The 67,751-nt window shown below is 48.5% G+C and overlaps 1 protein-coding gene and 1 long non-coding RNA gene across 2 annotated transcripts; both read right to left on the reverse strand.

The window, feature by feature from the left end:
- Positions 1 to 18,006: 18,006 nt before the first annotated feature.
- On the reverse strand, positions 18,007 to 20,209 carry LOC141206998 (uncharacterized). The gene is made up of 4 exons (XR_012277446.1): positions 20,162 to 20,209; positions 19,980 to 20,086; positions 19,713 to 19,859; positions 18,007 to 18,791 (listed from the first exon to the last, which is right to left on the reverse strand). It is a non-coding gene; the product is annotated as an uncharacterized lncRNA (long non-coding RNA).
- A 2,742-nt stretch (positions 20,210 to 22,951) lies between these two features.
- Positions 22,952 to 40,713, reverse strand: LOC141206988 (uncharacterized). The gene is made up of 8 exons (XM_073664346.1): positions 40,591 to 40,713; positions 35,584 to 35,702; positions 29,015 to 29,164; positions 28,706 to 28,885; positions 28,499 to 28,622; positions 28,318 to 28,415; positions 28,030 to 28,120; positions 22,952 to 24,820 (listed from the first exon to the last, which is right to left on the reverse strand). Exons 3-8 carry the CDS (start codon positions 29,105 to 29,107, stop codon positions 23,580 to 23,582), a joined length of 1,827 nt encoding a protein of 608 aa, XP_073520447.1. The 5' UTR covers positions 29,108 to 29,164; positions 35,584 to 35,702; positions 40,591 to 40,713; the 3' UTR covers positions 22,952 to 23,579.
- Positions 40,714 to 67,751: the final 27,038 nt, after the last annotated feature.

A 67,751-nucleotide genomic window follows, 5' to 3' on the forward strand; every position in this document is an offset into this window, starting at 1 on the left:
GGCATTACACATCCTGTATAAGGGGCATAATGGGGCATTACACTGCGTGGGGGCATCATACATACTGCATAAGGGGCATAATGGGGGCATTACACTGTGTGGGGGGCATCATACATCCTGCATAAGGGGCATAATGGGGGCATTACACATCCTGTATAAGGGGCATAATGGGGGCATTACACTGTGTGGGGGCATCATACATACTGCATAAGGGGCATAATGGGGGCATTACACTACGTGGGGCCAGTAAAGGGGTCCTGTACTATGAGAACAATACGTTTCCTCCCTTCCTGTCTCCATAGTTGGGTCGTATGTATCTATTCCAGGAAACAGAACAAAAACCTTATGATTATTATAAAGGGGGAACAGAAGACCCCAAAGGAGTCTCCGTGCTGAAGGGTTTAATGTCCCCTGCCGCAGTAATGGGGTCTCCACATACCTCCACCTGCAGAGCTGCCACCACATATATGGCTGCTCTGTGCGCACAGGACCTGTGATGAGGTCACAGGAGGGGAGGAGTCAGGGGTCACATGATCAGGGGCCTCAGTGGATGCAGGACTCTGCTGTGCTGGTTGTCATGGTGCTGGGTGAGGTGAAGTTTATGTGTGGGGTCAGGAGACGATGCTGAAGTTGGTTTCTTATTCGGCCAGTTTCTTATTCGGGGCTGAAGTTGGTTTCTTATTCGGCAATTTCATTTTTGCTGTTTTTTACAGGTTTAATTGCAAAAAATAGATAAATAAATGAAAAAATATATTGCAGCGAGGTGCCCTGATGTGAAAACGCTTAAAAGCAGCTACAAATGTCATAAAACTGGCACAAAAATGGGCATCAAAGTGGGCACTGAAGGGCGTTACTGAAAGGGTTAAATGACTTTGGGCCACTGATCTCACATCTACATTACATACATAGTGATGGCCCACATCAAATTCAGGTCACTCCAGCCTGGCCCAAATGGGTTCTGGGCATCAAAATGGCCATCAAAACGGGCATATAGCCTCTTTTCACAGATTTCAATAAGTAACTGGTGTTTTTAGGGGTTAAATGACTTTGGGCCACTAATCTCACACCATCACTACATACATAGTGATGGCCCACATCAAATTCAGTTCCTTCCAGCCTGGCCCAAATGGGTTCTGGGCATCGAAATGGGCATCAGAGCTGGCAATTTGCCACTTTTCGCAGATTTGAATAAGTAACTGGTGTTTTTCATTAGTTAAATGACTTTGGGCCACTGATCTCATACTAGTATTTCATACATAGTGATGGCCCACATCAAAATCAGGCCACTCCAGCCTGGCCCAAATGGACTCTGGGCATTAAAATGGGCGTCAAAGCGGGCAAATAGCCACTGTTTGTAGCATCGGCGTCTCTGCCCCGTACTAGGCAGAGACGTCGTCCCTCTCACCTCCCCGCTCCTGGCGCGGCGTCCTCCAGCGCTTCTCTCCCCGCTGCTTCCGGCACGCGCTCCTTCCCGGCCATGGTGCTTAGGGCGCGCGCGCGCTCCCCCCTCTTAAAGGGGCCACGCGCGCCATCCTAAGGAGTCCCCGGCCAATGGCCGGAGGACTTCACCATATATAAGGCACCTCCTCCAAAATGGAGGTGCCCGAGCAATGTTGTTGCACTGTTCACTACTCTGCTTCAGCCCTCAGGTCCCGTTGCCAGTTACCTGCCAGTTTGCTGTCTGATTCCAGCCTGTTATCCGCTTACCTGCTTGCTAGCCTGAGGTCCGACGGTCTGCCTTCCAACACCTGTCAGTCTGTCTATGGACCAGCTTGCCCGCTCACCTGGGAGCGTCCTCCTGCTACCTGCTTGCTAGCCTACCTGGAGGCTCTGCCGTCACGTGCTGTGACCACCTGCCTGTCCAGTGACTCTCGCCTGCTCACCTGGGAGCGCTCATCTGTTACCCGCCTGTTAGCCTACCTGGAGGCTCTGCCGTCACGTGCTGTGACCACCTGCCAGTCCAGAGACTCTCGCCTGCTCACCTGGGGGCACTCATCTGCCATCTGCCTGCTAGCCTACCTGGAGGCTCAGCCGTCACAGGTCGTACCTGCCCGCTTGCCCAGAGACTGCCGGTCACTTGCCGTGACCTCCTGCCCGTTTACCCAGAGACTGCCCCGGTCACTTGCCGTGACCTCCTGCCCGTTCACCCAGAGACTGTCCCGGTCACCTGCTGTGACTACCTGCCCGTCTTCCCTGGGAGCCACCCGCTTCCTTACAAGGACTGCCCCCTTGTATAGTTGCTCAGAGGTTCCACCTCCCAGACCCGTTACAGTTTGCTCGGGCCATGGAACCCGGTGGTCCCCAGATCTCCGATCTGCACCAGGAAGTCTTACGTCTGAAAACTCAGCAGGAGCTGGTACTGTCCTATCTACGGTCCGTTAACTCTCGTCTAGGCGCATTGTGTGACTCGTCTTTGTCTACCTCTGGTCCAGCCGTGCCCATTCCTGCGGTACCGCAATCCAGTCCCCTCATGGTACCCGACTATGGACCTCGGCTTCTGGCACCTCCACGCTTTGCCGGCGAACTCACCTTAGTTCGGGGTTTCATAAACCAGTGCACCCTGCACTTTGAGCTATTGGCATACCAGTTCATCTCCGACCGGGCCAAGGTGGCCTTCATCATGTCCCATCTCACTGGGGAGGCACTGGCATGGCTAAATCCCCTGTGGGAGAGAGGGGATCCCCTGGTGTCCGACCTGCCGTCTTTCCTCGCTGCTTTCCGGAAAGTCTTCGATGAACCTGGATGGAAAACCTCTTCTGCCTCCTCCCTGCTACGTCTCCGCCAAGGGAGTCTCACCGTGGCCCAATATGCCATATGGTTCCGCACCCTCGCTTCTGAGCTTTCCTGGGAAAATGAGGCTCTGGTGTCCGTCTTCTGGGAGGATCTTTCCGGTCAAATGAAGGACGAGTTAGCTGGTCGGGACATTCCTTCCACTCTGAATGACCTCGTGTCACTAGCTACCCGGATTGGCATCCGGTTCCAAGAGCGTGCCAAAGAGACTACCTGGGAGAAAGACTTTTCTTGCTCTGCTCCTACTTCCCTGAGACCTGCCTCTCAACCAGTCACTCCGCGGGCGCTCTCGCCTGAACCTATGCAGATCGACCAGACCAAGATGGTCAGATCTCGCCAAGAATCTCGCCGAGCTGAGGGAAGCTGTTTCTATTGTGGCAGTATGGAGCACTTCATCTGTTCCTGCCCGGAAAAGCCGGGAAACGCCAGTGTCTAGGACCGCTCGGAGAGGTCGTCCTAGACAAAAGTAAGCCCTCTCCGTCTCTGACTTTACCGGTCTCTATTGCTTGGGGAGAGAACCGTCACTTTGAACTCGCCCACCTGGATTCCGGAGCTGCTGGAAACCTCATCTCCCAGTCTCTGGTAGAGAGATACCATATTCCCACCAAGTCCCTGGCTGAACCATTGTCAATCGCCTCCGTGGATGGAAGACTTCTCTCGGAGACCATCCTGCTCGTCACTGAACCCATAACCCTGCAGGTGGGAATGCTGCACTCTGAGGAGATCTCATTCCATGTGCTGTCCGGACTTTCTCACTCCCTGTTGCTAGGTCTACCTTGGCTCCAGACACACGAACCCGTATTGAACTGGCGATCCGGTGAAGTACTCCGATGGGGCCCAGACTGCCATAGGACCTGCCTGGTCCCGGTCCGCCCACTTCATCCTCCGCCTACTCCTGCCAATTTACCTGGTCTCCCGGCTCCTTACTGGCCCTATGCGGACGTCTTCGGTAAGAAGGAAGCAGAGACGTTGCCACCCCATAGGCCATACGACTGCCCGATCGACCTGGTACCTGGCACCACTCCTCCCTGTGGGCGTATCTACCCGTTGTCTGCAGCCGAGACCCGGGCCATGTCTGAGTACATTGAAGATAATCTGGCTAGGGGATTTATCCGAAAATCTATCTCCCCGGCTGGAGCCGGATTCTTCTTTGTCAAAAAGAAAGACGGCTCGCTACGTCCCTGTATTGACTACAGAGGACTCAATCTCATCACAGTAAAAACAAAAAACCCCTGCCGCTCATCTCCGAATTGTTTGACCGTCTCAAGGGCGCCAGGATCTTCTCCAAGCTGGATCTACGAGGAGCATATAACCTGGTCCGTATCCGTCATGGAGACGAGTGGAAGACGGCATTCACTACCCGGGACGGTCACTATGAGTACCTTGTGATGCCCTTCGGTCTTTGTAATGCTCCCGCTGTCTTTCAGGAACTAGTCAACGACATCTTCCGTGACCTCCTGTACTCCTGCGTAGTGGTATACCTGGACGATATCTTGGTCTTCTCTCCGGATCTCCCCACACACCGAAGGGATGTTCGTCAGGTCCTGCTTAGGCTTCGGCAGAACCACCTTTACGCCAAATACAAGAAGTGCCTCTTCGATCAGACCTCCCTACCGTTCTTGGGCTATGTCATCTCCCAGACAGGCCTGCAAATGGATCCCGAGAAGCTCTCTTCCGTTCTAAAATGGCCTCGTCCTGAAGGTTTGAAGGCGATACAGCGATTCCTGGGCTTCGCTAATTACTATCGTCTTTTCATCCCACACTTCTCGTCTCGGACTGCTCCCATATCTGCACTTACCCGTAAGGGGGCTAACCCCAGGACATGGTCGCCTGAAGCCGAGGAGGCCTTCCTTTCCTTAAAGAAAGCCTTCGCCTCTGCTCCCGTCCTGCACCGTCCGGACTGTAATAAACAATTCTACCTGGAGGTTGATGCCTCCTCCTCCTTCTCCGGAGCGGTGCTCACCCAAAAATCTTCTACCGGGAGAATGGTAACCTGCGGTTTCTTCTCCAAGATCTTCTCCTCGTCTGAGCGCAACTACTCCATTGGAGACCGTGAATTGCTAGCCATCAAATTGGCACTGGGGGAGTGGCGCTATCTGCTTGAAGGGGCTCTCTACCTAGTAATTATCTACACGGATCACAAAAACCTGGCATATCTCCAAAATGCCCAGAGACTCAATCCTCGCCAGGCCCGGTGGTCGTTGTTTTTTGCCCGCTTCGACTTCATTCTTCATTTCCGTCCGGCGGACAAGAACGTCAAAGCTGATGCCTTGTCCCGGTCCTTCCTGTCCTCCGATCAGGAGGAGGAGCCTACGCACATCATCGACTCCTCCAAAGTGATGAATGTGGCTCCCTTGGATCTGACTCGTCTCCCACCCGGTAAGACGTTTGTAGCTGTACCAGATCGGGAGAGGGTTCTTCGCTGGGGACATTCTTCTAAACTAGCTGGCCATGCTGGCCAAAAGAAGACCTTCCAACTCATTACCCGGCATTACTGGTGGCCTACCCTGCGTAAGGACGTGGTAGACTTCGTCGCGGCCTGCTCATCCTGTGCTCGTAACAAAGTTCCCAGACATCTACCAGCCGGCCATCTCCTGCCCCTTCCCGTACCTGCTGCTCCTTGGCAACACATCGCTATGGACTTTATCACCGACCTTCCTATTTCTGCCGGTTGTACTGTCATTTGGGTTGTCGCTGACCGCTTTTCTAAGATGGCCCACTTCATTCCCCTGCCTGGTCTCCCATCTGCACCCGAGCTGGCTAAAGACTTTATCCGCCACATCTTCCGTCTCCATGGCCTGCCCCTCCACATCGTGTCGGATCGTGGGGTTCAGTTCACCTCACGCTTCTGGAGAGCCACATGTAAGCTGCTAGACATTACCCTGGACTTCTCCTCCGCTTATCACCCACAGTCCAATGGTCAAGTGGAGCGGATCAATCAGATCCTGACCAGTTACCTCCGGCACTTCGTTGATGCTCACCACTCGGATTGGGTGGATCTCCTACCATGGGCCGAGTTCTCTTGCAACAACCATGAGAGCGAATCCTCTTCCAAATCCCCGTTCTTTATAGTCAGTGGCCAACATCCCCGGATTCCACTTCCTGTCTCCGTTTCTGTGGACAACCCTGCTGCGGAGTCTCTTGTCAGCGAATTTTCTACTATTTGGGAGAGTACCAGGTCCGCTCTTCTTCTGTCCTCTGAGCGGATGAAGAGATATGCTGATAAGAGACGTCTGAATCCGCCTCAATTCTGTCCGGGAGACAAGGTTTGGCTCTCGTCTAAACATGTGCGGCTCAAAGTACCCTCCTTCAAGTTGGGCCCTCGATTCATCGGTCCCTTCGAAGTCCTCAGGCAAATTAACCCTGTGGCCTACAAATTAAAACTCCCGGCCACCCTACGGATCCCCAACTCCTTCCACGTATCTCTCCTCAAAACCGTTGTCTTTAACTCTTTTTCCAAAAATCCAGGTGCCCCTCCTGCTCCGGTTTCCGCTGATGATGTCTTTGAGGTAGAGAGTATTCTGGCCTCCAAGAGGGTAAGAGGAAAAACCTTTTTTCTGGTAGATTGGAAGGGGTTTGGTCCTGAGGAGAGAACTTGGGAATCCAGGGAGAACATCAACGCCCCGCTTTTCCTTGAAAAATTTCTTTCTGGCCAAAAAAAGAGGGGGCCTAAAGGGGGGGGGTACTGTAGCATCGGCATCTCTGCCCCGTACTAGGCAGAGACGCCGTCCCTCTCACCTCCCCGCTCCTGGCGCGGCGTCCTCCAGCGCTTCTCTCCCCGCTGCTTCCGGCACGCGCTCCTTCCCGGCCACGGTGCTTAGGGCGCGCGCTCCCCCCCTCTTAAAGGGGCCGAGCGCGCCGTCCTAAGGAGTCCCCGGCCAATGGCCGGAGGACTTCACCATATATAAGGCACCTCCTCCAAAATGGAGGTGCCCGAGCAATGTTGTTGCACTGTTCACTACTCTGCTTCAGCCCTCAAGTCCCGTTGCCAGTTACCTGCCAGTTTGCTGTCTGATTCCAGCCTGTTATCCGCTTACCTGCTTGCTAGCCTGAGGTCCGACGGTCTGCCTTCCAACACCTGTCAGTCTGTCTATGGACCAGCTTGCCCGCTCACCTGGGAGCGTCCTCCTGCTACCTGCTTGCTAGCCTACCTGGAGGCTTTGCCGTCACGTGCTGTGACCACCTGCCTGTCCAGTGACTCTTGCCCGCTCACCTGGGAGCGCTCATCTGCTACCTGCCTGTTTGCCTACCTGGAGGCTCTGCCGTCACATGCTGTGACCACCTGCTTATCCAGAGACTCTCCCCTGCTCACCTGGGAGCACTCATCTGCCATCTGCCTGCTAGCCTACCTGGAGGCTCAGCCATCACAGGTCGTACCTGCCCGCTTGCCCAGAGACTGCCCCGGTCACTTGCCGTGACCTCCTGCCCGTTTACCTAGAGACTGCCACGGTCACTTGCCGTGACCTCCTGCCCGTTCACCCAGAGACTGTCCCGGTCACCTGCTGTGACTGCCTGCCCGTCTTCCCTGGGAGCCACCCGCTTCCTTACAAGGACTGCCCCCTTGTATAGTTGCTCCTCCCAGACCTGTTACACTTTTCACACATTTGAATAAGTAACTGGTGTTTTTCATTAGTTAAATGACTTTGGGCCACTGATCTCATACTAGTATTTCATACATAGTGATGGCCCACATCAAAATCAGGCCACTCCAGCCTGGTCCAAATTGGTTCTGGGCATCAAAATGGGCATGAAAGCTGGCAAATAGCCACTTTTCACAGATTTGAATAAGTAACTGGTGTTTTTCAAGGGTTAAATGACTTTGGGCCACTGATCTCATACCAGTATTTCATACATAGTGATGGCCCACATCAAAATCAGGTCACTCCAGACAAGCCCAAATGGGATCTGGGCATCAAAATGGCCAACAAAGCGGGCAAATAGCCACTTTTCACAGATTCAAATAAGTAACTGGTGTTTTTCAGGGGTTAAATTACTTTGGGCCACTGATCTCACACCAACATTACATACATAGTGATGGCCCACATCAAATTCAGGTCACTCCAGCCTGGCCCAAATGGGTTCTGGGCATCAAAATGGGCATCACAGGACAATAAAACTTTCACACTTCTTATCTATGAACTGCTCCAATATTTACGGCCATGGCTGTTTATCTCTTCTCCTATACTGATAGTTCTGCTTTTCATCACTTGTCTCATCTATTGCATTATTTCTGTGTCCTATTGTGTATAAATATGTGAGTCTTCAGATTTTGTGGTATACTATGCCTGATGAAGAGACCTGAGTAGTCTAGAAAGCTGCAATTTGTTTCCATCTTTTCAGGTAGCTATTAAAGGTATCAACCACTGAAGACTCTCAAATCTAAACACAAAGTTATGATAATTTTGTGAATAAAACAACAACCACATGTGCAGAGAACTTTTATTTTAACAAACTAATATTTCTTCTTAGTTATCGAGTTTATCGCCATTTTGCCTCACAAAAATAATATGTCCGGGTGTAACGCCAGGTTTTAAAACAGTTTTCAAGAATTCTGGAGTCACAAGTTTTACGCCGTCACCTGGGTGGAAGTGCTCAGCTTATCATCCATGCAGTGGAAACACACAAAATGATTTCCTGTGTTGTAGGTGACTGCTACTGCGTTGTACCTTTTAAAAAAAAATAAAAATTAAATACATAATATTTGTGAACTCACATAAGGGTTTATTCACATGGCTACTTTAAGTCTATTTCATGCTGAGGCACAGCAATAAGTACACCAACTGCATTTACCTTGTAAATCTATACAGAGACATAAATATTATTTTGGTAGCTTCCTTTAAGAAGCACTCCCATTATTTTTTTTATTTCATATCTCACCAAATGACATCTTCCCCGGGTTTTCAGCATGGCTCTGGTTGTCTTTCGAGTCATGTGACTTCCTGGCTCATACTGGGCTTTATGTGTGAGCTGGAAATCGCTATTCCAATTTAATAATTTGAATGAAGCTCCATTTTATCCCGTAACACAACATCACATACATGTACATGATTGCAGGGATGACGGCATGTGGAATGGGGTCAGGAGCTGGGCTCTCTCTACACGGAGATATGGAATATATTAAATATCTGTTTCTAACAGCCAGTAATGAGCTCCAGCAGCTGCTGTTAACCATTTAACTTCTGCTGTCAATCTCTGACAATCGCCATTTAAATGGAATGCCAGCTTCCATCTGCGATCTCTGACACGATCACTGACGGTTTACTATGACAGCCTGCTTAATGCTTCCGTTTCTGCCACCCTGGTGCTCCTCCGAAACTCAGCCTAAGGCTATGTGCCCACGTTGCAGAAATGAAGCAAACATTTTCTGCTTCATTTCTGCATCTCCCTCGTGGGAAAAATGCATGTTTAATTTGCATGCGTTTTTCCCGCCTAAATCAAGCATTTTGGCATGTTTACTTTTCATGCGTATTGGCAAGCGCTTTTCTAAGTGATGCTAGCATCACTTGGAAAAGTGATTGACAAGTGCTGATAGGTTGGTCACACTTGTCAAGCATAGTGCTTGACAAGTGTGACCAACTTTTACTATTGATGCTGCATATGCTGCATCAATAGTAAATGATAGAATGTAAAAACTACTAAAAATTTTTTTAAACAAATCATTATTCTCACCCTCTGCCAGCGCGATCTCCCGTCCGCGATCCTCGTGCAGTCTTCTGTAGTGGTGAAGGACCTGTGAGGACGTCAGCTGTTCATGTGACAGGTCACGCGTCATCACAGGTCCTTCACCACAACAGAAAAGACTGTACGAGGTTCGGGGACAGGCGATCGCGCTGGCGGTAGGTGAGAATATTCATTTTTTTTTATTTTCATTATTTTTTTTACTACAGGTAAATGGTACCTGGGCCTGGAGGAGAGTCTCTTCTCCTCCAGACCCGGATACCATCCGCACATTGAACGCTCAATATGCTCATCATGGGCATGTAGCCATGCATATATTGAGTGTTTCAATACAAGTCTATGGCGGCGATTACGCTGTGCAAATGCCGAAATAATGAACATGCTGCGTATTTTTACACAAAGCATTTCTGCTGCATAAAAATACGCAGCATGTGCACAGCACTTGCGTTATCCCATAGGGCAGTGTTTCTCAACTCCAGTCATCAGGACCCCCCAACAGATCAGGTTTTCAGGATCTCCTTAGTATTGAACAGGTGAGAGAACCTGTGGCATATTTTGGTGCCTTGATAATAATTCCATCACCTGTGCAATACTAAGGAGATCCTGAAAACCTGATCTGTTGGGGGGTCCTGAGGACTGGAGTTGAGAAACACTGCCATAGGGGATAATGAGGTGCGTATTTACTAGCTTTTTTTAAGATTTTACGCTGCGTATTTTACGCACCGTAAATGCTTGAAAAACACTAAGTGGGCACACAGGCTTAGGGCTTGCTCCCACTTGCAATGTAATGGGACTAGTGCCATCTCATAAAAAATCGCATAGCACTCGGTTGAATGTTACCCTAAGGTGCAGCTCACATCTGCGATTATTTTCTCATGCCGATTATTTTCTCATGCTGTGAATTCAGGGCATGTAAGCTTTCCATAACCTCCCGGTGGCAGCCATCCCTCGGTACTTGGTCTTCAGCTACAACTACTTCTCCGGGTGTGCCATCCCCGCCTTACACAAGCATGTGTCACATAAAATTACTGTGTCCAAAGAATTGTAGTCTTTGGAACTACCCAGCCATTTTAAGATTGCTATGGTATTGGCACGGCTGTGATGGCTCTGGAAGTGCCCACAGCCAAAAAGCTTGTTGATTCAACAAACTTCATTCGGCATCCGAACCTGAACTGTACAACAGACTTCCATAAGAAGTCTCTGTTTCGAGTTCATCAGGTACTAACCTCAAACTTTACAGTTCGGGTTTGCTCATCACTAGCCAGCGGCTGTTCCTTCTTGGCCTGTTACCTATCTCACTTGGGGCGGTACAGTTGGGCGTCCTGTTACATGACCAGTCTTTATTCTCAACACTCAGTCCTTCTACTGCTTTCCCTTGTCTGAACTCCGGATCACGCTATCCACTGCCTTAGTCTCCACTCACGACATCAGGGATAGGATGGGGAAGAGGCTGGACTCTGTGTCTCAAGAGGTGAGGGTCAGTTGGACCTGTGTCACCTACCAGATGAGGGTGTGGGGTAGGCACATGAACTAGTGGTGGATACTGCGTTCCAGCTCCACACCCTCATATGGCAGGTCCAACTGTCCCTCACCTCTTGAGACACGGAGTCCAGCCTCTTCCCCCTCCCATCCTTGATCTTCACAGCGGTCGGATTGCACTGATGAAGGCCATGTCGGCCCAAACGTTTGTTTTCCTGGACTGCATTTAAAATTAAAATATTGGTTCCATAATAACTATACTGAGTGCAGAGGTTTTTGTCATAGCACCTCATTACAGCATCATATTAACTGTTTCATTGGTTCAGCTCTGTACAAATCTTTGTTACTCTATTATTTACTGAAAATCAGGCCAAACAAATATATAGCATTATGCATGTTGAACAATGAATGGGATGCTGTAGTTTTACTCCAACTAATCAAATCAATTAATTAATTATACTATGAATAGGCTTGATAGTAACTGTGATCTTTCACAAATCACATCTGTCATCAACCCCAACTACGATTACCCTATTGTCACCGCACCAGGGCATCAGGAAGAAGTGAGACAGGGTGCCAGAATTGGCGCATCTAATGTGATATGCTGGTTCTGGGGTGTCTGCGGGCTGGTATTTTTAGTCTGTGAAAGGCCAAATGGCCATGAACTTTCCCAGCGTAATAATATCAGCGCTCTGCTTTCCTTAGCTGGTTATCAAAAATAGGGAGGAACCCCAAATCTTTTTTTAAATGTATTTGTTTAATCTAATAAATAAATGAAAAAACTATTTTGGGTTCCCCCCATTTTTGATAGCCAGTTAAGGCAAAGGAGACAGCTGATAGCTAATAAATCAGCCCGCTGCTGTCTGCTTTGCCTTAGCTGGTAATCAAAAATGGTGGGGACCCCTTGTCTTTTTTTCTTTAATTTATTTAATAAATAGCTATATCCCTGCTCTAATCTAAGCTTTCCCTCCAACATAACTCTCCCTGAACTGCTTGTACCGAGCATCACATGTGAGATACGGCCACTCAATCACAGTAATTCCAGTAGTCAACATGGCTACAGCATTACTGTATTGGCAGGCAATCCCTCCATGTTTATTGGCGGTCCCTGCATGTTTATTAGCTGTCTGTACTCATTGAGTACCGAACACATTCGAGCACTGAAATGCTCGAGGTTTATCCAAGCACTCTCGCTCATCACTAATAAATATGCTTCTCATTAAGAATACCACTGTACATATGACAAACATAGGTTTTGAAAACATGTAATTTTTAAAATATTAAATATTGTAATACCTGTATGGAGGACACAGTATGGCATCTTACAATATGTGATTTTGCTGTTATCTGATGCATCCAGAATTAATGATTTAAGAGAACTTTATCTCTAAAAAAAAAGCATGGCTTTTTATTGTATCTGACTGAATGCATGTAAACATGTCTGAACCTCAATATATAGCTTGACCCATAGTGGGCACCATACAGCATTTTATTTCAACAGATTGATCGTTTATGTGTACTAAACCTTCAAATTTTTGAAAATGGCAATAAAGGTATAACCTTTTAAAATTGGAAAAAAAAGTTTAGATCCAATTATGTGGTATGAAAGTAATCTTTCCTGATGTAACCAAACAGGATCCAATCTTTATCTTGCTACTGAAACTATAATTTTACTTTTCACATTAGCAGTCATTGTTGTTGCCATGAATGTAGAACCTCGATATTATTTACCTTATTTGTATAAATGTAATGGTTGAAGGAAGGGTTTCTGGACTCGGAGGAGGTTTCAGCTTGCAAGTTGGGTCACCAACAATGTTTACAAAAAGAAGACCGGGAGATCCAATCTTAAATTCTTTTCCTAAGCATATTCGTTTTCCTTTACAGGAATCTTTATTGCTTCTGTTAGAAAATCAAAAAGCTATTTATTGTATACATGAAAAAAGTAATTTTTTAATGGCTGCAAAGGAATGATTATGTGGAATATTAAAAGGGGATTTCAAATAAAAATGTAATTTAAACAAGTGTAAATTAGAAAGTTATTCAGGTATTGCAATCTTCACCTACATACTGTACATGCTCTAGAAAGGTCCTATTTTACTTTTATCCAATACAGGACAGCTTTATATTTACATAAAGGTAATATTTAGTGTAGATATAGCAATAAAAGCAGTACATGGTAATTATATATGTGTAGATTTTATTTTATGTGGAACAGTGATGAGGTCACATGGGCAGTCGTACCTTCAGGCTTGGTCCTCATTCCTTTTAAACCCTTAGGCTGCGTGCCCACGATGCATTTTTCATGCGTTTATGCTGCGGAATTTCTGCAGCGGAAACGCATCAAAAACGCTTGGTAATCCGCACCCCATGGTCCCCAATGGCATTCCGCAATGTCAATGCACATGCTGCGGATTTTTCCGCAGCGCTTCTGCGGCGCTCAAAAATCTGCAGCATGTTCATTAATTTTGGGGAAACGCAGCGGAATGGCCGCCATTGACTTGCTTTGGGACGCTTCAAATCCGCAAATATGTAAAAATACTTGCGGAATTGAAGCGTATTTGATGCGGTCTTGTACCACAAAACCGCAGCAAATAGGAAGTGACCTCACAATTGGGCTTTCCAGCCATTCTATGAGCATCCCATAATCCAGGAAGACGAGAATCCCATAATATTCCCGTCTGTCAGGATCATGGCTGCTCATCTCGGATGGTACAAGCGCATGAATCTGAACGTGGGATTCATGATTAGTGTGGTGTCTGTATGTGTCTGTGTGGGGTCTGTGTGGGGTCTGTGTGAGGTCTGTGTGAGATCTGTGTGAGGTCTGTGTGAGGTCTGTGTGCCCGGGTGTCAGCAGGGAGACATAGGCCGATGTGAGACTACTACTCCCATCGGCCTATGTCTGTCCCCCGTCCACTAGTGCCAGCAGGAGCAGCTCGATGGGAGCAGTAGTTCCCATCAGCCTGCTCCTGCTGTAAAATGTGCCCCAAAATGAAATTATAGCCCCCATATATTATTGGCCCTATTCCTATTTTTTTTTTTTTTGGAGGGTGCCATCATATTCCCATTATATCTCTCTCTCTCTCATATATATATATATATATATATATATATATATATATATATATATATATATATATATACATATATATATATATATACACATATATATATACACATATATATACATATATATATACATACATACATACATACAAAAGGGTTTTTTTTATTTTTTTTTTTATTATGTTTTTATTGTCCCCAAGATTATTTACTGTCCCTTTTCTTTTCATTGGTGGCCAGTGCTTACCTATGAAAATTTAAATCATTACCTGTCCCCGCCGATCGCCACCTAAGATAAATAAAAAAATACACCTATACTCACCTAGACACCTAATTCCCCGAAGCCATCGATCTCCTGTAATAAAATATAAAATAATAAACCACAACCTTATCCTTACCCCTCCGTAGTAGTCCACGAGTGTCCCACGATGATCTCCAGTTTAGAGCAGCCACATAAAATGTGACCGCTCTGAACCGCTGCTGCCGCTAGAATGACAGGGCCGTAACGCAGCCCCGCGGGTTCGCTGGAGTTCAGTCAGCGCTGCTCCGGTTAGCTTCTTTACGGCCCTGCTGTACCGTGAGAAATTCCCACGGTACAGCAGTGCCGTAAAGGAGGTCACCGGAGCTGCGCTGACTGAATGCACTCCGGTGACCTCAGTCAGGGGCTCACGCTGCCGGGAGCGGACGTGTTCCCGGGAGCGGGAGCTTACAGCAGCCATGCACAGCTGTCACCATCTCCAGATGTGACAGCTGTGCATGGGAGATCAGCGCAGGAACGTGGACAGGTAACTATTTTTTTTTTAGTATACTAAGAATTAAATAAAATGGTGTGTTTTATTTCAAATAAATTATTTTTTTCTGGGTGTATTGTTTTTTTTCTTTTTAACACTTTGTAGGTTAGTAATGGGGGTGTCTTATAGACGCCCATCATTACTAACCTGGGCTTCATGGCAGCTGGCGCTGACATGAACCTCACCACTATTACCCCCTGCCACCGCACCAGGGCAGCGTGGAAGAGCGAGGCTAAGCGCCAGATTTGGCGCACAAATAAGATGCGCCAAATCTGGGGCAGCTGAAGGCTGATATTATAGCGTGGGAGGGGGCCTACAACCATGGCCTCTTTCTTGGCTATTAATATCAGGTCGCAGCTGTCTGCCTAGCCTTTGCTGGCTACAACTTATAGGGGGACCCCACATAATTTTTTTTGTGGGGGTCCCCCTGTACAATGGCCAGTAAAGGCTAAGCTAACTGCTGCGGGCTGGTATTAATAGCAAGGGAAGGGGCCATGGTTATTGCCTACTTCCCAGACTATAACATCAGCCCTCAACCGTCTGCTTTCCCTCTGCTAGTTATTAAAACTATGCGGGAGCCCACGTTTTTTTTTTTTAATTAATTACTTGAACTGAAAGATTATTGGACAGCGTATGTAGGTTCATTGACTCAAAGCTCCTGCATACGCTGTAAGGTTAATTTCTCACGTCCACATATCCACATTACTACAGATGTGTGACCGAGCATGCTTTGGAATGGGTCTGTGTGTGGGTCTCCGGTATGTGTGGAAAATGGCATCAACACTCGTCCCGGAGATTGACGTGTGAAAGAACCGTACAATATAGGTGAGGGGTTAGTGTTGGTGTGTGCGTAGATATCGCCATATGTTTAGCATATGTGTGTGAATGTTTTTTTTTTTTTCTTTATTACTCTTTTATTCCACCCTTTTTTTTAAAGAAAAAATATTCACAGACGTTATGTTATTCACTATAGATTGAAAAATATCCCGAAATCTGGGACAGCGCAAGCGACTGTTATAAAGACAAACAGAAAAAAAAGGACGCCTGGGCCTCTGTCTTGCGGGAAATCTATCACCAGTGGGTGAATGCGGATCGTGATGCCCATGAGGAAATTAGTGAGTATTGATTTTTACCTTTATTGTTAGATCTATTTTTAATTGCATTTTTGTTGTTAAAGCAGTTACTAAATTGTTTTTTGTTTTGTTATTGTAGTGTGTGATGTGAAAAGCCAATGGCGATCGGTCACCGACCGGCTGGTGAAGTATCACCAGTCGGTGAAAAGTGGCGCATCGCCACGTAAACGAAAAGTACCGTATGCAGATGAACTTGCGTTTATGCTAACCAGCAGGAGTTTGCGGAGGTAATTTCGCAAAAAATAGTAATTGCAATGTTTAAAAAAATGTGGTATTAACAGTATTTTTTACCTTTTCTTTTAGAACTGAAGGCAACATCAGTGCTCCATCAACAGAAACCGACGCAAGAAAGGATGAAGTAGAGGAGGAATTCCATCCAATTGTACAGCTTTCGTTGCCGGAGACATCTGCTTCTGCCACTGTTGTTCCGTAACTGAAGCGGACGTCGATACCGGTTTGGGGACTGCTGCTCCTGGTCCAAGCGCTGCCGGTAGCTCTACTGGTGATGTGTCGAGGCCCACTGGGAGGGGGTCTGCTTCTGCTCGTCCCGTGGCATTGAGAAGGGCGACCAAAAAAAAGGCCAAAAGCCACGAGGGTGTGACTAGTCTGTTTGAAGCCCTGACTAAACGTACCCTCAGTCTTGTGGAAAGGACATGCCAGGAAGATCCCCTGGATTTAGTTGGCTTATCCATAGCTGCCCACCTCCGATCCATGCCACGAGAGAAGCAGAACATTTACATTACAGCAGCAAATGCTCTGTTAACGGCAATTGATGGGGCATCAGTTATGCCCTCACCCCCAGCCATAGTTAATGTCATACATAATTTGTTCAATCCCAGTGTGCCTCCACCACCACCACCAGCAGCAACGCAGCGTTTTGGGCAGGTTGAAGCATACCGGCCCGAAGAATAAGAACGAACTTATGGTCGCCAAATGGCCCCTGGTGGCTCATCTTTTATCAGAGGACCATCCCCAAATGCGAGTTTTACACAAGAAATGTTTTCTGGGTACGGCTTCGAGCAACAATTTCATAACTTGCAGTTAAACCATTTAACCCTCCCTGTCATCATTTTTGGACCATAGCAAATACAGACAGCACCTGTAGGTTGTTAGATACACAATTTTTTTGAAAATAATTTAACAAACACCTTTTCTTATGGTCACCTATACCAGGCTTCAGGCGTAGGGGAATGTAATAAAAGGTGTTTCGTTTTATAAAATTAAACAACCTACAGGTGCTGCCCATATTTTATGGCCCTAAACTGATGACAGGACAGCTCTGCCGTACCCAATGTGCTAGTTATTAACAAGTTATGGGCAATGTTTGTCCAAATAAATGTTCTCAAAAGTTTCTTGTTTTCTGTTTAAAAAATATTTAAAGTTATTCTATTTTATTTATTAAAACAAAATTGGTTAATCTATGTGTTCATTTTACTTATCAAGTGTATATGTGGTTGGATTTGGTTTAACTGAAAAAGTGGTCCCCCGATCTGTGCTCACAATAGCGCAGGTCAGAGGAACTCTAAATGTTTATTTTTTTTCAACTACTCTACGTGTGTGGTCGGCTGTATACAGTCGTTTTTAAATTAGAAATATACTTTGATATTTTTGACCACAACTAAGTTTTGGATGGATACTACTCTCAACACTGTTTTTTGCTAGTTCTGCTCTTTGCGCAAGCAAATAACAATGATGAGGGATGACTTTAGCAGACAGTACTTGGGAAGAGCGCTCTAGGTAGTAAAGCTAATTTCCAGGCACTGATACTTGTGGGTTGTTCACTTTTGCGTTGACGTATGGTCCTAAAACAATACGTAGAAGGTGGCAATTCAAGAAATATTGGAGACAAATTAAAATTTAAACAAAATTTATTTATTATTTTAAAAATTTTTTTTAAACATTTTACAGAAAAAAAAATGAAGACAGGAAGTTCTTCTTTACTGTTGATCAGATCTTCTCTGCTGGTCAGGCTGCTCAACACCAGCACAGGAGTATTGCCAGTGCACGGCACCTTCAGGACTCATGAAGTAGTCAGCGAAGGTTTCTCGCACCCTGGCACCAGAGTTGGATGGCCTTCCCTGACCAGAGTTGACAACTGTAATTAATTCAGACAGCTGTGACTCCTCATCTTGCTCAGTGCTGTATTCACGAGCATAGTTGTGGAGTACACAGAATGCCTTAATTACAGTGTCAACGGTCTCCGTATCCAACTGTATGGCAGTGTGAAAGATCCTCCACTGACTACACATGATTCCGAAGGTGCATTCCACATATCTGCGTGCACGACTCAGCCGATAATTAAAAATCCTCCGCCGGTCATCCAGTGCCCTTCGTGGGTAATGGGCGCAGCAGGTCGGTCTGTAAGGGAAATGCCTCATCCGATACCATCACAAAAGGAACTGGATGTGTGGAACCTGGCAAAGGTCTTGGGGCTGGGAGTGTTCCGCCATCTTGAAGAATTTGCAGCCCAATCTGTGATGATCTAAACACCCAAGAGTCCCCTGTACTGCCATAAGCACCAACGTCGATGGCAACAAATTTGTAATGTGCCTCAGCCACCGCCATCAGGACCACGGAAAAATACTTCTTATAATTAAAGAAGTGTGATCCTGATCGTGGTGGCTGCTGAACTCTCACATGTTTGCCATCAACAACACCAATGCAGTTGGGGAAATTGGCCACAGTTTCAAAACCTGCTGCGACCTGCAGCCAAGTCTCCTCGGTTGGGGAAGGCATCACAATGGGCTGCAACTTCTGCCAGATGACGGTACATGTGCACCTCACAATTCTGGAAATGGTGGAATTACCAACCCGAAATTGGAGGTGCAGTGATGTATAGCTCTCTCCTGTGGCCAAAAACCTGAAAAGGAAAAATATATAATTAGAAAAGCCATAGAAAGAAATACAAGCCAACAGTAATTCTGATTACTCTGTTAAAAATGACTGACTATTACAAAGTACTATTCCATCGATCAGCTTTTTTTTGGGGGGGGGTCAGGGGTTTGGACACACATTTTAGTATTTGTTTTTTCAGATTTTGTTTGCTCTTGAGTTCACACATCAATTCTATTCTGTTTTCATTTTGTGTCTGTGTTTGCCTACGATGTTTGCTCTAGAGTTCACACATCAGTTACCTTTTCAATCTGATCTGTGTGCATGCTGATCTCATGGTAAAGCCCAAATTAGGTACACAGACACAGGGGAGCCATCACCACAGGGTGACTAACTAACTAATCAGTTTCTACGGTAAGAGTGATGACAGTTTCCAGACATACCAGAGACAAGAGACATAATGATTGCTATTACTTTATTCTTAATTTTTACAGTTGGGGACACAATACTAACCCCCCCATCATGGTCCCTGCTGGTGCTGAGCACAGTGCCAGTAGAGAACCATGATGAGGGCAGCGTTCAGCACAGACTCTTGGGATTATCGATTGTAGTGCTGACTCCCAGAAGTCCATCCATGTGATCCAGGTGAAGCACACGTAATGCACACAACTACAACACGGAAAACACACACGACACACGGGGAACGGATCTCTAGAACATTTTTTGGGAAGGTGCTTTAGATGTGTACATGTGAAACAGGCTATGGTTGATAAATGCAGAATTGGTGAGGTGTTTCTATTATAATAATGTACTATTGTCCTAAATCGGAGAAAAAAATAAAAGCTGAACAACATAATGTGGAAATCCTGAATCAATAATTTTTCTGCCCATGGCAGCATATGTTGCTTAGATCTAAAAAATAATAAAAAACATATAACATTCAACTTACCGCAAGGTGATGAGCAGCTTTTCCTCAGCAGAGATGGCCCTTCACATTACGGTGTCTTGGTAGTCCAGGTCAGGAGAAATAATGCTTAGCAGACGATCAAACGCGGTAATGTTCAGACGGCAAAATTGTTGAAATTTTTCCGGAAAACTTTGTATAAAAAAAAAAAAATAGGATTAAAATATAATTTTAGAGTATACAAGCAAAAACGTTAAAAAAAAAAAAAAGGTATACAAGTGTGACCTTAGACTTTATGAACATATATCTTACGTCCTTAAATCCTGGTAAAGAAGATTGAAGTGGCCCTTGTCCGCACGCTCAAGCAAGATAGGGTGCACCCACATCTTTTTGGGTCGTCTTCTCCTCCTTAACCGCTCCTATATAACAATATAGGTTAGTACACACACTACATACAAATAATGTAACACAAAAAAAGATCTACTTTATATTACCTGCTCAACGTAGTAGTGCATGAGATTTAAGCAAGTCAGCAGCAAAAGGCATTGCCTGCTGCGCCGTAGGGGCTGCAATTCCTCTGGCATCTTTTCTCTTACAAAAAGCAAAATGGTGAAGAGGGGTTGAACTAGGAAATTACATCAGAATTTCTCCCTTTTTTTTTTTATTTTTTTAATTTTTTTAAATAAACTTTATTTGGTCTCAAAAACGCTTTAGATATGCAACAAAAACGCAAGTAAAATCCGCATGAAAAAACGCGTCAAAAACGCGTAAAAAAAACGCATGCGTTTTTCTGGCAAGGGAGATGCAGAAACGCTGCAGAAATTTTCTGCTTCATTTCTGCATCGTGGGCACATAGCCTCAAGCCATTTATTTCTGGTGACTCTTTTTGAGGTTAGCCAATACAATATTATGTGGCGGCTTGTTATTTTGTTCAAGCGTTGTGCTTTTTAACTGTTTTTAGCTGTGATATGTTTGTCTAGGTAATTGTTTAATAAAATAATTTTAATTTATATATTGAGGTGATCCCTGTCAATACATACTGTTTTTTCTCTGTATCATTGGACCATACAGTGGGTACGGAAAGTATTGAGATCCCTTTACATTTTTCACTCTTTGTTTCATTGCAGCCATTTGGTAAATTCTAAAAACTTCATTTTTTTTCTCATTAAAGTACACTCTGCACCCCATCTTGACTGAAAAAACACAGAAATGTAGAAATTTTTGCAAATGTATTAAAAAAGAAAAACTGAAATATCACATGGTCATAAATATTCAGACCATTTGCTCAGAAACTCATATTTGAGTCACATGGTTTCCATTTCCTTGTGATCCTCCTTAAGATGGTTCTACTCCTTCATTGGAGTCCAGCTGTATTTAATTAAACTGATAGGACTTGATTTGGAAAGGCACACACCTGTCAATATAAGACCTCACAGCTCACAGTGCATGTCAGACCAAATGAGAATCATGAGCTCAAAGGAACTGCCCAAGGAGCTCAGAGACAGAATTGTGGCAAGGCACAGATCTGGCCAAGGTTACAAAAGAATTTCTGCATTACTCAAGGTTCCTAAGAGCACAGTGGTCTCCATAATCCTTAAATGGAAGAAGTTTGGGACCACCAGAAGTCTTCCTAGACCTGGCCGTCCAACCAAACTGAGCAATCATGGGAGAAGAGCCTTGGTGAGAGAGGTAAAGAAGAACCCCAAGATCACTGTGGCTGAGCTCCAGAGATGCAGTAGGGAGATGGGAGAAAGTTCCACAAAGTCAACTATCACTGCAGCCCTCCACCAGTCAGACCTTTATGGCAGAGTGGCCCGACGGAATCCTCTTCAGTGCAAGACATATGAAAGCCCGCATAGTTTGCTCAAAAACATATTAAGGACTCCCAGACTATGAGAAATAAGATTCTCTGGTCTGATGAGACAAAGATAGAACTTTTTGGTGATAATTCTAAGCAATATGTGTGGAGAAAACCAGGCACTGCTCATCACCTGCCCAATCCAATCCCAGCAGTGAAACTTGGTGGTGGCAGCATCATGCTATGGAGGTGTTTTTCAGCTGCAGGGACAGGACAACTGGTTGCAATTGAAGGAAACATGAATGGGCCAAGTACAGAGATATCCTAGATGATGACCTCTTCCAGAGTGCTCTGGACCTCAGACTTGGACGAAGGTTCACCTTCCAACAAAACATTGACACTAAGCACACAGCTAAAATAACAAAGGAGTGGCTTCAGAACAACTCTGTGACCATTCTTGACTGGCCCAGCCACAACCCTGACCTAAACCTAATTGAGCATCTCTGGAGAGACCTGAAAATGGCTGTCCACCAACATTCACCATCCAACCTGATGGAACTGGAGAGGTTCTGCAAGGAAGAATGGCAGAGGATCCCCAAATCCAGGTGTGAAAAACTTGTTGCATCATTCCCAAGAAGACTCATGGCTGTACTAGCTCAAAAGAGTGCTTCTACTCAATACTGAGCAAATGGTCTGAATACTTATGACCATGTGATATTTCAGTTTTTCTTTAATAAATTTGCAAAAATTTCTACATTTCTGTTTTTTTTCAGTCAAGATGGGGTGCAGAGTGGACTTTAATGAGAAAAAAAATATATTTTTTTAGAATTTACCAAATGGCTGCAATGAAACAAAAAGTGAAAAACTTAAAGGGGTCTGAATACTTTCCGTACCCACTGTATGTTTTTTTGGTATGTGACGGGTTGAACAACATTGGATACTATATAGGTGGTGCCCTCCACTTTTCTAAAAATACTTAAGTCCTTTGATGAATTAAAGGGGGGGATTTGTGTTGACAAATAAAACAATTGTATAAATATCTACAGTTTCGGCATTCATTTAATGCACAATCAAGATGGACGCCCTTTTGGGTAGAAAATAATACTTTTGTTAAGTTGGTATTAGAGAAGGGAAATACTAAGGGTCGTATTTCAAAAAATGGATGGAGATATAGGTCCAATTTCTGAGGATCAATGGAGAGAGGTATTAGAACTGGTTCCCCAATTATCTTTATATGAGACGCAGAGATTTTCCCAGATCATATTAATACACAGGAAATATAAGACGCCTAGATTCCTATGTAACATAGGATACCGGACTGCTGCTGAATGTCCAGGATGTAACATGGATGCTGCGGCCTATTACATACGCTATGGGAATGCCGGGAGATAGGTAAATACTGGAAAGGCGTTCTGTCTATTATACAGAGGGTGTATAAAATAGATATTCAACCAGACCCAAAAAATGTCTATTAGGTATATTAGAAGATGATATGGAATTTGACCCAATTTCAATAGGGATTTCACATATTTTATTTCAAGCTAGGAAACATATTGCATCCAAATGGATTAACCCCTCACCTCCAGAAATTAGTGAACTCAAAAATAGGATAAATAATATTATCAGATTAGAAAAGGTGTTATGTAAAAAATAAAATTCAATGAATACATTTGAGAAAATATGGGGCTTATGGTTGGATACACCTGGAATGCCATCAAGGGGGTTATTGTTGGAGAGACATTGACTTATGGGGGAAGGGGGTATTGGCGAGGTCTAATGTTTCATTATGATGTGCATTGGAATTCCTTAACATGTGGTATGGGTAATATAGCACACCTATATGTGTATAGGATTATAATGTTTATTACAATATTATGGTTATATAAGAGATTTCAAGAATGTGGAATGTTAATTGTAAGATATAGTAACTGCAAGTTATCAGACGGTAATGGGCAAGCTGAAAGGATATATAGGAGAGATGCATCTATGTCATCCCTATGGTATGTTAATATATTATTGTATGTACTGGTTTCTTGATTTGTCAAAAAAAAAAAACTAATGAAAAAAATACTCAAATTTATTGGATTGAAAAAAAAAGAATATGAAAAAGGCTTCTACTCTGTGTGGGTTCTCTGGTGCTTAACCAAAGCGGATTTATGGCTAAAACATTTAACACATTCTGAACATGAAAAAGGCTTCTCCCCTGTGTGAGTTCTGTGATGGTTGATAAGATTTGATTGCTGTATAAAACCTTTCCCACATTCTGAACATGAAAAAGGCTTCTCCCCTGTGTGAGTTCTCTGGTGTTTAACAAGATGTGATTTATGGTTAAAACATTTCCCACATTCTGAGCATGAAAAAGGCTTATCCCCTGTGTGAGTTCTCTGGTGTAGGATAAGATGCGATTTCTGTTTAAAACATTTCCCACATTCTGAACATGAAAAAGGCTTCACCCCTGTGTGAATTCTCTGGTGATTAATCAAATCTGATCTCTGGTTAAAACATTTCCCACATTCTGAGCATGAAAAAGGCTTATCCCCTGTGTGAGTTCTCTGGTGTAGGATAAGATGCGATTTCTGTTTAAAACATTTCCCACATTCTGAACATGAAAAAGGCTTCTCCCCTGTGTGGATTCTCTGGTGTTTAACAAGATGTGATTTCTGGTTAAAACATTTCCCACATTCTGAACATGAGAAAGGCTTCACCCCTGTGTGAATTCTCTGGTGATTAATCAAATCTGATCTCTGGTTAAACCATTTCCCACATTCTGAACAGGAAAAAGGCTTCTCCCCTGTGTGGGTTCTCTGGTGGTTATTAAGATGTGCTTTCTCGTTGAAACATAACCCACATTCTGAACATGAAAAAGGCTTCTCTCCTGTGTGGGTTCTCTGGTGGATATGAAGACGTGCTTTCCGGTTGAAACATTTCCCACATTCTGAACATGAAAAAGGCTTCTCCCCTGTGTGAGTTCTCTGGTGTATATTAAAATCTGATTTCTGGTTAAAACATCTCCCACATATGGAACAAGAAAATCTATTGTCCGCTGTGTGTATTTTTTGATGTTTAAGAATAGACTTTGAGAGGGTAAAAATATTTCCATATTCTGAACCTGAAAATGTCTTCTTTGCTTTAGGAGCAGTTCGTTTTGTAATGCTCATTTTTTTTTTTTTTTCCTTAGCAGTCGGTAATGAATCAGAAGATAGGACCTGTTTCATAGGATCAGATGATTGATGTTTGCTGTGAAGGGATGATGGTATATCTGGAGTAATGGCATTCACTTCAATTGTATCCTGTGGGATCTTAAGATCGTCTGATTTAAAAATCTCCAGTCCCTCTGATCTTCTGGTACAGTCATCTGCCAAGAAAAAAAAACAATTATTAATTTTGAATAAAATATCCTTGAAATTTATATTTTTGAACATTTCTACTTAAAATGTCTAAACAAACACATCCCTGGGCTACATGCTAATCCAGGAAAATGAAGAGATATATGCTCAAGCTTAAAAATCAATTTTAATAGACACAAATCTAAAATATAGAGGAATATTTAAACTTGAGCATATATCTCTTCATTTTCCTGGATTAGCATGTAGCCCAGGGATGTGTCTGTTTAGATTGATTTAGAAGTGGTATGCAATCTTTATTTATTTTTCTATGAGATTCTTGTGTTAATTGTACTTAAAATGTCTGTAGAAATGGGAAGTTATTGACCGAATGACAGTTCACAGTCTAATAGAAAACCTCATAGGATGAACCAGTAGATCGTTGTGTCAAACTGTTCATTCTGCTTCCCAAATATGGAATAAGAAGCCATCAAACAATGTTATGTAGGCAAAAATAATACCAATAAAAACTTCTACTCATCTCACAAAAAAACAAGTCCCCAGTCAGGGTCATTATCTGTCAATGGAAAACCAGAGGTTTCCACATTATTAGTGGCTCAAAGGCTCTTGAAAAGCAACATGGCTTCCATAACCCAATCCAGCAATATCCGCTCTCCCAAAGTCAAATCTCCCCCTCACTTCTGAGCCTTGCAGTGCGCCCAAACAACACTCAGCATCCATGTATTTGGTATTACTATAGTGAGAAGAACCCACTTAATTTACGGTGTGTGTCTCCTGGAGCACAATCTGGGCACTATGTGTTGGGTAATGAAATTATATATTTGTAATTTTCACTCACCATCATCCACTGCGTGCTAATTTCCAGAAAGTGCCTGTGGAGTCACAATAGTCACTACTCCTATAGATTACTTCACTGAGGGTTATAATTTCCAAAATGGAGTCACTTTATGGGGATTTCTACTGTTCTGGTTCTCTGCAATTTGGTCACATTAGGGCTTCTGCAAATGGTGGGTCCCATCTCCTCTGGGATCTGCTCCTGCAACATCTGCTTCTCTCACCAGGAGCCGCCTTATTCATCCTGCAGGCGGCGCTGGTGATGGAGGAGACGTCGGAACCAGAAGCTCTGGGCGGCGCAGGCTCTGTCCAGCCACTAAGATTAGGGTGCCTGGGACCAGTAGTACCATCCAGTCTGGTAGTATGGGTGTGTGTGCTGTCCAGCTGGAGTAATCTGCTCCCTGCTTCAGCTAACTGGAGAGCACCGCACCCTACTAAAGCTGGAAGCATATTGCCAGAAACTAAAACAAAGCAAAATAGGGCAGAAGTGTGTACCTGCCCAGATCGTCATAACTAAACCAGGGTGCAGCAAACCCACATAAAGATGGCGGCTACACAAGTACAAAATACTGATGAGACAATCACTCACAACCTACCATTTCATGGAGGGGGTGACTGCTTAGTATTTGAATTGCACACAAAATGGCTTGTATAGGGTGCTGTTCACACTAGGGTAGTGCACAGTATCCGGCTTACAGCCTATTAGTTACACCCATACTATTAGATTAGGTGGGCTGCCCAGTACTATCCAAGTGCACCCCATGGGAACAGACACAGTTTACAATGCCCGCACTGATGGGCCTGGCTGCACCCTGGAATAAAAAAAGTGCAAAAATGCATATATAATATATGGATAGTACCGGGCAGCCTGCCTAATCTAATAGTATAGGCGTAACTAATAGGCTGTAAGCCGGATACTGTGCACCTTAGTGTGAACAGAACCCTATACAAGCCTTTTTGTGAGTAATTCAAATACTAAGCAGTCACCCCTCCATGAAATGGTAGGTTGTGAGTGATTGTAGGTTGGTTGTGAGTGATTGTAGGTTAGTTGTGAGTGATTGTCTCATCAGTATTTTTCACCTGTGTAGCCGCCATCTTTATGTGGGTATACTGCACCCTGGTAGTGCATTTAGTTCTGAACATCTGGGCAGGTAAACACTGCTGCCCTTTTTTGCTGTGTTTTTTCTTGAATATTGGGGGAATTTTAATTCTTCTTAGTGTGGCTTTGCTTTTTGTGCATATTACCAGAAGCGGCCAGATCCAGCCTTGTTCTCCTCTGGTTCAGTCTTCTGCGCTCAGCCCCCGGCTTGTGTATTTGTGTCCTGTTGTGACCTTGGCACGACTACTGACTACTCTTGTGTCTTCTGATTTTGTATTTTCTCTGCCCTCCTGGTTCTGATCCGGCTACCTGACTATTCTTCTTGTCATCTCACTCCACAGAACAGCAGGTAAACCGTGGCGCAAGCTCAGGGAGTCTCTGTCTAAGTCCAAATCCACGTAGAGGGGTTAAAGGGTGATGAGCAAGGCAAACGCTGGGATCAGGAAAATGGAGTAGATAGAGCCAAGCCTGTTCATGGTGGCCATCTTTTGAGCTGCCAGGTGACAACGAACAGTGTCCCCAATACATCGTGTCTGCACACTATCCCAGCAAAATCTGCATTCAAATAGCTAAATCGCGCTCCTTCCCTTCTTAACCTGCCATGTGGCCAGACAGTAGTGTACAATTGCATACAAGGTATTGTCGGATTCAAGAGAAGATGAAATATTATTTGTAAGGTCCATTTGTTTCCTATTATCCTTTGTGAAGAATTCCAAAGTTATCACCACATAAAGTGACACATGTCAGATTTGAAAAATGGGCCCAGATAGGAACACAAAACTGGCTGCAGGAAGGGGTTAAATAAGAGTGTTTTGGGCACTAACTACTATAGTCAAAACTGTGAGTATAGAGTAAAGACTGGACCTGGTCTTGTAGGGACCATATGAGCACATTCAGCAGCACAGAAGGGAGAGAAGGTAGATTCATCCAAAAAGATATCAGGGTTCTAGGAAGCCAACATCATCATTACCCTTCGCTTTCTCTTACGGCCCATCATAATATTTTTCTTCAAGTGATTTTCTGGCTTTGTGGTTTACAGATCTGGGCAGGTAACGTCTCCTAATCACAGTGAGTAGGTGGATCCTCCAGGTTGTAAGTTCTATGGAAAAGGGTTTTCAATGCCCAAAATCATTTGAACTGTTTTGGATGGAAGAGAATGTTGTGGTCTAGAGGCAAAATGGTGATCACATGATTGTGATACGGCCGGACTACACCACCGATAAAGCAGCCACAGCCGGTGACTGAGAAGAATCTGTGACTTCTCAGCATTTAGTGGTTACCACTCACCTGGGTAGTCAGATGTAGGAATCTCCTCTTTACACCGCTCATCACCCCTCACATATGTCTCTGTAGTATTAATATGGGTCAGATCTTCACCCTGAAACAAATATTGTAAAAGTCACAAACAGATGAGAAGTCCCATCTATGATCAGCTCTAATCCTGCCAACTCCATCATTTTCATTACACAAATATAAAACACATAATACTGGTGGATAAAACAAGACTGAACACAAGACCTTCACAGCCGTCTACACATCATAGGGGAGATCTCATGACACCTTCTCTCCATCTACCTGATGATCCTGAGGAACATTGGGATCTTCTTGTTTACAGTCATGTGGAAGAAAAGGACGGGGACATCTCTCTGGTGTTGTCCTCTTACTGGATAGATCTGGAGGAAACACATACAGCGGCTGAATTCATTCTTTACATACAGATAATTATAGGCCGTGTGTATTTAGTCCTGTCTATTACCTGGTGATGTGAGGGGCTGGGGAACCTCCATCATGACGTATTGGTACAAATCTTTGTGTCCTTCTAAATACTCCCACTCCTCCATGGAGAAATAGACAGCGACATCCTGACACCTTATAGGAACCTGACACATACAATGATACAGTCATCCCCCCGATCCCTTCATAGCGTTACTGTATAATGTCCCAGCATTCCCAGCAGTGTCACCTCTCCAGTCAGCAGCTCAATCATCTTGTAGGTGAGTTCTAGGATCTTCTGGTCATTGATGTCCTCATGTATCAGGGGGTGAGGTGGAGGCCCTGTGATTGGGCTCAGGGGTCTTCCCCATCCCTCAGACACAGGGTCCTGACAGCGCTCACTAGAGGTCTTCTTCACTACTGTGTAATCCTGGTTATGGAGAGACACATTAATAACTCTAACTACAGACATTTCCAGAGTCCTCACCTCTCCAGTTCTGTCCATCTGTTATTCCCATAGATAAGAATGATGTAATGTGATGTCATCAGAATCTCTCACCTCTCCAGTAAGTCGGAAGAGGATCTCTAGGGTGAGGTGTAATATCCTCTCCGCCATCTTGTCTCTATCCATATCCATCTTTGATGGGTCCATAAGGAAAATTCTCTTAAATAGAAGATCTTCACTGAGAGGATCTGATATTGTAGGGACCTGAATAAGAAGATGATGAGCCAATGTAACATCATAAAGATCCTGTGTAATAATACAATTACTGGAGATAATAAGGGAAACATATGAGATTTATTATTTTACAGTATTTAGTTTTCTGCTTTACATCTAGTAATAAAACCTATATATTTTAGGCCACAGACAGCAAGCAGTTTCTTCCTCGGAGTCGGTAGCTGAACACATTTCTCAAAGACTCATCTTCCATAAAGCTAATTCTCGTCTCATTTACTGACACTGCAATAGGCATTCGCAATACTGCAGGAGATATTCATTACACGTGACATGAGAAATAACTACTTCATAAAGAGGACGAAATTTTCATCTTCTACTACGGCTCTACAAACATATTTGGCCAGAGTTCTTCACTGACTACATCTCCACCGGCCGTCTATATGAATGTTTCCCGTCTTCCCCGGACTGTAATCTTCTATCACGTTAGATCTCAGGTCTGATTCACACACAGAAGTTTGAGGCTTTGATACATGGTAAGGTTTTTAATATTAAACAGAGTAGGACTACCCCGAATGGGCTCATCTTGCCATGGTGGGATAGCTTTCATGCTATTTTTGATCAAAAACAGTGTTACTAAGAACCCTATTTTATTTAAATGCACTTTTGCTATTTATTTGTTTATTTACAGCAGGGTTTATGATCATTTTTCTTCTTATAGTTTTTTTCTGATTTATGGCCATAGTAAACATGCATCTATGTGCTGCATGGATACCAACTTATACCAAGCTCAAATTCTGTGTTTTTTTCACGGGCACCATAGTGGCCCTGTGGGCTGCTGCTATGGATGATACACCCCTAACTATCCAACTATCATATGGTAAAAATCTCATAGGTCCTGTATTTATTAGTATCTGCACGAAGAATGGGGCTAAGTGAGTATTTATTAAAGGGAATCCACTCCACCGACTACCCCACGGCCAGCAAGCATCAGAATCTTCACTGAATAAAAAGCCATTTCACAGCAAACAGACCTCTAATATGAGGCATACAGGTAAGTATAGAGTCACATTTCTATCACCTGTATGCCAATATTAGAGGTCAGATAAGTCCCAGGGGGTGACAGATTCCCATTCATCAGCCGTGGGGTAATCATAAAACCATATATGTATTGCAATGTGGTTAATGGTTGCATAGTCAATGGGAGGCATGTGTCACAGAGATGGCCGGTCTCTGTGATGTAACCCGGAGTGTTTCTCTAGGGCAGATAAGTACTAAGAGGATCATTTGGTGCACCTGGGAGCCGGGTTACGGGTAGCTAAGAGAGAATGGGCGGGTCCAGCTACCCACATACCTCACCTCTGGGTGTGGTTAACAGCCTATAAAATGGAGGCTGTTGTTTGGCACATGGTCTGTGTGTTTGGAGGGAGAAGGCCTCCTGTGTATGTTTGTCTTCAGACCAAGCCAGGACACTGGACGCTACCCCAGCTTGTGTGCCGCACAGGCCTGGGCGAGCAGAGACCGGCTAAGGACATTTACTTTGTTTGCCTGATCTAAAGGCTATTTGCTTTTCTGCTTGGCTTCTGGGTTTATGAAGTAATAAACTCACATGAAATTTTAAAGGAACATGCCTCTTGTTTTCCTCCCATTGTGCCCCAGTGAGTAAAACCCCTACAATATGTATAAAGGAAAGGGTATGGTACTCAGAGAATGTTTCAATAATCGGCCTCAAAGCATTTCCCCAACAGGTTCATTAGGAGGCTTGATATAGGGATGATAATTCATGATGTTCAGCACAGTGTGCCTAATAGCCAGGTGCCCATGTATAAATATCCCACTTCATCCAAAACCCCTCCCAGACTAGGAGACCCATTCCCATTCCTAGAGGTGAATTGTCACAGGATATACAGAATAGAGTCTGTCTACGATAATGTACCGCGCCTACGCTACTTCTCATGAGCTAGAGGTTCGATAATGTCCATCACCTAGTGTCCATGTCCGGAAGTGACGTGCTTTATGCTGAAACACCAGATAAACTGATTGCCACCGCGCCACTTGTACCTGTGACTGCACATGCCCGTAGTTATCATACTCCTAAATGGTCATATTTGACTCCTATTGCATAATTAGAGATACACAAGGATCACCACACTTGTTAGTTACTAAATAGTATAAGTGGGATATAACTGATCAGAAATAATTCTGATATAGAGGCTCAGATCTCTTGATGAAGTAAAACAATATGTGAACCTCATTCACAGGGAACTGAGTAGCAATGGTTAGAGTATAAAATCCAAAAATGTAATCCAGGATGGGGCTGTATTCATACAAAACAGGCATAGGAAATTTGCTCATTCAGTCCCTTAGGGGCTAGTGAATCCAGTCTAGAAATCCACTCACTTTACTTTTAGAGGATACATCTATTTAGATCACCTCCTCTCACATTGGGTTTAACCACCTCAATGATGCAAAAGGAGATGTTTCTTGTTTCACCTCAATATGCACTGTTCATGTGTCTCACTAATGAGGTGTCCCGATGTCACGCCAGGTTTGAGTGCAACACAGAGTCACGCCAGGTGTGAGTGAAACACAGAGGGGAAAGGGAGCCCAGACACTAGGGAAAAGGGGGAAGAGGTGACCTCCTAATCTGGACTAGCACCACCCTGTCTCCCCCTAACATCCCTATACAGCTTCCGCAGCTGTCATCCATCACGTGCCTCGCCCCACTATCCCTGGCATAAGGCTATAGCTGGGGGTGGAAGGAGATGAGCACTAGTCAACCTCCGCTAGCACTCTAAAGACAAAAGGGGAAGACAACACAGGGAAATTACAACTTCGCTTTAGAAGAAACTCCAGCAGGGCACACGGCCTCAAGACTCCAAAGAGGACGTGATACTGCTTCAGCCAAGTTACAAGTAGAAATGAGTATAACTGGCAACGCCCACCTAGATACACCAGGTATACATACACCCAGACTAAAGGGAGGTAGTCGCTGGGTCCTAAACACAGCCTCCTATCTAGGCAGCTGTCTGCATTGCCAAACATGGAGATCTCCTGCAAACCCTTGCAGGGCGACTGTCTGTCACCTCTGACACACCCGTGACAGTACCCTCCCTCTACATGTGGCATCCGGACACTCAGGACCGGGTTTCTCAGGAAAAGAGGTGTGAAAATAACGAACCAATCTGGGAGCGTTCACCTCTGACGCTGAAACCCATGTCCTCTCCTCCGGACCATAGCCTTTTAAGTGCACCAAGTATTGTAGAGAATGACGTTGGACACAAGAATCTACTATTCTCGAAATCTTGAACTCCAAATTACCATCAACCATTACTGGGGGCGGTGGTAGAGGTGAGGGCTCAAGAGGTTCTACGTAATTTTTTCAATTTTGTTCTCTAGCACAACCTCTGCAGTCAGGACAAAGCGGAAACTGCAGTTTGGCCACAAATGCACCCCTTGTTTATCCAACTCCAGACTACCGAGAGTTAATATAGTCTTTCTGTTTAGGAATTGAAGGACAGGTCTCAACAAAGTGTCCCTTTTTCCCACAAAAAAAATACGCCTTTTTTCTTGCGAATCTCTGGGGAGATGTATGATGTAGTGACACCCCCTAACTGCATAGGTTCCTCCACCTCCCCCAGTACTGGTTCACCCCCAGACCACTCCCTTGGCAGGTACACAACCGAGACAAAAAGGCCCCGGAGAAGGAGGTCACACCCGTCTATCCCGAACGTGTTTATCCAGACGTAAGGCCAAAGACATGGCATCCTCCAAGGACTGAAGGGTATCATATACAGCTAAGGCATCTTTTAACCTTTCCGTGTGCCCCTCACAAAATTGACTTTTAAGGGCTGAGTCATTCCATTTGGAATCCGTAGCCCATCTACGGAATTCTGAACTGTACATTTCCACTGACCGAATCCCCTACTGAAGACGACGTAGCTTAGACTCAGCCAAGGCGACTTGGTCAGGATCATCATAGATGAGGGCAAGAGCTCAAAAAAAAAACCCCCACAGGCTGGAGACAAACTGAGTCCTGTGGTAATGAAAATGTCCATGAGTGAGGATCACCCTGCAGTAGAGAGATCACAATACCAACCCCTTGCTCCTCATTACCGGAGGAGTAGGGACGAAGTTTGAAGTACAATTTGCATGCCTCCTTAAACACAAAAAACTTGTCCCTACCTCCTGAAAAACCTGTCCGGGAGGGCAACCTTGGGTTCAGGCTGGACAGGCTTACCCGCAGAGACCCCCACATTGGCGGCCTGTAACCGCTGCAGAACCTTAGAACCTCACAGCAGAGGGCATTCACCTCCAGAGACAGACAGCGGAACTGCTCTGCAACTGATCCCATACTAAAGGGAGTCAGGAAAAAAAAGGTGCATCCCCAAAAACACACAAAGAAAAAAAAACAAAGTGTCAATCTTGTGTCGTTTTTTTTATTTCCAAAACGTGCTCGGCCAGTTATAATGTCACAACAGGTGTGAGTGCAACACAGAGAGTCACGCCAGGTGTGAGTGCAACACAGAGGGGAAAGTTAAAGGGAGCCCAGACACTAGGGAAAAGGGGGAAGAGGTGACCTCCTAATCTGGACTAGCGTCACCCTGTCTCACAATAATGTCCCTATACAGCCTCTGCAGCTGTCATCCATCATGTGCCTCGCCCTACTATCCCCGGCATAAGGCTATAGCTGGGGGTGGAAGGAGATGAGCACTAGTCAACCACCGCTAGCACTCTAAAGACAAAAGGGGAAGACAACACAGGGGAATTACAACTTAGCTTTAGAAGAAACTCCAACAGGGCACACGGCCTCAAGACTCCAAAGAGGACGTGATGCTGCTTCAGCCAAGTTCCAAGTAGAAATGAGTATAACCTCCAACGCCCACCTAGACACACCAGGTATATATACACCCAGACTAAAGGGAGGTAGTCGCTGGGTCCTAAAGACAGCCTTCTATCTAGGCAGCTGTCTGCATTGCACTGTATGTCACTTCAGACACACCCGTGACACCCGACCATGGCGTATTTCGCCCAAATGCCCCCCACACTCCTCCTAGACTGCCTCTTGGTCATGCATACATAATCTAGGAGGTAGATGCATGTGGCCACATATACAAGTCCTGAGGTTTTACAGTTGGAATAATCCCTCTGGAAAAGGGTTTCACATGTAGAGGAACTCGAGAAAGATTTACATGGTCTCATCCAATTACATGTACAACTTTCTCCACATCTAAAGAAACCACAGATTCTTCTATCTAGCCATGTCCCCTTGGGTGCAGGTTTTTATAGAAACTATGCACTAAACGGTCCCTAATTGACCAACCCTTTCTAAAAGTTATTGTGGGAGTGGATTCCACAGCACCCTCAGGTCCAGGTCGGCCACAAGTACATCCTAGTGTTTTCTGAGGTATTAAAGATATGGTCACTCTGATTGTCACAAGTTCCTATTACTTGTGTTATCCCATATTTTTCTTGGTGTCTTGGTTAGGTATGGAGGAGTGTCTGTCTCTCCTGTTTTTCTGCAAACAATCGTGTGGAATCCAAAATGTACTGTGGATACCTTTTTCCTTGAATCTGGTGTTTATGTCTATTGCCAGTATATTAATATCTGTGACATTAGAGCAGTTTCTTCTCAACTGTAAAAATTGGCCCTTGGATATTGCTTTTTTTTTTTTAGTAGGATGGGGTGGTGGCTATCCCGCTTTAATAGTTTATGGTAGAGGAGTGTCCCTAGGGTCCCATCCAGGGCTGTGGAGTCAGAGTTGGAGTCGGTGTAAAATGGACCGACTCCGACTCCTAAAATACATAATAAATTGGGCACAGTAGTTCAAAGCAGTTTGTGAGTAATATTTTTTCATAAGAATTTGGGAAAGTTATGAAATGTCCTATAAATGTCTGTCCTGTTCCTGATCTAAGGGTCTAGAGTTTTAGCTGAGAAAAAATGTGTCCTACTGTAAATTTATCACTTAAACATGAGCCATGTATGAGGGAGTCGGAGTCGTGGAGTAGGAGTCGGTGTCGGTGTCATGGAAATTGAGGAGTAGGAGTCGAAGGTTTGGCTTACCAACTCCACAGCCCAGGCTCCCATCCCGTACTTTCTTGATTAGTACATCCAGGAAAGGAAACTGGTATTAATTAAACTCGGACATAAATCTAAGGCCCACTCTATGGATATTGAGTTCTCTGACAAATTCAAGAAATTGTTCACTCGTCCTTGACCAGATGATAAAAATGTTGTCAATATATCTATACCAGGGGTCCTCAAACTTTTTAAACAGGGGGCCAGTTCACTGTCCCTCAGACCATTGGAGGGTCGGAATATAGTTTTAAAAAAAACTATGAACAAATTCCTATGCACACTGCACATATCTTATTTTGAAGTAAAAAAACAAAACGGGAACAAATATAATATTTAAAATGAAGAAGAAGTAAAGTTAAATCAACAAACTTACCGGTATTTCAATGGGAACTATGGGCCTGCTTTTGGCTAATGAGATGGTCAATGTCCGGTTCCATATTTGTCACTGCTTGTCGTAACAAGTGATGCAAGTGTGTATCAGTTAGTCTGGATCTGGTTGGAGAACAGAAAGAAGGCATTGTTTAACAAATTATCTCAAGCTCAGACTGGTGTGGTGCGAGAGTCCCCAATAGGCAAGTAAATGTCCCCAATAGGCAGTTAAATATCCCCAATAGGCAGCATAGGTTCCTAATAGGCAAGTAAATGTTCCCAATAGGCAGCATAGGTTCCTAATAGGCAAGTAAACGTCTCCAATAGGCAGGTAAATGTCCCCAATAGACAGCATAGGTCCCCAATAGGCAGGTAAATGTCTCCAATAGGCAGCATAGGTCCCCAATAGGCAGGTAAAGGTCCCCAATAGGCAGCATAGGTCTCCAATAGGCAGGTAAATGTCCCCAATAGGCAGGTAAATGTCCCCAATAGGCAGCATAGGTACTCAATAGGCAGGTAAATGTCCCCAATAGGCTGCATAGGTTTCTAATAGGCAAGTGAATGTCCCCAATAGACAGCATAGGTCCCCAATAGGCAGCATATGTCTCCAATAGGCAGGTAAATGTCCCCAATAGGCAGCATAGGTCCTCAATGGGCAGGTAAATGTCCCCAATAGGCAGCATAGGTCCTCAATGGGCAGGTAAATGTTCCCAACAGGCAGGCTGTTTCCCCCTTATAATGCCATATGCAGGCTGTTCCCCCCATATAATGCCCCATGCAGGCTGTTCCCCCCTTATAATGCCCCATGCTGGATGCCACCCCCAAATAACGCCCCATGCAGGATATCACTCCCCTGTCTTTATAATGCCCCATGCAGCATGTCACCCCCCCCCATATAATGCCCCATGCAGCATGTCACCCCCCCATATAATGCCACATGCAGCATGTCACCCCCCCATATTATGCCACATGCAGCATGTCACACCCCCATATTATGCCCCATGCAGCATGTCACCCCCCCCATATTATGCCCCATGCAGGATGTTCCTTTCCCTCCATATAATGCCCCATGCAGGATGTCACCCCCCATATCATGCCCCATGCAGGATGTCACCCCCCATATAATGACCTATGCCTCCATACATAAAAAAAAAAAAAATCCAATACTCACTCTTCACTTGCTGCCGCTGCTCTACTCTGGTCCGGACTCAAGCGTCGTTGTCCCGCTCTGCGCTGCCTGTGACGGCACTCGGGAGGGTGCGGTGTAAAGACGTCACCGCGCCCTCTGACCTGAGAAGTCACAGGAAGCGCAGAGCAGGAAGACAGCGGATCTGCGGAGGCACGGGGAGAGGTAAGTATCCGCCTGCCGGGGCCCTGAGCAAGCGGGGGGAAGGGTGGGCAATGGCACCGCTCTCCTCTCCTCCACCCATAGCCCAGCGGGCCGGATAAAAGTTCTCCGCGGGCCGCATGTGGCCCGCGGGCCGTAGTTTGAGGACCCCTGATCTATACCATGCCCCAATATATGGATGCCACCATTTATTATCATCCCTGAATATTGTAGTTTCCTCCCACCAGCCCAGTAATAGATTAGCAGATGAGGGGTACAGGGGCTCCCCATCGCAGGACCCCTGAGCTCGGGTAAGTACTTCCTGTCAAAAAGAAAGATGTTATGACTAAGAGTGAATGTTAGAAGATCCTCCATGAAGTCATTATGTCTGCTACACTCTATTGATCTCGATTTCAATAAACGTCTTACTCCTCTGATATCATCCTCATGCGGTATATTACTGTACAAAGACTCGATATCTAGAAAGGCCTGCTTCCCTACATGCATGTATACATGTAGGGGAGCAGGCAGAGGGAAAACCAATTCCAGAGGGATTATTTCAACTGTAAAACCTCAGGACTTATTCCAACTGCAGGACCTCAGCCGGTACTGTGGAAACATTATACTGTGTGTGGGGGGAAGATGGTACTGTAGGAACATTACTCTGTGTGGGGGGCATCAAACCTATTGCATAAGGGGCATAATGGGGGCATCATACATCCTGCATAAGGGGCATAACGGGGGCATTACACTGTGTGGGGGCATCATACAGTTAGGTCCATATATATTTGGACAGAGACATTTCTCTAATTTTGGTTCTAGACATTACCACAATGAATTTTAAACAAAACAATTCAGGTGCAGTTGAAGTTCAGACTTTCAGCTTTCATTTGAGGGTATCCAGATTAAAATTGGATGAAGGGTTTAGGAGTTTCAGCTCCTTAACATGTGCCACCCTGTTTTTAAAGGGACCAAAATTAATTGGACAATTGACTCCAAGGCTATTTCATAGACAGGTGTGGGCAATCCATTCGTTATGTCATTCTCAATTAAGCAGATAAAAGGCCTGGAGTTGATTTGAGGTGTGGTGCTTGCATTTGGAAGGTTTTGCTGTGAAGTAAACATGCGGTCAAATGAGCTCTCCATGCAGGTGAAACAAGCCATCCCTAAGCTGCAAAAACAGAAAAAACCCATTCGAGAAATTGCTACAATATTAGGAGTGGCAAAATCTACAGTTTGGTACATCCTGAGAAAGAAAGAAAGCACTGGTGAACTCATCAATGCAAAAAGACCTGGGCGCCCACGGAAGACAACAGTGGTGGATGATCGCAGAATAATCTCCATGGTGAAGAGAAACCCTTTCACAACAGCCAACCAAGTGAACAACACTCTCCAGGAGGTAGGCGTATCAATATCCAAATCTACCATAAAGAGAAGACTGCATGAAAGTAAATACAGAGGGTTCACTGCACGGTGCAAGCCACTCATAAGCATCAAGAATAAAAAGGCTACACCAGACTTTGCTAAAAGAACATCCAAAAAAGCCAGCACAGTTCTGGAAGAACATTCTTTGGACAGATGAAACCAAGATCAACCTATACCAGAATGATGGAAAGAGAAAAGTATGGCGAAGGCGTGGTACAGCTCATGATCCAAAGAATACCACATCATCTGTAAAACACGGCGGAGGCAGTGTGATGGCTTGGGCATGCATGGCTGCCAATGGCACTGGGTCACTAGTGTTTATTGATGATGTGACACAGGACAGAAGCAGCCGAATGTATTCTGATGTATTCAGAGCCATACTGTGTGCTCAGATCCAGCCAAATGCAGCCAAACTGACTGGTCGTCGTTTCATACTACAGATGGACAATGACCCAAAACTTAAAGCCAAAGCAACCCAGGAGTTTATTAAAGCAAAGAAGTGGAATATTCTTGAACGGCCAAGTCAGTCACCTGATCTCAACCCAATTTAGCATGCATTTCACTTGTTAAAAACTAAACTTCAGACAGAAAGGCCCACAAACAAACAGCAACTGAAAACCACCGCAGTGAAGGCCTGGCAGAGCATCAAAAAGGAGGAAACACCGCGTCTGGTGATGTCCATGAGTTCAAGACTTCACGCAGTCATTGCCAACAAAGGGTTTTCAACCAAGTACTAGAAATGAACATTTTATTTACAATTATTTAATCTGTCCAATTAATTTTGGTCCCTTTTAAAAACAGGGTGGCACATGTTAAGGAGTTGAAACTCCTAAACCCTTCATCCAATTTTAATGTGGATACCCTCAAATGAAAGCTGAAAGTCTGAAATTCAACTGCATCTAAATTGTTTTGTTTAAAATTCATTGTGGTAATGTCTAGAACCAAAATTAGAAAAATGTTGTCTTTGTCCAAATATATATGGACCTAACTGTACATCCTGCATAAGGGGCATAATGGGGGCATTACACTGTGTGGGGGCATCATACATCTTGCATAAGGAGGCTCCAATTAGGGCCACCTGGTATCTCTGTCTCTCCTGGTCCTTGGCCTGTCTCTTACTTTTATCTATTATTGCGTTTGGTAAGCGACATCTGATATTTACATTGACACTGCATATTTACCCGTACACTTGTATGGAGCGGTGCATTTCCATGGTGTGTCTTATATCTTTTTGTGCTTGCCCCCTTTTCCTCTTTTTTCCTGAGGAAATTTTTCTCAAAGTATTTATATCCTGTATTCATATGACTATGTGCTGCATTTTGTAATCTATTACTACTTCATGTCGCCACCTGTCGTGGCCCTTTGTATATTTGATATCTAATAAAGCTATACTGTTTTTATGCCCATATGTACTCTGTTTCTCCTATTATTATAGGGGCATAATAGAGGTATTACGCTGTGTGGGGGCATCATACATACTACATAAGGGGCATAATGGGGGCATTACACTGTGTGGGGGCATCATATAAACAGTATAAGGGGCATAATGGGGGCATTTCACTGTGTGGGGGCATCATACATACTGCATAAGGGGCATTACACTGTGGGGGCATCATACATACTGCATAAGGGGCATAATGGGTGCATTACATTGTGTGTGGGCATCATACGTACTGCATAAGGGGCATAATGGGGGCATTACACTGTGTGGGGGCATCATACATACTGCATAAGGGGCATTACACTGTGGGGGCATCATACATCCTGCATAAGAGGCATAATGGGGGCATTACACTGTGTGGGGGCATCATACATCCTGCATAAGGGGCATAATGGGGGCATTACACTGTGTGTGGGCATCATACGTACTGCATAAGGGGCATAATGGGGGCATTACACTGTGTGGGGGCATAATACATCCTGCATAAGGGGCATAATGGGGGCATTACACTGTGTGGGACATAATACATCCTGCATAAGGGGCATAATGGGGGAATTACACTGTGTGGGGGCATCATACATACTGTATAAGGGGCATAATGGGGGCATTACACTGTGGGGGGCAGTAAAGGGGTCCTGTACTATGAGAACAATACGTTTCCTCCCTTCCTGTCTCCATAGTTGGGTCGTATGTATCTATTACAGGAAACAGAACAAAAACCTTATGATTCTTATAAAGGGGCAACACAAGACCCCAAAAGAGTCTCCGTGCTGAAGGGGTTAATGCCCCCTGCGCCCAGTAATGGGGTCTCCACATACCTCCACCTGCAGAGCCGCCACCACATATATGGCTGCTCTGTGCGCACAGGAGCTGTGATGAGGTCACAGGAGGGGAGGAGTCAGGGGTCACATGATCAGGGGCCTCAGTGGATGCAGGACTCTGCTGTGCTGGTTGTCATGGTGCTGGATGAGCTGAAGTTTATGTGTGGGGTCAGGAGGGTTTTACAGTGTGGATGTAGCAGAGCCGCGTGTGTACGAGGTGTACGGAGCAGAGCCGCGTGTGTACGAGGTGTACGGAGCGGAGCCGCGTGTGTACGAGGTGTACGGAGCGGAGCCGCGTGTGTACGAGGCGTACGGAGCGGAGCCGCGTGTGTACGAGGCGTACGGAGCGGAGCCGCGCGTGTACGAGGCGTACGGAGCGGAGCCGCGCGTGTACGAGGCGTACGGAGCGGAGCAGCGCGTTACGAGGCGTACGGAGCGGAGCCGCGCGTGTACGAGGCGTACGGAGCGGAGCCGCGCGTGTACGAGGCGTACGGAGCGGAGCCGCGCGTGTACGAGGCGTACGGAGCGGAGCCGCGCGTGTACGAGGCGTATGGAGCGGAGCCGCGCGTGTACGAGGCGTACGGAGAGGAGCCGCGTCTGTTCGAGGCGTACGGAGCGGAGCCGCGCGTGTACGAGGTGTACGGAGAGGAGCCGCGCGTGTTCGAGGTGTACGGAGAGGAGCCGCGCGTGTGCGAGGTGTACGGAGCGGAGCCGCGCGTGTACAAGGTGTGCGGAGCGGAGCCGCGCGTCCACGAGGTGTGCGGGGCGGAGCCACGCGTCCATGAGGTGTACGGAGCGGAGCCGCGCGTCCAAGGAGTACAGAAAGGAACAGCGTGTGTACGGAGCGGAGCCGCGCGTGTGCGAGGTGTACGAAGCTGAGCCGCTCGTGTACGAGGTGTACGGAGAGGAGCCGCGTGTGTACGAGGTGTACGGAGCGGAGCTGCGTGTGTCTACGAGGTGTACGGAGCGGAGCCGCGTGTGTCTACGAGGTGTACTGAGCGGAGCCGCGTGTGTACGAGGTGTACGGAGCGGAGCCGTGTTTGTACGAGGTGTACGGAGCGGAGCCGCGCGTGTACGAGGTGTACGCAGCGGAGCCGCGCGTGTGCGAGGTGTACGCAGCGGAGCCGCGCGTGTGCGAGGTGTACGCAGCGGAGCCGCGCGTGTGCGAGGTGTACGGAGCGGAGCCGCGCGTGTGCGAGGTGTACGCAGCGGAGCCGCGCGTGTGCGAGGTGTACGCAGCGGAGCCTCGCGTGTGCGAGGTGTACGCAGCGGAGCCGCGCGTGTACGGAGGTCATGGACGGGAGGTATGTGACCCCGAAGTACCAAGCTTCGTTGATGTAGGACCCGGAGAAGCAGGCTCCAGCACACATGTTAAAGAAGATCGTAGAGAAGGACGGCCGAGACAGGGACTGCCTACTTCCATACCGTCTCTTCTCCATCAGAGGGGTACCACAGTCCTCTACTGGATTCTCCCCTTTTGAGCTGTTGGATGGCCAACACCCCCAAGGGCTCCTGGATGTGGCAAAGGAGACTTGGGAGGCGGAGTCTACACCCTACCGGAGTGTAATCGAACACATGGCCCAAATGCAAGAGAGAATTGCCATGGTGATGCCCATCGTGAAAGAGCACCTCCTCCAAGCACAAGAGGCGCAATCTAGGGTGTACAATAGATCGGCACGAGTGAGACACTTCAACCCTAGGGATCGGGTACTGGTGCTGGTACCTACAGTGGAGAGCAACTTCCTGGTGAAGTGGCAGGGCCCCTATGAAATAGTTGAAAAGGTTAGTGAGGTCAACTATTAACTCCACCAGCCAGAGAGAAGGAAACCCTACCAGGTGTACCACGTCAACTTGATTAAGCCATAGCGAGATAGGGAGCCCGTGGAAGCTTCGTGTTTAGTGACTGAGCCTGACGCTGATGTGAAAGAGGTCAAGGTGGCAGAGTCGCTGTCACGTGCCCAAAAGCAACAGTGCAAAGAGTTTCTACAGCGAAATAAAGACCTGTTTTCAGAATTGCCAGGACTCACTCGGGTCATAGAGCATGAAGTACTCACAGAGCCTCATGTTCGTGTCAACCTAAAACCTTTTTAGGCCCGCAGAGAGGTGATCTCGAAAGAGTTGAAGCGGATCCTGAACCTTGGAGTCATTGAGGAGTCCAAGAGTGTCTGGTCCAGTCCTATAGTCTTAGTGCCGAAACCAGATGGAGAATCGCTGTTTTGCAATAACTATAGGAAGCTGAACGAGGTCTTGAAGATGAGCTTATCGAAAGGCTAGGACCCACTCGGTACATCACCACCCTAGACCTCACCAAAGAATATTGGCAAATTCCCCTGTCCAAAGAGGCCAAGGAGAAGACGGCCTTCTCAATGCCAGACGGTTATCAATAAGTCAGGATGGCGTTTGGGTTGCAGGGAGCTCCGGCCACCTTCCAGAGATCCATGGACCGGATCTTAGCACCCCACAAAAAGTATGCAGCGGCCTACCTAGATGACATTGTCATATTCAGCCAGGACTGGGAAAGTATTCTTAGAAAACTTCAAGCCATACTTGATGCTTTAAGGAAGGCGGGCTTTACCATCAACCCGAAGAAATGTGCCATGGAGATTGAGGAAGCCAAGTATCTGGGCTACGTGGTTGGTAGAGGGGAAATAAAACCACAAATAAATAAGGTCGAGGCGATCCTGAACTTGCCACAGCCCCTCTTGAAGAAGCAGGTCAGGGCATTTCTAGGCATCGTGGTCTACTATCGAAGATTTGTCCCTAACTTTGCCCTGATAGCAGACGGATCTGCTGAAAGGGACGAAGTCAGCTATGGCCAAGTGGTCCACGGAAGCTGAAGTGGCCTTCCAGGAATTGAATCTGGCCCTCTGTAAACAGCCAGTCTTGGTGGCTCCCAACTTCTCAAAAGAGTTTGTGGTCCAGATGGATGCATCGGATGTCAGGCTGGGAGCATTCTTGTCCCAGGAGATTAACGGAGAGGAACACCCTCTAATGTACCTCAGTTGGAAACTGAGAATGTTTAGCCATCAAGTGGACGTTGGACACTTTGAGATATTACCTGTTAGGTAGAAGTTTCAGGTTAGCGTCAGACCATGACCCATTGAGGTGAATGCGAGAAAAGAAGGGGAACAATGCCCGAGTAACTAGATGGTTCCTAGCCCTACAAGATATTAGTTTCCATTTAGAGCATAGGCCTGGGAAACAACATGGGAATGCTGATGCCCTGTCAAGGGTCTATTGTATGGTGGCAGAAGGAGCCAAGCCCCGGCTTTGGGCAGAGGGGGGGTGTGCAAGGTTGCTACCGCACAAGTCGTCGACGGGAGGTATGTGTCCCCGAATTACCAAGCTTCGGTTATGTAGGACCCGAAGAAGCAGGCTCCAGCACACATAGTGCTGAGAGGGAGTTAATGGACCCGGATTAAAGGGCGGAGTTTTACGAGCAGCTGAAAAAGTTGGGAGTGGGAACAGCTGCTCACTTACCACCAGTCCAGGTCTTGGAAGGCCTGATTTAAGACAGCTGCACCTGTCTCATTGTGCTGTGTGTTGTGCAAGGTGAGCAGACCTTGCATGTGCTGCTCAGAGTCTGCTGGAGGCAGAGAAAAGCACTACATTTAAACGGCTGAAGCCGTGCTGCATATGGACGGGTTATTTTGAGTTTTTTTCTGTTATACCTTTTTGTGCCAGAAAAAGGCTGTTATGTTTTGTTTTCCTGGTTGGTTTATGGACATTTAATAAACCACCAGTTTCTTTTTGAACCTGCAGGCTGCATTCCTCTGTGAAACTGCGCCTACCCGAGAGCTGATCCGTCACAGCATGTACAAGGTGTACGAAGCGGAGCCGTGCGTGTACAAGGTGTACGAAGTGGAGCCGTGCGTGTACGAGGTGTGCGTAGCCATGCGTGTACAAGGCATACGTAGCAGAGCCTTGCGTGTACGGAGCGGAGCCGTGCGTGTATGAGGTGTATGGAGCAGAGCCGCGTGTGTATGTGGTGTATGAAACGGAGCCGTGTGTTGTGTTTACAAGGCGTTCTTTATACTCCATTTAAAGTCTGGCAGTTGTGTGTTGTTCCAAACTATTCATATTTGGTCGCTGACCAATACCATACTACAAGGCCAGTACCTAAAACCGTGGTCGTCATACATAAGATATTACTGCGGTACTAAGCCAGAAATTTTTAGGGAACGTGTCAAATATTCCCTCACCTACTGTATCCTCACCCATCCTTTGTAGATTTTGAGCCCTCGCCGGCAGGGTTCTCACTCCTCCTGTACCAGTCACTGACTCATTTTTGTTCAAATTATTGTACTCGTTGTTTGCTATGCATACCCTTTTACACATGTAAAGCGCCAAGAAATTAGTGGCGCTATAATAACAATTATTATAATAATAATTATACTCCGTTTAACCCCTTAAGGACTGAGCCACTTTGTAGGTTAGTGACCAGGCCATTTTTTTCAATTCTGACCATTGTCACTTTATGAGGTAATAACTCTGGAACACTTCAACGGATCTCCCTGATTCTGAGACTGTTTTTTTTTGTGACATGTTGTACTTCACAACATTGGTAAAATTTCTTTGACATGACTTGCGTTTATTTGTGAAAAAAAAAATGGAAATTTGGCGAAAATTTTGAAAATGTCACAATTCCTATGCCTTTAAATCAGAGATATTTCACAAAAAATAGTTAATAAATAACATTTCCCACATGTCTACTTTACATCAGCACAATTTTGGAACCAATTTTTTTTTTTTATTAGGTAGCTATAAGGGTTAAAAGTTCAGCGATTTTTCATTTTTCCAACAAAATTTACAAAACCATTTTTTTAGGGACCACATCACATTTGAAGCGACTTCGAGGAGTCTATATGACAGAAAATACCCAAAAGTGACATCATTCTAAAAACTGCACCCCTCAAAGTGCTCAAAACAACATTCATGAAGTTTATTAGCCCTTCAGGGGCTTTACAGGAACTAATGGAATGTGAATGGAAAAAAATGAACAGTTTATTTTTTCCCACAAAAATTTTACTTTTGTCCAAAATTTTACATTTTCACAAATCTAACATGAGAAAATGGACCATGCAATTTGTTGTGCAATTACTCCTGAATACGCTGGTATCCCATATGTGGTGGAAGACTAGTGTTTGAGGGCACGGCAGGGCTCGGAAGGAAAGGATCACCATTCGACTTTTGCAACAAAAATTTGGCTGGAGTCGGTAGCGGACGCCATGTTGCTTTTCAAGAGCGCCTGATGTGCCTAAACAGTGGAAACCCCCCACAAGTGACCCCATTTTGGAAACTAGACACCTCAAGGAATTTATCAAGATATGTGGTGAGCACCTTGAACCCACAGGTGCTTCACAGAAGTTTATGACGTTGAGCCGAGAAAATAAAAAAATCTTATTTTTACCACAAAACTTCTGTTTTATGCCTAAATTTAGCATTTTCAGAATAGTAAAAAGAGAAAATGCACCATACCATTTGTTGTGCAATTTCTCCTGAATACGTTGATACCCCATATGTGCTCCGTACACCTCATACACACACGGCCCCGCTCCGTGCTCGTCTGCCGCTCCGCTCTGTACACCCCGTACATGCGGCTCCGCTCCGTACACCTCGTACACACGCGGCTCCGCTCCGTACACCTCGTACACACGCGGCTCCGCTCAGTACGCCTTGTACATGCGCGGCTCCGCTCCGTACGCCTCGTACACGCGCGGCTCCGCTCCGTACGCCTCGTACACGCGCGGCTTCGCTCCGTACGCCTCGCACACACGCTGCTCTGCTACATCCACACTGTAAACCCCTCCAGACCCCACACATAAACTTCAGCTCATCCAGCACCATGACAACCAGCACAGCAGAGTCCTGCATCCACTGAGGCCCCTGATCATGTGACCCCTGACTCCTCCCCTCCTGTGACCTCATCACAGCTCCTGTGCGCACAGAACAGCCATATATGTGGTGGCGGGGTTGAGCCTAGAATGTATGGGCTCCTTCCAGGTCCTGACTGCAGCCCATACATTCTAGCTGGCTCATTAGTGAAGACACTAGAATGTATGGGCTGCAGTCAGGACCTGGAAGGAGCCCATACATTCTGGAAGATAGCAGAATCTATGGGCTCCTGACAGGTATATATTATTGGAGGTAGGAGAATGTATGGGCTCCTGTCAGGTATATATTATTGGAGGCAGCAGAATGTATGGGCTCCTGTCAGGTATATATTATTGGAGGCAGGAGAATGCATGGGCTCCTGTCAGGTATATATCATTGTAGGCAGGAGAATGCATGGGCTCCTGTCAGGTATATATTATTGGAGGCAGGAGAATGCATGGGCTCCTGTCAGGTATATATTATTGGAGGCAGGAGAATGTATGGGCTCCTGTCAGGTATATATTATTGGAGGCAGGAGAATGTATGGGCTCCTGTCAGGTATATATTATTGGAGGCAGCAGAATGTATGGGCTCCTGTCAGGTATATATTATTGGAGGCAGGAGAATTTATGGGCTCCTGACAGGTATATATTATTGGAGGCAGCAGAATGTATGGGCTCCCGTCAGGTATATATTATTGGAAGCAGGAGAATATATGGGCTCCTGGCAGGTATATATTATTGGAGGCAGGAGAATCTATGGGCTCCTGTCAGGTATATATTATTGGAGGCATGAGAATGTATGGGCTCCTGTCAGGTATATATTATTAGAGACAGCAGAATGTATTGGCTCCTGTCAGGTATATATTATTGGAGGCAGGAGAATGTATGGGCTCCTGTCAGGTATATATTATTGGAGGCAGGAGAATGTATGGGCTCCTGTCAGGTATATATTATTGGAGGCAGCAGGATGTATGGGCTCCTGACAGGTATATATTATTGGAGGCAGGAGAATGTATGGGCTCCTGGCAGGTATATATTATTGGAGGCAGGAGAATGTATGGGCTGCTGTCAGGTATATATTATTGGAGGCAGCAGAATGTATGGGCTCCTGTCTGGTATATATTATTGGAGGCAGGAGAATCTATGGGCTCCTGTCAGGTATATATTTTTGGAGACAGGAGAATCTATGGGCTCCTGTCAGGTATATATTATTGGAGGCAGCAGAATCTATGGGCTCCTGTCAGGTATATATTATTGAAGGCAGGAGAATCTATGGGCTCCTGTCAGGTATATATTATTGGAGGCAGGAGAATCTATGGGCTCCTGTCAGGTATATATTATTGGAGGCAGCAGAATGTATGGGCTCCTGTCAGGTATATATTATTGGAGGCAGGAGAACGTATGGGCTCCTGTCAGGTATATATTATTGGAGGCAGCAGAATATATGTGCTCCTGTCAGGTATATATTATTGGAGGCAGCAGAATGTATGGGCTCTTGTCAGGTATATATTATTGGAGGCAGCAGAATGTATGGGCTCCTGTCAGGTATATATTATTGGAGGCAGGAGTATGTATGGGCTCCGGCTAGGTATATATTATTGGAGCCAGCAGAATCTATGATCATTTCCCAGGTGTATGTTAGTGAAGCTAGCAGAATGTAGCCTACAATGTATGGTCTCTTTCCAGTTTTGACTGCAACCCATACATTCTAGCCGTTTCACTGTTAAAGACACTATAATGTAAGGGCTCCTGGTGGTATATAACAGTGAAGTCATCACAATATATTGGCTCGTGCCAGGTATACAATAGAACATCAGAATCAGGGGCGTAACGTACCCGGCGGATAAGGGGCTCGCCGGCGCCAGCCCCTATTTCAGCTGAATGTGTATCCTCGGACACACATTCAGCTGAAGTGTATTGCAGTGTAAAAACTTGCCAGATCCGTGCTCCGCAATACATGCTGCTGGCCAATCAGAGGCTGCCGGGGGCGCATGGCAGTGACGTTATGCACTCCTGTCAAAATCAACCAAAATCAGCTGCCAGCTTCAGATGTGGACGCCGCACAGCATGGTGAGTGCTAGGAAGGTGAGTAGGAGCATTTTTTTTCTGTGTATTGACCAACAGTGGGGCCATATATTAGGATGGGGGCTGGAGATGGGGCCATATACCAGGATGGGGGACATATACCAGGATGAGGGTCATATTCTAGGATGGGGCCATATACCAGGATGAGGGCCATACACCAGGATGGGGAATATATACCAGGATGAGGGCCATATACCAGGATGGGGCACATATTTCAGAATGGGCTGTGCATTATACTATATAGAGGACTATAGGCTGTGCATTATACTACATGCATGACTATAGGGTGTGCATTATACTGTATGGTGGATTATTGAGGGTGCATTATACCAGAGGTCCCCAACCGCCGGTCCGCGGACCAGGACCGGGCCGTTGGGGTTTTTCAGCCGGTCCGCGGGGAGAGGGGGCCCCTCCAGCCTCCAGCAGGGCCGCCATCAGGGCATGACTGCCCTGACTCCAGTATGGGGCCCGGCCGGTAGGAGCCCCCTCGGAGCCCCCCTCTTGTGCGTCTCTCTCCTCATGGGGCCCCCGGCCGCATGCTAAGCGCCGGGTCCGGGACATCGTAGCGCTGCGCTGCTGCGGCAGCACCTTCATGATTCCCCTGACTTCCGGTCATGTGACGGCGCCGTCACATGGCCGGAAGTCAGGAGAACCTGGTGTCAGCGATTTGGACGAGCGCCAGGATTCTGCAGGGATCGCATGGGGGTAAGTATAACAAGTTTTATTTTTTTTAAATACAATTAACTAGGAGTGGGGGGAATGGGAGATGCACATGGGAGGAGGGGAGAGATGAGAGATGCACATGGGGGAGGGGAGAGATGAGAGATCCACATGGGGGGGAGGGGAGAGATGAGAGATGCACATGGGGGAGGGGAGAGATGAGAGATCCACATGGGGGGGAGGGGAGAGATGAGAGATGCACATGGGGAGGGGAGAGATGAGAGATCCACATGGGGGGAGGGGAGAGATGAGAGATGCACATGGGGGGAGGGGAGAGATGAGAGATGCACATGGGGGGAGGGGAGAGATGAGAGATGCACATGGGAGGGAGGGGAGAGATGAGAGATGCACGGGGGGGTGAGAGATGCACGGGGGGGTGAGAGATGCACGGGGGGGTGAGAGATGCACGGGGGGTGGATGAGAGATGCACGGGGGGGATGAGAGATGCACGGGGGGTGGATGAGAGATGCACGGGGGGGTGAGAGATGCACGGGGGGGATGAGAGATGCACGGAGGGGATGAGAGATGCACGGGGGGTGGATGAGAGATGCACGGAGGGGGATGAGAGATGCACGGGGGTGAGCTGCACATGGGGGGGTGAGAGATGCACATGGGGGGGTTATGTTTACATAACTTTGTTGCCTTATGAAGGGCGGGGGGGCCCCCAAAAATTTCTTGCACAGGGGCCCACTACAGTCTGTGTCCGCCCCTGGGATGAAGTAAATGCAGCTGAACAGCAGCTGTCAGGACAGCTGCCCTGTCCTGCTGCAGGGCCTCAGTGATGCGGCTCCTGGCACAGCACATTATGTGGGGCTCCTGGCATAGCTCCTGGCGGGGACCTGGTCTACACTATATGATAAGTATGCACTAAACTCCAAATCCCTCCATTACCCCGCCCCCATATGACCAAAGCCCCGCCCACCCCACCCCCTCCTTGCTGGGCCATGGAAAAATGATCTTGCTTCAAGCCGGTCCCTGGTGCAAAAAAGGTTGGGGACCACTGCATTATACTATATGAAGGAATATGGAGAGTACATTATACAATAGGGAGGACTATGGGCTGTGCATTATACTGTATGGAGCACTGTGGGGTTATAGTGTATGGAGGAGTATGGGGAGTGCATTATACTATAAGTAGGAGCATAATACTGTAGGGTGGACTATGGGGCACTATGACTTCTGTGTTCACCCCTGGGGAGTGTAATGCTTTACTTTTTTTTCTATACGGTAAAGAACAGCACCAGAATGGGGGATATATACTGTATATACCAGTATGGGGCTCTAAGATAAGGGACCATAATGAGGGACATATATACCAGGATGGAAGTCATATATATATATATATATATATATATATATATATATATATATTTATATATATCTCTTGCAACAGGCCCATCAGACTTTACTTACGCCTCTGATCAGAATGTATGGGTTCCTGTTCGGGATATGTTAGTGAGCAGAGATGAGCGAGTGTTTCAATGTTCGGGTCAGATTACAATTGTCGAATTTGCAAAATTCGTCGAACATTGACGAACGTCATAGGATTCAATGGGGGGCAACAACAAACGCATACACAACACCTTCGAACTGGTCCAAAAGCTGACAAAACACATCAAATTATGGGTAGACACCAGAAAAGTGTCATCAATTGACCCAGAGTACAAGTACTATAATTATTATTATTACAGCGACATTTATTCCGTGGCGCTTTACATGTGAAATGGAGTCACTGACTGGTACAAGAGGAGAGAGGACCCTGCCCATGAGGGCGCACAAACAATCTACAAGGGATGGGTGAGGATACAGTATGTCAGGGTACAGCTAGTCGTGTAGTTGTATGCTGGAGCGAGGGTTACCGTAGATTGTACGCTTGTCAGAAGAAGTAGGTCTTCAGCTTCCTTTTCAAGGTTTCCAGGGTAGGCGAGAGTCTGATGTGTTGGGGTACAGAGTTACACAGTAGGGGAGATGCACGGGACAAATCTTGTATGGGATTGTGGCAAGAAGAGATAAGAGGGAAGTAGAGAAGATCTTGGAAGGATGGGAGGTTGTGTGCAGGGAGACTACGTCACACATGTATGGAGGAGACAGGATTTCCATGGCTTGGTATGCCAAACTTAGGCTTTTCAACTAGTCTCTGGGCAACGGGGAGCCAGCGCAGGGATTGACAGAGAAAGGGGAAAAGCCGGGGATTAGCGGGATAACGTGGATTAGCCGGCCTGCACAGTTTAGGATAGATTGGAGGGGTGCGAGAGTGGTAGAAGGGAGGCCACAGAGTAGGAGCTTGCAGTAATCAAGGCGGGGGAGGATGAGGACATGCACTGGTGTTTTTGTAGATTCATGGTTGAGGAATGTGTGGATACCGGAGATATTTTGGAGTTGTAGTTGGCAGCAAGTGGAAAGGGCTTGGATCTGACTTTTCAAGGACAGATCAGAGTGGGCAGCCATTGACTTTCATGGATAGGTAAGTTGTGGTGGTCAATGAGATGGTGGAAAGATGATGAATTTGGTTTTATCCATGTAAAGTTTTATTAATCTAGCAGAGAAGAAAGCTTAAATAGCGGACTCACATTGTGGGATTCTGGTTAGTAAGGAGGTGATATCAGGTCCGGAGAGGTAGATCTGTGTGTCATCAGCATAGAGGTGATACTGAAAGCCTTGAGACTGTAGGAGCTGTCCCAGGCCGAAGGCGTAGATGGAGAAGAGCAGGGGTCCTAGAACTGAATCACCGACACATAGGGGGCGAGATGAGGAGGTGGTGTGTGAGCGGGAGACACTGAATGTCGGGTCGGTTAGGTATGAAGAGATCCAAGCTACGGCCAATCGGTGATGCAGAGACAGCGGTACGCTTTGTAGATGAGGACCAGAAAGAATATGTGCTCCAGTGGATGACAAGCGTGGCATCAAGTGGCCTCTGCTCCTCTTCCTCCACCTTAAAATCACACAGTACAGTCCTCAGAGGTGGCACCCCAATTACCCTTGTTTTCCCACGCGTCACAACTCTCCAACTGCCCAACTGACTGTGGGGAACTACAAATGAGCGAGTCTGCAGAGCTGTGCACACATTATATTCCGGGGAATCAGAGGTGTGATACAAAGCTTCACAGACTCAAAAGATGGGGAAAGCATGTGTAGCAATGGCCAAAAATTTTTTCAGTTGATCCGGGCCCGGACGAAGTAGGGTCCGAACAGAATCCAAACCCTCGTCATCAGACATTAACCCCTGGGGGTGGGCATGGATGGGTTGGAGAACAATACAAATACACACCAGAACATGGAGAACTAAACTAATATAGAACAGGGGTTGGAAAACTAAACTACTAAACAGCTAGGTTTGGAGAACTAAACTACTACACACCAGGGGATGGAGAACTGGACCACTAGACATCAAGGTGTCACTAGACAGCAAGTGTTGGAATCCTCAAAGCTAGTGGGACAAACCTCTATATCTAACGCTTTGTCCGATGCCTCTGCCTCCTCTAGGGCCTCCACTTGCGCCCGAAACTTCTGTCTTAATAAGACACATGTTACAACAGTGCAGAAAGAATCCCCCCACCTCCGTACTGCGCAGCTATGGCTCACCGGTTAAAATTAATATGCCTTGGAGATTGCAGTCATACAGCTGAAGAGTTGTGGACAGCTCTTCAGGCCGAGTTTGAGCAATGGCTATCTCCACTGAACCTGGAGCAAGAAAAGGACGTGTGCAATAACGGTGCAAACCTGGTGGCGGCCCTACGCTGGGGAAACCTCACACACCCGGGCAAACTCACACACGTGCCTTGCATGTCTTGCATCCTCTACCTGATGGTACAGCAATTTCTCTTCCACTATCCTGGCCTGGATGCGCTGCTGCAGAAATCACGGTTTGTGTGTGCTCATTTAAAACTATAAAAACAGTAGGATCTTTAGTATAAAAACCAGACTCGCCAATGTAACCTCTTAATCCTCGCAAGCTTCAACACAAAGTTCACAAGGTAGACAGCAGCAGTGATCGGTCCCCTAGACAACGAGCAAACTCCTTCATGATGACAGAGGCCACTGTCTCCTTAGCTTGATGCTGGTACTTTTCTATGGGAATGAGCTTGTCTCCAATCAATCAGGAATATCCAGTGAATGGCACGCCACGGTTTGGTTTTAGCACCCAGTACCAGAAACGAGGCCATCCACAATTTCCATATGTCAGGAATTTTATTTGGTAGAATAGCTGCCCAAACATTAGTTTCTCACAAAGGAGCTGAAGACACTGAGTGGCAGTAGGTGCAAGTTTCTCCAGCATGTTAGACCGAAGATTACGAAAGGGAATATAGCGGGAGATTAATTAAGAGATGTACGGAGGAAAAAGGTTATGGATGGCTTTGTAGGTCAGTGTTATTAGTTTGAACTGGATAAGCTGGGCAATTGGGAGCCAGTGAATGGATCTTATAGATTTCAATCTTATAGATTGCTGGAGCCAGTCCACAGTAAAAAAAGTAGCCATAGAGTGTCCTGGAACCTTGGCCAGGAATGCTTCTCGGCAGGGTTGCACGGGCCCACCATAGAACCGGAGACTCCCCCGGTGGGCAATCCTTACAACTGCTATAGGGCTCTTGAGCAGGTGAGAAAGGTGGGCCCTCAGAATCAAATGCTCTGGTGGGCCCAATGTTCTTCAGTCTGACATTGCTTCTTGGTGACAGTTGTATTTCTCCACAGCCATATTCTTTAGCTTGGTGAAAGGACTGGCATAGAAGGAAACTGAATATATGCCGGCTGTCATTTCTCCCAGGAAAGTCCTTTAATGCAGCTTCTTCCATAAGCAATGACAGCCCGCCCAACATCAGCTCACACTTCTTGGTGGTGCTTCAACATACAAAGATGTTTCTTTGCGCCTTGAATTTCATGACTACAGAGTTGGGCAATGGGCTGATCTACAATGCGTTTTCACAAATAACGTGCATAAGCAAAGCCACTGAAGGTCATCATTAAGCGAAACACGTACAGCTTTCCCACAGACTGAAAGAGGGGTATTAAGACTTCCAAGAAAGCCAAGACTTCCCTGTCCTCACTAAGAGGACGACAATTCATGTTCTCCTCCTCCTCCTTGAGATAAGATGAGGCGGGGCTGTGTAGCATCTCCCTGTATAGCACCCTGCTCTGCCTGCAAGGCCTTGTCTTTGTGAGCTGCGAGCGTTTCAGTAAACAGAGAAGCGGGACAGTGTCGCTAATTATGGCGTCATCGCCACTCACCATCTTGGTGGAGTCCTCAAAGTTTTGGAGACAACACAGATGTCAAACATCCATCCCCACTCATCAGCTGTTATGTGCGGAGGCTGACCTGAATTCCAACGAGCATGTTGAAGCTGGTACTCAACAACTGCCCTCTGCTGCTCACAAATCCTTCCCAACATCTGCAACATTGATTTCCAACGTATGATCACATCGCACACCAGTCGGTGAGCTGGAAGCTGCAAACGCTGCTGAAGCACTGCCAGGGTGGGGAAAGCTGTAGCTTACTTTCTAAAATGGACACACACGCGGCGTTTTCATGAGCAGCTCTGGCAGATCTGGGTAATTTTTGAGAAACCGCTGAATCACTAAGTTGAGCACATTTAGTGCTCGCTCATCACTAATGGGTACCCCTGTCTGGAGAACAATATCATCACCAAAGAATTAAAAGATGAAATGTAGCCTGCTTTATATACCACAGTACTAAGAAAACCAATTTTGATTATATCATGTGTACTCCTGTGACAATATCTGTACCAAAGAATTAATCTCACTAGATATAGAACTAGTATAATGGGGACCGACAACTCTTCCACTACAGCCAGTCCAGCAGATAAAGACCCAACCAGGAGTGTTCACAGTTCAAACAATTAGGGCCTGACACCACCATTTCCGTGGCCAACAGTTTGGAAATGGTGGCGTTCAATCTCTTAGCTTTGTCATGTGTAGGAGGAAACAATCTTTTGCTGGCTGCAGTGCTGAGAGAGGGCGGAGTATGGTGGACCGGAAAAACAGCTGGACCGTGAGTGAGATGCAGACGGAGATGTTATGATGGATAAGGTTGTGGTGTGCATTTTCTCTGAGATCGGTCAAAAACAGCAGGCATGTCCGCTTCAATTACAGGAGATGGACTCTCACTCAGCCTGACTGGAGCGGGTACAGAATTGGAGATTCTGCTGTCAGAGACCTGCTTGACAATACTTGGCACGGTAACAAAAGAGGAGGAGGAAGCAGCAGATGCGTTTCATGGGGTGGCTGATGGTTGTTTATTGAAAATCAATTTTGAGTTTAACATGTTTGTGTACCCCTGTATGGAGATCAATATCTGCACCAAAAATTAATTTCACTAAAGTATAACTATTATAATAGAGACCAAAACCTCTTCCACTACAGGCAACCCAGCAGATGGAGACCCAACCAGGAGTGTTCACATTAAAAAATTAGGGCCTAACACCACCGAAGTGGCATCTATTTCAGTAGATTAGAAGTAGTATAATAGGGACAGACACCTCTTCCACTACAACCAACCCAGCAGATGGAGACTCAATCAGGAGTGCACCATCCTCTCCAGTCGTTCATGTGTCAGACTTGTACTCTGTTATGCTGGTGCACGAGCTGGTCTAAAAAATGTGTGAAAGGACTCACAGAAGTTGCTTGTGCCACTTACATTACTGCTGCTACTAATATTTTTGCGTTGATAAATTGACGTGCCAGAGGTTGGAAGTGTAGAGCTGCAATGCACTCTGTGTGCCTCATTGCTGTCTTGGGAAAAACCTCTCTTAAGATTGTGTAAAAACGTGTTTCGATACTCCAGCATTCGCGGGTCCCTTTCCCGGGCAGGAAGCATGTGGCAAAATTTACTCTTATAGCTTGGATCTAACAGAATTGCAAGCCAGTAGTCAGCACTATTTAGAATCATAACTATATGGGGATCATGTTACAGATAGTGCAGCAAGAAGGCACTCATATGTTGGGCTCTTTCAAGAGGTTCAAGCTCATGCTGTGTTGGTGGCTGGGTCATTCTGAAGCTTGTTTCCTCTGTCCCCTCCCACCAAACACGAACAGAGAGGGGATGACTATCCTCTTCATGTTCTGACTGTTGCTCGCTCCTATCACCTCTTCCATTTGTTCCTCGCCTCTTGCACCTTCACTAACAATTTGTCTGGTATCACCAACCCCCCTTTAATCGCAGTGAACCACCCTCCCTTGGCACCCTGAGATGTCCCCCAGTGTATGACGTTAGTAACAGAAGAAAGTATTTTAGTGTGGATGAGGCCTCTACGACATAGCAGATATGCTCTAAACTATTTCAAACTGAGATGTCTTCTGCTGTATAACGTTAGGAACAGAAGAAAGTATTTTTTTTACTGTGGATGAAGCCTGTATAACACGGAATATATGCTCCAAGATATTCCAAACTCAGATCTAGCCCGCTGTATCACGTTAGTCACAGCAAAAAAAAAAATATTTTTTTTTACTCTGCATACAGCTGAATTTTACCACCACAGAAGGACTAGGTGGACTCTGGCTAGCAACAGAAAAAAAATGTATATTTTTTTTTACTATGCATACAACTGAATTTCACCCCCAAAAACTGATAAGGTGGGCTACTATAGTTTGCGCTAGCACATTAGCAAATTAAAAAAATGTATGAAATTCACATAGTTCAGCAGCGTCTTTAGCTGCACTGCAGGCATATATTTCATTAAATCACATCCACTGTGCTTGGACATTTAGGCCGTGTTCAGATGTAGCAAAAATGCTGTGGTTTTTTTTCAGCTGCTTTTTTTTGGAACAGTCATTTTTCAGCATTTAAATGGCCAAGAAAAGTGGATGCGATTTCATGCAAACCGCTCTGTGGTCTAAAGATGATGCTGCTGATCTGTACGGTTATGTTTTTTTTTTACGTCTAGAGGTTTCTATGTGGAGCCTAAAAAGAGAGAAAACGCATGTAAAAAGACTGCAGTTACTTTAAGTGCAGAATCCAAGCTATTCTGTATTATAAAAAAAATGAACAATGCGGCTTCACATCTGCACCAAAAAATCAAATAAGGGGGAAAAGGCAAAAAAATGCAGCAAGCATGCAATAATCAGAGATGATTGTTATTGTGTAGTTTGGTGTGGACATCTACAGAAAACAAAAATATACAGTATTTATTCAACATGTGAACACGGCCTTGCAGACACAAAAAATCCAGATGTCAAATAGTGAAGCTACATAAAGATGAGAAAGTTGAATGGACAGAAAATAAATCCATAGATCCCAACTGAAAGAAGCACGACGCACAGATGACATCATGCCAGCCCTGGCTAATCAAAAGTCACACCGGATGAGGTAAGGTTAGTAGTGTGGCATGAGCGTGCTCGGTTAACCCTTTCCCAGAGCACGCTCGGGTGCTGCTCGTGTATTTTCGGCATCTATGCTCGAGCCGCCGCGGCTGTTAGACAGCTGTGATACATGCAGGGGTTGCCTAACAAACATACAATCCCTGCATGTGTCACAGCTGTCTAACAGCCCCAGTGGCTCGAGCATAGATCCCGAGTACGCCGTAAATACTCAGGCAGCACTCGAGCATGCTCGGTGAAAGGGTAAACCGAGCACGCACATGCAACACTATAGGTAAGAGATTCGTGGCCTCCTGTCCGGGGTCTCATGAATTGATCCGCTCAGCTCTAGTTCAAGCTAGCTATGGAATCCGTTCTACGCCTGGGTGGTGAGCATCTTTATTGGTATATGGTCTCCCATGCTGGTATGTGCTGCCCCACCATCCTATCCTGGTATGCGTGGGGTCCCTCACCCCCAATCCTGGCATGTGTGGGGTCCCTCGCCCCCCAATCCTGATATGCGTGGCACACCTCGCCCCCCAATCCTGATATGCGTGGCACACCTCGCCCCCCAATCCTGATATGCGCGGCGACCCTCATCCCTAACACACTGCACACATACCAAAAAATAAACACTCCTCCCGGTCAGGTAAGTATGGCACCGGAGATAGCGGTATACGTTCAGTGTCTACGCATACCGTGATCTCCGGTGCCATACACTCCTCTTACCTGTAACGGCTCCATGCCTGCTTCTCTCTGGAGCCAGACTGCGCAGGTGTGTCGCGTTTGCGCAGTTTATAGAGGCTTCAGAGACACGCATCTCCCGTTATATTATAGATAACTGCCTTTCTGCAGTATGTGGCCTGGGGCACAGCCGGTACTATCTAGTACCGTCCCCCCCGTGTGGCCTGGGGCACGGCCGGTACTATCTAGTACCGTCCTCCCGTGTGGCCTGGGGCATGGTAGGCACAATCTAGTAACGTCCAGTCCTATGGATGTTGCTGGTCTTCATCCGACACAATCATCCTCCTCTGCTTCATGTGGACTACACATCCAACGTCAGCCACACAGCCTCTGCCATCACACTCCTGCGCAGGCACACTTCTCTGCTCTGTGCGGGGAAAGGGCAGAGAGAAGTGCGCCTGCGCGGGAGTGCAATGAAGGACACTGTCTGGATGATGTAGGACACGTCATCCACTTGAAGAAAGGAGGACGGCAATCTCAGGAGGAGGAGGCGCCGGATTAACACTAGAGAAACCCATTGGACGGGACTACCCTGTAGTTTTATTTTTACGTTATGCAGATCGGCTTGGGGACTTCTATACAGCATTCTAGGGCATACAGGTGGTGGTCGTACTTTATATGGGGAAAACCAGGTGACAGGTTCCCTTAAAGCAGGTTTTCATCTATGCAGCTTGTACAAGTGAACTTCATGGTTTCAAAAGTGGGTTACCTGTCTAAGCCATGTTATTATAGTACCTTTTACATGGTTTACACAGATGCATCATGGGCTTTTCCTGCCCTATGAGTAAAATGAAAGGCTAAAATACAATGTGGAAACTTAATCAGAAATGTTTTATTTACATTCAGAACAGAAACAAAACCATTACCACAGAAATCTCAAACGTTTAATTGTAGAAATAACATTTTAACATTATGTATAGAAATAATTCTAATTTTATAAAAGGTCATTTATGGGAGGATTGTGGGTAAGGTTTTTGGCTTTGCTCCAACCCCTCAGCCTGCCTCCGGTGTCTGATGTTTCAGCGTCCTGGAAATGAGATCATGATGCCTGCTTTGGATAGCAAGTCAATAGCCTTGAAAAACCCGGGAATAAGTGAAGGGGGTCTTTGGGGAAATTGGTCTCGAATATAAGGCCGCATGGAAAATTCTATTTTGCGTCTGTAGTCGACAACATCTCAGACCCAAGAGTTGTTGACTACGGAGAGCCACTCATCCCAGAACCAAAAGGAGATGGCCATCCACCCTCAGAAACATCCCAGGTGGGAACACCGCGTCATACCGAAGAGAATCTGCTAGATAAGTACCGGCGCTGGCAAGTTCGTTGATGCCAGGAGGGGGCTAGCCTAAAGGAAGGTCTCTTTTCCTGGCGGGCCGGAGTTGTCCTTTTGGCTGCTGTTCTACACTGAAAATTTCCGAAAGGACGAAAAAAAACTGGACTGTGCGTCTCTTGGGTGAGGGGGGGGGCATTTGGCCCTCTGTTGCGGAGAAACAAAATACTTTTACCCCCCATGGCATTAAAGATCATCTTATCTAGCTCTTCGAAAAGGCGGGAGCCCTGGAAGGTGAGGCTGGTGGACTTTTTGGAAGCTGAATCCACATTCCATGATTTCAGCTATGAGGCCATGTGGATGGTGATGTTGCCACCTGCCAGGGCTGATTGGCGGCTGCAGGAGGGGGGGGGGGGCACACTCTCCTTATAGGCAGTGAGGAGCTCCTGGGGAGGTGACATTGTGGGCAGACTGCAGTCCTGGCAGAGGGACCAGGTCTGACCAGAAGGAAACCTTTTGTTACAGGAGAAACATGCAAAATGAGACTCCTTGGGGTTAGGTATAGAGAGAAGAGAAAGAAAGATGCTAGAGGAGAGCTAGGCTGTGGATAAAGAGCTGCCCCCGGTGGCACAGATTACTCAGACACTGCATCCTGAAGACCTTGAGAGGCTGAAGGTGGCGGTGATCCGGCAGAACCAGGTAATGAGGCAGCAGAGTTCAGGTGAGCTGAGGCAGTGTTATAAACTGGCGACAGAAAGATGGTGCCGTGTAGAAGGAGGAGAAAGAGGCAGTAACAGGAAAAACAAGTGCAGAGATCTTGCGCACCAGAATGCAAAGTGTGCCCTGATAAGTGAAGGGCGGAAAGCGCTGGAGAGGCGGCGTGTGTGATTGTTTAGGCTGCCAGGGGTTTGGCCCGGCCACCGGAGAAAGTCTCGACTGAAGTCTGGATTTTTTAAAAGAGGGGCCACAGGAGCCTCTGGAAAACGTGGAGGTGGCGAATCGAGCACCCTCACTGCCTGGTATGACATATCTATGGTGAAGAACCTGAATCCTTCTTCGCAGACCAATGATGAAGCTGGGCATGAGATAACCTGATCCTTCTGGGTCTGGGGGGCGAGTGGGCAGAAGATTAGTGCCAAGGACAGTCTGCCAGGGAATCCCAAACACTCTTGTTGTGTTAGGGTCCTGACTCGTAGACCACAGAGGATACAGTAGTGAAACAATTCCACTGTCGCCCTTACAAACAGTATCTGAAAGAAAAAGGGGAATCGTTAATTTAAAAAAAAAAAAAACTACGGCTACATACACATTGCGTTCTGTGTCCCAGTTGGCAGACTCTCAGACACAGTAGACGTATGCCCCGACGGCGACACAGAACGCAATGTGAAAACACCCTAGGGTAGAGATGGGCCTGGGTCCAGACTCATGTCTGCCTCCTACTGACACTAAGCTAAAACGGATTAGCTTCATGCCAGTTGAAGATGCACCCTTCTGGGGAAGAGCTAAGCTTTTTTTGCATAGTGTCAGCAACATACACCAATGTTTTTTTGTGTCCCCTAATGAAACATTAACCCACCACCCCAAATACCCCCAGCATTAATCCCCCCACATCAACCAGAGGGCCCCAAAGCATAAACCCACACCCCAAATCCCAGCAGACTGCCCTCTACAAACATTACCCCCCTCCAGAGGCCCCAAAAGCGTGCACCATCGCCCACAGGCGTGCACCATCATCCCCCCCCCACTTCCCTAGAGCCCCCACAGGCGTGCACCATCATCCCGCCCCCCCCCTTCTCCACAGCCCCCACAGGTGTGCACCATCATCCCGCCCCCCCCCTTCTCCACAGCCCCCACAGGTGTGCACCATCATCCCGCCCCCACCCTTCCCCACAGGCGTGCACCATCATCCCCCCCCCCCCTTCCCCACAGCCCCCACAGGCGTGCACCATCATCCCCCCCCCTTCCCCACAGCCCCTACAGGCGTGCACCATCATCCCGCCCCCCCCTTCCCCACAGCCCCCACAGGTGTGCACCATCATCCCGCCCCCCCCTTCCCCACAGGCGTGCACCATCATCCCGCCCCCCCCTTACCCACAGCCCCCACAGGCGTGCACCATCATCCCGCCCCCCCCCCCCTTCCCCACAGACGTGCACCATCATCCCGCCCCCCCCCCTTCCCCACAGCCCCCACAGGCATGCACCATCATCCCGCCCCCCACAGGCGTGCACCAACATCCCGCCCCCCACAGGCGTGCACCAACATCCCGCACCCCCACCTTCCCCAGAGCCCCCACAGGCGTGCACCATCGTCCCGCACCCCCCTTCCCCACAGGCGTGCACCATCGTCCCGCACCCCCCTTCCCCACAGGCGTGCACCATCGTCCCGCACCCCCCTTCCCCACAGGCGTGCACCATCGTCCCGCACCCCCCTTCCCCACAGGCGTGCACCATCGTCCCGCACCCCCCTTCCCCACAGGCGTGCACCATCGTCCCGCACCCCCCTTCCCCACAGGCGTGCACCATCGTCCCGCACCCCCCTTCCCCACAGGCGTGCACCATCGTCCCGCACCCCCCTTCCCCACAGGCGTGCACCATCGTCCCGCACCCCCCTTCCCCACAGCCCCCACAGGCGTGCACCATCGTCCAGCACCCCCCTTCCCCAGAGCCCCCACAGGCGTGCACCATCGTCCCGCACCCCCCTTCCCCACAGCCCCCACAGGCGTGCACCATCGTCCCGCACCCCCCTTCCCCACAGCCCCCACAGGCGTGCACCATCGTCCCGCACCCCCCTTCCCCACAGCCCCCACAGGCGTGCACCATCGTCCCGCACCCCCCTTCCCCACAGCCCCCACAGGCGTGCACCATCGTCCCGCACCCCCCTTCCCCACAGCCCCCACAGGCGTGCACCATCGTCCCGCACCCCCCTTCCCCACAGCCCCCACAGGCGTGCACCATCGTCCCGCACCCCCCTTCCCCAGAGCCCCCACAGGCGTGCACCATCGTCCCGCACCCCCCTTCCCCAGAGCCCCCACAGGCGTGCACCATCGTCCCGCACCCCCCTTCCCCAGAGCCCCCACAGGCGTGCACCATCGTCCCGCACCCCCCTTCCCCAGAGCCCCCACAGGCGTGCACCATCGTCCCGCACCCCCCTTCCCCAGAGCCCCCACAGGCGTGCACCATCGTCCCGCACCCCCCTTCCCCAGAGCCCCCACAGGCGTGCACCATCGTCCCGCACCCCCCTTCCCCAGAGCCCCCACAGGCGTGCACCATCGTCCCGCACCCCCCTTCCCCAGAGCCCCCACAGGCGTGCACCATCGTCCCGCACCCCCCTTCCCCAGAGCCCCCACAGGCGTGCACCATCGTCCCGCACCCCCCTTCCCCAGAGCCCCCACAGGCGTGCACCATCGTCCCGCACCCCCCTTCCCCAGAGCCCCCACAGGCGTGCACCATCGTCCCGCACCCCCCTTCCCCAGAGCCCCCACAGGCGTGCACCATCGTCCCGCACCCCCCTTCCCCAGAGCCCCCACAGGCGTGCACCATCGTCCCGCACCCCCCTTCCCCAGAGCCCCCACAGGCGTGCACCATCGTCCCGCACCCCCCTTCCCCAGAGCCCCCACAGGCGTGCACCATCGTCCCGCACCCCCCTTCCCCAGAGCCCCCACAGGCGTGCACCATCGTCCCGCACCCCCCTTCCCCAGAGCCCCCACAGGCGTGCACCATCGTCCCGCACCCCCCTTCCCCAGAGCCCCCACAGGCGTGCACCATCGTCCCGCACCCCCCTTCCCCAGAGCCCCCACAGGCGTGCACCATCGTCCCGCACCCCCCTTCCCCAGAGCCCCCACAGGCGTGCACCATCGTCCCGCACCCCCCTTCCCCAGAGCCCCCACAGGCGTGCACCATCGTCCCGCACCCCCCTTCCCCAGAGCCCCCACAGGCGTGCACCATCGTCCCGCACCCCCCTTCCCCAGAGCCCCCACAGGCGTGCACCATCGTCCCGCACCCCCCTTCCCCAGAGCCCCCACAGGCGTGCACCATCGTCCCGCACCCCCCTTCCCCAGAGCCCCCACAGGCGTGCACCATCGTCCCGCACCCCCCTTCCCCAGAGCCCCCACAGGCGTGCACCATCGTCCCGCACCCCCCTTCCCCAGAGCCCCCACAGGCGTGCACCATCGTCCCGCACCCCCCTTCCCCAGAGCCCCCACAGGCGTGCACCATCGTCCCGCACCCCCCTTCCCCAGAGCCCCCACAGGCGTGCACCATCGTCCCGCACCCCCCTTCCCCAGAGCCCCCACAGGCGTGCACCATCGTCCCGCACCCCCCTTCCCCAGAGCCCCCACAGGCGTGCACCATCGTCCCGCACCCCCCTTCCCCAGAGCCCCCACAGGCGTGCACCATCGTCCCGCACCCCCCTTCCCCAGAGCCCCCACAGGCGTGCACCATCGTCCCGCACCCCCCTTCCCCAGAGCCCCCACAGGCGTGCACCATCGTCCCGCACCCCCCTTCCCCAGAGCCCCCACAGGCGTGCACCATCGTCCCGCACCCCCCTTCCCCAGAGCCCCCACAGGCGTGCACCATCGTCCCGCACCCCCCTTCCCCAGAGCCCCCACAGGCGTGCACCATCGTCCCGCACCCCCCTTCCCCAGAGCCCCCACAGGCGTGCACCATCGTCCCGCACCCCCCTTCCCCAGAGCCCCCACAGGCGTGCACCATCGTCCCGCACCCCCCTTCCCCAGAGCCCCCACAGGCGTGCACCATCGTCCCGCACCCCCCTTCCCCAGAGCCCCCACAGGCGTGCACCATCGTCCCGCACCCCCCTTCCCCAGAGCCCCCACAGGCGTGCACCATCGTCCCGCACCCCCCTTCCCCAGAGCCCCCACAGGCGTGCACCATCGTCCCGCACCCCCCTTCCCCAGAGCCCCCACAGGCGTGCACCATCGTCCCGCACCCCCCTTCCCCAGAGCCCCCACAGGCGTGCACCATCGTCCCGCACCCCCCTTCCCCAGAGCCCCCACAGGCGTGCACCATCGTCCCGCACCCCCCTTCCCCAGAGCCCCCACAGGCGTGCACCATCGTCCCGCACCCCCCTTCCCCAGAGCCCCCACAGGCGTGCACCATCGTCCCGCACCCCCCTTCCCCAGAGCCCCCACAGGCGTGCACCATCGTCCCGCACCCCCCTTCCCCAGAGCCCCCACAGGCGTGCACCATCGTCCCGCACCCCCCTTCCCCAGAGCCCCCACAGGCGTGCACCATCGTCCCGCACCCCCCTTCCCCAGAGCCCCCACAGGCGTGCACCATCGTCCCGCACCCCCCTTCCCCAGAGCCCCCACAGGCGTGCACCATCGTCCCGCACCCCCCTTCCCCAGAGCCCCCACAGGCGTGCACCATCGTCCCGCACCCCCCTTCCCCAGAGCCCCCACAGGCGTGCACCATCGTCCCGCCCCCCTTCCCCAGTGCCCCCACAGGCGTGCACCATCATTCCGCCCCCCTTCCCCAGAGCCCCCACAGGCGTGCACCATCATTCCGCCCCCCTTCCCCAGAGCCCCCACAAGCGTGCACCATCATTCCGCCCCCACAAGCGTGCACCATCATTCCGCCCCCCTTCCCCAGAGCCCCCCACAGGCGTGCACCATCATTCCGCCCCCCTTCCCCAGAGCCCCCACAGGCGTGCACCATCATTCCGCCCCCCTTCCCCAGAGCCCCCACAACCCCCCCAGAGCCCCTAGCATGCCCTCAGAGCCCCCATAACCCCCCAAAGCCCGCAGCATGCCCCCCAGAGCCCCCATAAACCTCCCAAAGCATCCTCCCCAGAGCCCCCACAAACCCGCAGCATGCCCCCTCAACGCATCCCCAGAGCACCCAGAGCCCGCAGCATCCCCCACATAGCCACCACCAGCCCCCAAGCATGCATCCCACCCAGACCCCCACAAACCTGCAGCATCCCCCCCAGAGCCCCCACAAAATGCCCCCAGAATCCGCCCTAGAGCCCCCACAAACCCGCAGCATCCCCCAGAGCCCACAGCATGCCCCTCCAGAGCCACCACAAGCCCCCAGCATCCACCCAGAGCCACAAGCCAACAGCATGCCCCCAGAGCCCCCACAAGCCTGTAGCATCCACCCAGAGCCCCCACAAGCAAGCAGCATCCACCCAGAGCCACCACAAGCCCCCGGCATCCACCCAGAGCCACCACAAGCCCGCGGCATCCACCCAGAGCCACCACAAGCCCGCGGCATCCACCCAGAGCCACCACAAGCCCGCGGCATCCACCCAGAGCCACCACAAGCCCGCGGCATCCACCCAGAGCCACCACAAGCCCGCGGCATCCACCCAGAGCCACCACAAGCCCGCGGCATCCACCCAGAGCCACCACAAGCCCGCGGCATCCACGCAGAGCCACCACAAGCCCGCGGCATCCACGCAGAGCCACCACAAGCCCGCGGCATCCACGCAGAGCCACCACAAGCCCGCGGCATCCACGCAGAGCCACCACAAGCCCGCGGCATCCACGCAGAGCCACCACAAGCCCGCGGCATCCACGCAGAGCCACCACAAGCCCGCGGCATCCACGCAGAGCCACCACAAGCCCGCGGCATCCACGCAGAGCCACCACAAGCCCGCGGCATCCACGCAGAGCCACCACAAGCCCGCGGCATCCACGCAGAGCCACCACAAGCCCGCGGCATCCACGCAGAGCCACCACAAGCCCGCGGCATCCACGCAGAGCCACCACAAGCCCGCGGCATCCACGCAGAGCCACCACAAGCCCGCGGCATCCACGCAGAGCCACCACAAGCCCGCGGCATCCACGCAGAGCCACCACAAGCCCGCGGCATCCACGCAGAGCCACCAGCATGCCCCCAGAGCCACCACAAGCCCGCGGCATCCACGCAGAGCCACCAGCATGCCCCCAGAGCCACCACAAGCCCGCAGCATCCACCCAGAGCCCCCACAAGCCTGCAGCATCCACCCAGAGCCCCCAGCATGCCCCAGAGCCCCCACAAGCCCGCAGTATGCACCCAGAGCCCCCAGCATGCCCCAGAGCCCCCACAAGCCCGCAGTATGCACCCAGAGCCCCCACAAGCTCGCAGCATGCCCCCAGAGCCACAAGCCTGCAGCATCCACCCAGAGCCCCCAGCATGCCACCACAAGCCCTCAGCATGCACCCAGAGCCCCCACAAGCCTGCAGCATCCACCCAGAGCCACCACAAGCCCGCAGCATCCACCCAGAGCCACCACAAGCCCGCAGCATCCACCCAGAGCCACCACAAGCCCGCAGCATCCACCCAGAGCCACCACAAGCCCGCAGCATCCACCCAGAGCCACCACAAGCCCGCAGCATCCACCCAGAGCCACCACAAGCCCGCAGCATCCACCCAGAGCCACCACAAGCCCACAGCATCCACCCAGAGCCACCAGCATGCCACCACAAGCCCTCAGCATCCACCCACAGCCCTCAGCATCCACCCAGAGCCACCACAAGCCCGCAGCATCCACCCAGAGCCACCACAAGCCCGCAGCATCCACCCAGAGCCCCCAGCATGCCACCACAAGCCCACAGCATCCACCCAGAGCCCCCAGCATGCCACCACAAGCCCTCAGCATCCACCCACAGCCACCACAAGCCCGCAGCATCCACCCAGAGCCACCACAAGCCCGCAGCATCCACCCAGAGCCACCACAAGCCCTCAGCATCCACCCAGAGCCCCCAGAGCCACCACAAGCCTGCAGCATCCACCCAGAGCCCCCAGCATGCCACCACAAGCCCTCAGCATGCACCCAGAGCCCCCACAAGCCTGCAGCATCCACCCAGAGCCACCACAAGCCCGCAGCATCCACCCAGAGCCCCCAGCATGCCCCCAGAGCCACCACAAGCCCGCAGCATCCACCCAGAGCCCCCAGCGCCACCACAAGCCCGCAGCATCCACCCAGAGCCCCCACAAGCCCGCAGCATCCACCCAGAGCCCCCACAAGCCCGCAGCATCCACCCAGAGCCCTCACAAGCCCGCAGCATCCACCCAGAGCCCCCAGCATCCACCCAGAGCACCCAGCATCCACCCAGAGCACCCCCAGCATGCACCCAGAGCCATCATAGGCCCCCAGCATCCACCCAGAGCCCCCACAAGCCCGCAGCATGCCCCCCAGAGCGTCCCCACAGAGCAC

The sequence above is a fragment of the Phyllobates terribilis genome, unplaced genomic scaffold, assembly GCF_046119375.1.
Source record: "Phyllobates terribilis strain yellow unplaced genomic scaffold, ASM4611937v1 Scaffold_156__1_contigs__length_4398808, whole genome shotgun sequence".
Lineage (NCBI taxonomy): Eukaryota > Metazoa > Chordata > Amphibia > Anura > Dendrobatidae > Phyllobates > Phyllobates terribilis.

What these genes read in the sequence shown, in the direction of transcription:
- LOC141206988 (XM_073664346.1), bottom strand. Translation starts at nt 29,107, where the DNA reads ATGGACCCATCAAAGATGGATATGGATAGAGACAAGATGGCGGAGAGG. An exon ending in CCAGCCCCTCACATCACCAG is followed by an intron (nt 28,416 to 28,498) that starts GTAATAGACAGG and finishes TGTTTCCTCCAG; the next exon opens with ATCTATCCAGTAAGAGGACA. An exon ending in TCCTACATCTGACTACCCAG is followed by an intron (nt 24,821 to 28,029) that starts GTGAGTGGTAAC and finishes TTTTCTTGGCAG; the next exon opens with ATGACTGTACCAGAAGATCA.